General features: G+C 34.6%; 3 protein-coding genes across 4 annotated transcripts in view; 1 reads left to right on the top strand and 2 right to left on the bottom strand.

Moving 5' to 3' along the window:
- RhoGAP102A (Rho GTPase activating protein at 102A) overlaps positions 1–10169 on the top strand; it is a 19205-nt gene extending 9036 nt beyond the window's left edge. The window contains exons 4-9 of the mRNA XM_069050616.1: positions 2072–2277; positions 7585–7960; positions 8015–8158; positions 8216–8504; positions 8553–8732; positions 8787–10169. Coding sequence (XP_068906717.1) covers positions 2072–2277; positions 7585–7960; positions 8015–8158; positions 8216–8504; positions 8553–8732; positions 8787–9969 — 2378 coding nt within the window. The 3' untranslated portion in view covers positions 9970–10169. The remainder of the gene's footprint in view (positions 1–2071; positions 2278–7584; positions 7961–8014; positions 8159–8215; positions 8505–8552; positions 8733–8786) is intronic.
- Positions 10170–16396: 6227 nt separating this feature from the next.
- On the bottom strand, positions 16397–43002 carry LOC138132615 (uncharacterized). The gene is made up of 6 exons (XM_069050184.1): positions 42523–43002; positions 22894–23001; positions 22256–22420; positions 18345–18445; positions 17886–18036; positions 16397–17432 (listed from the first exon to the last, which is right to left on the bottom strand). Exons 1-6 carry the CDS (start codon positions 42638–42640, stop codon positions 17143–17145), a joined length of 933 nt encoding a protein of 310 aa, XP_068906285.1. The 5' UTR covers positions 42641–43002; the 3' UTR covers positions 16397–17142.
- A 16827-nt stretch (positions 43003–59829) lies between these two features.
- The window catches only part of LOC138133419 (U8-agatoxin-Ao1a-like), a 14799-nt gene continuing 6509 nt past the window's right edge, over positions 59830–68119 (bottom strand). The window contains exons 2-3 of one of the 2 annotated variants that reach the window (XM_069051327.1): positions 67153–67222; positions 59830–60815 (exon numbers count right to left, since the gene is read on the bottom strand). In XM_069051327.1, the coding sequence (XP_068907428.1) occupies positions 60653–60815; positions 67153–67222 (233 nt within the window). In that variant the 3' untranslated portion in view covers positions 59830–60652. The remainder of the gene's footprint in view (positions 60816–67152; positions 67223–68119) is intronic. The other variant, XM_069051328.1, reaches the window with a different exon arrangement.

The raw sequence follows: 68119 nt of genomic DNA, 5'->3' as shown, positions 1-68119 counted from the left end.
ACTATTATGTCAACCAATCTCTCGCTGGACAAACTTTTATAAAAATAATGTGATTCGAGAACCAGAATTTTCGATATATTTTTTTTTTTGTCTAACGCAACACAAATTGGACAAGTGGGTGTCGACCCTGAATTTAACTCTCATTGCGTGAGATGAAAAGACTTTTAAATGTATAATTTGGATTTAGAGTTGGCGCCTCCCTTGCGTTTGTTTAATGGTGTCAAATATTTTCTGGGCGTTCAACCGCCAAAAAGCGAGTTAATGTGTGAACGCAATGGTTTCATTGAAGTCGTGACAGGACATCAGTTACATTTTTATCTCATCCTCCATTCCTCATTCGTATTTTACAACTTCAATACGTTTAATTATATTTTATAGAGGCGATATGGACATACGATAAAAGATATGTCGCCTCAATGTTTCAAAGGACATTCAGGAGGCGACTCGATTGAAGGATATCGGAAAAAAATGACCGCGGTCAAATATTGTCCGTGTGTTTTGTTATGATTTTTCCAATTTTGCTTTGTCAATGTCCAATCGTATTACAATGTCTGCGTATTTCATTTTTAATTGATTTAATTGTCACGGGGTAACAAAGCAGAATACATTACCCATTTTTCTAAAAAAAAGGAATCCTTCATAAGTATCGATATTTGAAGCCATTAATTCTTTTTTGGAAACTGGGTTGCAAATTCTGACTTGAAACTAAATTCTAGACAAATCCAAAGAAATATGTATTAAGAATATTGAATTAATAAATATTCTATATGTATAAAACTAAAAATTCTAGAAATTTTCAAATACAATAGGTTGTGCAAATAAAAAAAATAGTACCTAGTTGTTTTTTAATTAATATTGTGAGTGGTCTCTTTTATAGTGTACCTAAAATAATAGTAATAGTAAATACAACAAGTGACTAAAGTGCATCTGTAATCCCGAACGCAGTTTTATTGCATGAACGCAGCGAGGACAATAATTACACGCGGGATGAACCGGCAATTTGATCCCTTCCTATATTAGTTATTTTCATATGAGTAGCGCAGTCAGATCATTTTTCAGATATGAGGCGGAAGTTTGAAGCACAAGACGTCAGCCGAGTGATGCAAAACAGGCCGAATACCTGAAAACTGACAGCCCATAATATTTGTGTCACGTGAATCTTCGTTGAATAGCAAACAAACATTTATAATGTGAATTTGGTCTTAGAATAATTTTTTAATTATTATTATGTATTACCAAAAATTACATTTATGACAATCCTGATCGGTGCGCCGTATTTTTTATTATTTCGCAAAAATTGCAGAGCACAAATGCGTTGAAGATCCGTTGAAGATGCGTATTTCTGAACCTTCAATAATTTGAGTGATTTATGACGCCCTACAGCAATGGGCTGTCCCAACCGTTCCAACCCTCATAAAAGTATTAGTATAAAGTTATAAAGACCTGCATAAGTCTTTCCCAGTATTGTTTGGTACTACTATACTACTGCTTGTAGTCTTTTTAGAACCATTTTCTCTGTGTATGCGTTTAAAATTCGGTGTCACTACGGTGGTGTGCGTTTTTTATGTTAAATCCTGAAACATCAGGCGAGAATTGTTTTAGTTTTACAGTCCTCTTACCTCTTGTATATATGAAACTTAATATAGTAATAATTTACCGAATGGAATGAAGAACTTGCTTCATTCTTAACGAGATCTGGAATATTTAGTATTTTTATTACTGGAAGCCTTTCCGTAAATCTCATTTTTATTTAATGACTTTCGAAGAGCATTAATTAATGATTTACTTGCAAAAAGAAATTCAGTAAAATCAAGCGCCCACACCGTCAAGGGTTGCAGAGATGTAATATTTTGATACAAAACAGTACCTATTTGTGAACTTTATTATTGTTCCAATGAAATCGCATTTAAATTAAGCAACGATAAATATTGTAAACGATTAGTTGAATATCATTTAATCCAGGGCCACTTTCACGCTGAGGAAAGTTTGAATTTTGAATTTTGTTGTTTCGTCGATTTCCGGAGCGATTCCCACTTCGTAAACGATTTTGCTAATGGCACTCTTGTTGCAGATGGGAACACCACCGGTGGATTGGTGTTCGGAATTCCCTTGACCCAATGCGTGGAAAATGACAGACTGTCGAGGGCGGCGGCGAGGACCAGTCCCTTCCGGAGCGGGGCCGAACTTTCCGGATGTGCGGAGGAGCCGGCCACCATAGGCAGACACGGGTCAAGATCGAGCTTTAGTTCGTTAATTGAGGCGCCTAGAGGTGACGAGGTAATCCGTGTTCTTAATTTAGACGAATTCAATTAAAATTTAATCACTCAAAATGCGGACGTCAGTAGCGAAATTGAGCGACGTGAGGTCCCAGTCAACAACACACGCCACCCCGGGATCAAATCGCGAATGGATTTTATTCCAACGGAAAAAAAATGCATTCGATCGGATCGAACGTGTGCGGGCACAGCCGTAACACTTGAATGTAATTTTATAATTTCGCCCAAAAAAAACTCCTTTGATATTCGCCTGCTTCTGCTCGGTTTAAAATACAAATGATGTTGACTACATTCTAAGGATTTTTATTGTAGCTTAAATAAAAATGAACTGCGTCCAAATTTTGTCTAGGTGTGCTTTAAACTTTCGTTGGCATGTGTGCAAAAACTTATTATTGTACGTCAACACGGTCATTGTACAATATTTTTGATATGATAAAAGACGTGGCAAATTCGTGGGCCGCAATCATTCTATTTTCACGAAAATGTGGTGAGTCAGTGAACGGTCACTGAATTTTTATTAAAAATTATCAAGAAATCGTGTACATTTATTTATTGGATCTCTCCAATCACACATAAAAAACCTATTAATATACGATAAACTAAATATAGAACATTATATTTTTCACGTCATAACGTTATTTAATGCAGTGAAGATCTAAAGATAAATGACGCTTCAGCTACGTAATGGAATGATTTTTCGACAGGGAAATCAAAGCTTTTTTATCAGCTCTCGTGTTATTCGAAATAACGGGGACAAAAGGCTAGGGAACGACCAAAACTATCTGGTTTTGACAAGATAAAATTGAAATAAAGCATTATCTGAAATGGAACGAAATTAATTAATAATTTCAAAGGTACTACTTATTTTGTATGTCTCACGATATGGACCCAAATTGAATGAAGCATTAACCGATAAGTTATTCTTTTGTGGTAAATCAGATAATATTGGGTAAATCGAGGAATCCCTTAGAATTTTTTTCTTCTAACATTCTAGCTTTAACAAGAAAAGATTCTAATTATTATTAAATCTAATTCAGTATTTGCAAAATTAAGTTCCTAAAATTCCTGTAGACACAAATTTTAAACTATTGTATCAACTTTTCTATTTTGCGTCAATAGTTAATATTTTTTAATCGATAATGGAAATGGCTGCTCCCCTACGTAATGCAAAAATTTATGAACCAAATTCATATTTTTAATGTTAAAAAAGTTATTAAAAGAGCGAAGCGTGTTGAGTATTGGAATGAGAAAGATTACTTAACATTTTGTGAACAGCTTATTCTCCAAGGAATTATTCTTCTCTATAAAAATGATATTGTGATTCTTTAAATGTTACGCTTACTCCAATATTTACGAGGGTGGTTATTGTGTCCTACGTTGACGTTAACGTTAACCCACAAATCAAAAGTTGTTTATCAACAAATGGTCATTTGTTGACAAACAAAATTCACTTATTCGATTACTCAATTATTCATTTTTTTTAAATGGTGAAATCGATACCTATGTGTGAAAAACTAGACAAATGTGCACGTTCGTGTCAAGTGCTTAAGAATTGCTCTTAAAAATCACTTGAGATTTTAAACTTAGCAAAGTATCTTGTAATGTACATTGGTACATGAGTTGCTCGAGATATAAACAAGAGTGCTCGGCATCGTTACCATCAAATGTATTAAGTATATTTGTTGAGAAAGAAACAAAATTGTTTGTGTATTTTCCTAAAGCGGTACAAGCCAATCTATTGACTTACCGAGTACAATTAAAATAGTTATTTACATAATTAGTGGGATAAAAGCAGTATTACACGAGGGCGTTAGCCGAGTTCATCTGTAATCACACGAGTTTCCTGTAATATGCTTTAGCCCACGTGTTATGTACTAAATTTTATCTAAGACCGCCCCAAATTAAAAAAATAAATCTTACCTATTTATTTTCGCCAGTGAAATAAATGAGTTTCATTACCGCACTCAGTGGGATAAGAATTTACTTATCCCACTGAGTGAGGTAATGAAACTCATTTATCCGACTGAGTGCGGTAATGAAACTCATTATCTCACTGAGTGAGGTAATGAAAATGCGTGAGATAATGAAGTTCTTATCCCACTAAAAATTAGTGGGATAAGTATCATTTATCCCACGGGATTAGATAAATATTGTTAATGTTTGCTAAAAGCTAAAACTAAAACACAATTTTACATAATATTTTTTCAATAAAGAAAAACATACTGCTTTTCACAAAAATGCAAAGACCTAGAAGGTGTTACCACCGGCCCTCTGGAGCGGTCAAAGTGTCGAATCCATCTTCGGGGTTGGTGTCGATTTGTGGACCGATACCTCTTCCGTCTTCCACGCCGGAGTGACTCTGGAAAGAGCGGGTTGGGTGCTGTCTTTCGAAATGCAGGTCGTCTCGAAGAAGAGCATTGTCTTTTTGTCTAACTCGTTTTTACGGAGCCGCAGTTTTTTTTTTTTGTAAAGGGAGAGGAGAGGAGTGAACGAAACCAACACGTTTAGAGCGTGAACGAAAGTGGGCCGAATTTCGGCCGGCGTCACCTATTTGTCGGAAAGTTGGGACCAAACGCGGCACAAACGGAGCCCGTTCATTGGCCGACCAATGAGCGGGCAGAGTACCCCGAACAAAAAACATTCAACATTTTAGAAACAGAAAAATTCTGAAAATTCTGACATTACAAATATCCTTCTGCAAATTGATAATTTAAAACGAAGAAGAAAAAATTTCATCACGGCTTTAAAATGCATTGCTGGTAAAAATGTGAATGAAATCCTAGGTGTACGAATGTTTATGCAAAATAATACATGTTCTTGTGTAACTGAACACTACGCTATAATTTAATACATGTAACGTGTAAGTGTAAAAGGAACTAAAGAAACACTAAAAGCAATTAATTATTGAAACGTCATTTGTAGCTATGCTTATTTGGTTTCTTATAAAACACAAAACTTGCAAGAGCTTTCAAAGAAAAACTTCTTACGCTCTGTGAAAGAAATGAAAAGCTTAAGAGGACAAACTAATTTCCACTTGAATTTTATTATTTTTCTGTTAAAATGAAATTGCTTGTTTCAACATAAAGAGCAATCGCAATGATCTTTTCATTTATTTTAATAAAATTTTATTTTAATCAGAATATGGGGCATTTCGATTGAACATTTGCATCTTCTTGTGCAATATTTCAAATTGTCTCTTGTGTTCACTTTTCCAGGAGGAAAAAAGACTTCATGACCAAGTGCTAACATTGACAGTCTCCTACAGATTTTTATTGAAGACGTATTTTTGACGTCCCAAATGTAAGCAAACTTGGATTCGTGTTATTATAAGACATAAAAAAAATTGTAACCTGATTTCTCCACAGTAAACTGAAAACAGGAAATTTGCAATAATGTAATTATTTACCATTTGAAAATATGTTCTTCCACATTGGCCAAACACACTGTAACAACATCGTTTTTAATGTGTCAACCGTATATTCCGGCGAGACAAGCTCGAAACAAAATGATGTACATTTTGTATTTCGTGGAATGTACCGATTCATAATGTGATACAAAGATTTTCCTTGAACGTGTTGTTTAATGTCCCTGACACTTCCGTGTTTCGTTAAGATGTTATCTTTTTCGGTGCGACCTCCTTCATATTTTCGGTGGTCGTTGATATAGTGTGGAGGTCTGTCACATGGTACGAAGACAAATCTTCCATAAAATATTGCAAGCGCAAGCCAATTTACGAGTGCACATATGTGCCGGTCCGATCGGTAGAAATCCGAATATTTCGGAATATTCCTCTGAGAATCTTGTTTACCGAGCGCCGAACGGACCCCAAGCAGTTGTCATTGTTCCAGCTGGTTTCCACGACAATAAATCTCAATGTAGGTGTAAAATATTCGAAATGGGGCTTCGATTAGTTGGTTTCCGACCTCGTCGAGGATGCCCCACATACCTGGCGGTCGTTCCAAAAGCTGTTCCGTCTCGAATAATAGGCTTCGATCGACCGCATCACGTCCTGTGGACGTAAAGAAATTGTTCGGTGGCGGAGAATTGGCCACCTTTGCCCGTCTATAGATAGCCTAGCCGGCCTATAGATAGTATACATGTTCGAAAATCAGCTGTTGAATTCCTGTTGGTCGTTCAATTAAAAGTTCCTTACGAAACGCTTACACAATGCCCCCATTGCGCATGCGGACCTCCTCTAAATAAAATCGTCAGTGATGATGAGGTTTGTCTTAAATGAATTTTTTGCCCGAGCCAAATCCAATAAGCGATAAATTAACGCCGTTATCCTTGTTAGTAAGTCCGATTTTAGGCTAACGCAAACAAACATTCACCGGTGGTATAAATAAAAAGCGCGGTTTTTTCGGCAAGGCCCTCGCCTTGGACGTATTTTTTTATTGGCGCTTTCTGTAAGCTTCATTTACATCGTCTGACGTGTAATGTTTGCCTTGACCGTGTCAGAGATTCAAAAAATAAGCACTACTTGGATCAGTTTCTGTTTTCACTCCATTTAATTCTCGAAACGCACCGATGTGACTGAAATTCTACTAAGTCAATTCGACTTAATCCCCAGTACGGCGACGTCTTGCCTGCTGAATGCAAAACAGGGTACGTCGCTTCTACACGTGTCAAATTCAATAACACCCCCAGAGAAATAGAAGACTGGAGAGGTGCACAACACCACTGTCGATACACTTCCCCCTACCAATAAACTAATTTAATGGTAATCTCCACTGGAATCCTGTAATGGCATGATTAATAGTTCTGTTTGGATGGCGGCACAGGTAGATTTGAATTTGGCAAACAACACTTCAATAATGTCTGCTTTAATATAGCGTCTCTCAAAAATAATACGCGCAGTCAAGTCACGTATGAACAACATTTGTTCGATAGAGCTGTTTATTTTGTCTAAAGCTGAACGTAAAAATAGGCCAGGCCAGATGAACAATCTACCTCTCTTTTGATGATGGTGCCCTAACATTAGCAGTTGCCATGGCCCCGTTGCCCACCTATCTAAAGCACACCACAATGCGTTCAAACGGGAAAAAGCAATAAATCAAGTTTATTAGTTTACACAGAATGCATCGATTCATCACCCTTAAATAAAAATACGTCTACAATCGAGCTTTCCACTAATTTACGATCACAACCTTTTACTAGCGCAAAGAAGGTCCTCTTTTAATAGCCGATCACGTCTCCGTCGTTGTCAATCCAGCGAAGACGTCATCGCTCCGTTGCACAGTTAATTGACGTCAAAGTTGGCACGATCAGTTCAATAGCAAAGACATTTCATTTTATTTTTACGTTCCAGAGCGGTTCTTGCGAGAGCTTGATGCTACGCGAGAGGATAGTCGGCAGCGTCCCCGGACTTCTGGACGCGATATCGTGCGGCTCGACGGCGGATCTGCCCGGAGCGGCCGAAGAAGAAGCTTCCATCCCCAACATCCTGACGGCGTGCTTTAGACACATCGAACATCACGGCTTGCGGACGCTGGGAATTTTCCGGGTGAGCACGTCGAAGAAGAGAATCCGGCAGTTGAGGGAAGATTTTGATTGTGGCAAAGAGACGACGTTGGATGAGGAGCAGTGTCCGCACGATGTGGCCACGCTGTTGAAAGAGTACTTGAGGGACCTTCCAGATCCGCTTCTGTGTAGAGATCTCTATCAGGCGTTCGTTCAAACACAAAGTAAGTCAGGGGGGTTGGTTGATCCTTTCAACATTACATTCTTTTCATCTGAAGGAATACGCAACAGGAGACTACAGTTTGAAGCGCTTCAACATCTCGTCCAGTTACTTCCGATTGCTAACAGGGACACTCTTCACGCTCTGCTCAACTTTCTTGTAATGGTGGCGCAGAATGCGGCAGATGTGAAGGACGAGTCAGGTACTTGACGTAAACACTTCAAAAACTGTGGGGATTTGTGATTTATTATTTTTACAGGGGAATGCATAGCTGGAAACAAGATGGATTCCACTAACTTGGCAACCGTGTTTGCTCCAAACATCCTTCACTGTATCAAACCGGGAAGCTCGAAAGATAACGCAGCAGACCGTCCAGAAGACCGAATAGATATAATAAATGTGGTACGAACCCTCATTGACCACTTCAAGCAAATTTTTAGCATTTCAGCTGAACTTCTAGATGAAATCTATGTTCACATGATGGATTCTCATCCAGAAGCTTTAGATCAGTTGTTGAACAAGAGAGACGCCATGGCGGGTGCTGACGAGTGAGTTTGAGAGTTTTCCGAAGACTTTGCGTAACAAAACACTTTTAGGTCAGTTGAGGAACTGGATAGTGAAAGTTATTCGGCTCCTTGGACTCCCACCGCACCTACTTCAGAGATGTCTATTGACAACGCTCAGACTGACACAGAACCAAAGAAGACTTACTCTCGAGAGGAGTTTTTACACGAGAGGGCTGCCACAGGAGGACCGAATGTAGGAATGAGGATAAGGTAACACTTTGGTGTGAGTATGGTTTAGTACAGATTTTGACTGAGTTGTTGCAGACATAAGGATCGTATGAGAGAGAGAGGTTCGAAGAAAAGACAAGAAGAATCAGTATCGAGGAAGAAGAAAGAAGAAGAACCGGGTAGTATAGGTTCGGGGATCAGTTCCGCTATTAATATTATCTCCCGACTGAGAGGACAGAAAGATGATGACTATCAGTACAGCAAGAACAGATCTTCGTCGTTGGAAAGTAACAGTTCGACTCATACGGACAATGATCTTAATCGCGTGTTAAGAATAACCGACGACGAGCGACGAAAGTCTTCTCCTTATGTCTTGGACAACAGCGGTGTTATAACCGCAAGTTTGACTATACCGGTACAAACGGCAAATCAACCATTTCCACTGAACTTGGACGATGACATTCCTTACATAGAGGACGTAGAGAATGGTCGGCAGCAGTTAACTATCGGTTTGGTTAGAACGCCGACAGCGCCGCCTAGGCGAAGGCAACGATCAATCAGCGGTAGCGATTCATCGGTTGCTTCAGTTGTCCAGCCGATCACAGGATCGATATCCTTGCTACACGGATACGATTCAGCTGTGGGCTCTTCAGCAACTTACTCTACTCCTGTACAAAACACACCTCCATCAGTTTCCAGCAGCACGGCCGATGCGGGTGTCTACAGTTCGCCGCCATCTTGGGGATCTACTCCGCCGACGTCACCGGACAGCATACAAACTGTCAATTACGTACCGGACGACGTACAAGTACAAAAAACAACAAAAATACAAAAAAACGTGAGTTCAGCGTCGCTCCAGAAAGTGTCGTTTTCGTCAACGCAAGAAGTGCAACAAATCAAAACGAAAACGCATCACAAAGAGCAAGATATCCACAAGACTTACAACGTTACCGGTTTTGAACAGATGAAAGCACCGGAGAGAGAACCAAAGCTTACGCCGAGCATCTCCAGCATCGGGAATGCGGTTTTGAGATCGAGAACGGCAGATTTCGAGAGAATTACTAAGGTGGAAGTGCAGAAGCCAAAATCCGGTTCGGAAAAGAAGAAGTATACAAAGCGGAGGTATACGGACTCGAGGCATCAAACGAGGCATATTCCTGATTCGGAATCGTTGGACGCGACCAGTTCGCAGAATAAAAAGGACGATACGGCAACGGTCTCGCAGGCAGGACCTGTTTACAAAAGGAGGGAACTTATATCGAGTGTACCGTCGAAGTAGGATCGAGATATACTGGGAGATATCTTTCGCGAATGTGTTCAAAACATTTACTATCAAAAGTGATAAGTGTCTAGGTCTAGTCTTATCTAGTGTTTACTGTCCCAAATTGTTATTTATTTTTTAAGGATGCATGCAAACGACGTGTGTTGATGTATAAAATTTAAATGGCTTAAGTTAATAAATAATAACGTGAATTCTGACTTCTTTTTGATTATTTCAGCCAAAAATGATTAAAAATCCTGATACAGGGTGAAATCGAAATACATCACAATATTAAAACCCTAGGATCTTCAAACCAATTGTGAGAATCACGTGCATTCAGTTTTGGGCTATAGATTCGCATCAGGGCAGAAAAATTCCATCTATTATTACAGTTTAAGCACAAAAGTTAAATACGCTACTGATGTCACGTTAGGTGGAATAGTAATATTGTTTGCTTGGAAATTTTGGGTCTCAGTGTGTCATTAACTCATTATCATGAAAAATTATACCAATAGTGGTATGGTATTTTGTTACAGAAGTGCAGATGGTGTTGGCTTAAGGTCACAAGCTTTGTATCGCGAAAAGTTTCCGGCGCGTCGTTTGCCGCATTCGTTAACATTTCTGACTGTCATACAGCGTCTACGGGAAAATGGTACTTTTCCACCGAGAAGTGTGGACAGGAGGCAAGAGGGTACACCGCAGCTGTTAGAACTCGAACCCCACATTCTAGAGACTGGAAGAAAAACCCGTCAACAAGTACCTGGCAGTTATGTAGTTCGTGAATTTCAAGTTTCTCAGTTTGTGGTACGAGTATGTCGCAATCTTAGAGAGCAAGGGTTGCACCCCTATCATGTTCAGCGGGTGCAAGCATTGCAACCAAACGATTACATTCGCCGGAAAGAGTTTTCTGAGTGGGCTATTCAAAAGTGCGTCGATCAACCTGATCTTTTGCGAATATGTACTATGCCGGCCAAAAAATTTTGGCCGTCATTGTCTGTCAATTCAAAAAAAAAATGTAATCCGTACTTTATTGTCATCATGATTACCGTCTTGATTATGAACGTTATTTTTTGGGTGGTAAATTTTAAAACTCAAAATTATTTTGTCATTTCTACTACACAGAACGTTTGCCTCAGGTTATCTATGTACGATTGCTCTAATTTTGTTCATTCATGTCGGATTTTTGTAATACCTGAGCTTCAAACAGTTTAAATTGATTGTCAAAATGACAAGAATCGAAAGTGGGGTTACAATTCCTAAAGGTTTATTTACACTTTACTTGAATGTCAAGAAAGTGACGGCCAAAATTTTTTGGCCGCCATAGTACGAGTATCATGGACAATTGATTGGCCCCAAAATGTTAAAAATATGCAAATAATTGTTTGGGTTGACTTTATCCAGTTGAAGTAAAAAGAATAAAATACCCTGAAAAGTATCAGGCTTTTTAAAGTAAAGTAACTATTTATAACACGTCATAAACTATAATTCGCATTGACAATAAATTTTTTGCATTTGTTGGTCTTATTTTGACCGGACAATTGATTGGCCCCAATACAATACATGTTGTCTTAGAGTCCGATTTCAAGTCAGGATGACAAATATGTGGTGCAGCGCAAATGTGTAGCTATCTTTGTCCTACACATTAATTACTAATTTGCGTCATCTTTCTCAAACTTGCAATTTTGTGCCGTTACCATGACAATACAAGCTGCAACTCAACTTGAAATCGGCCTCTTAGCAAGGAAGTAATTGAGTTAAATTTAGCGACTTATATTTTTTGATCAAGTGAGTATGTTAGTTGTTGGTAACCATGGTTACCACTTGTTTGAAGCTAACAATAATGGCACCACCACGAGTAGGTAAAGAAATTGAATCTTTAATCCTTCGCTTGCGTGAAGAAGAAAAGTGGATCATGGAAAAAATCGCGCAACATGTGAAAATGCATCGCAGTACCGTGTCAAAAATAATTCGGCGCTTAAGAAATCCGCGAATTCTTAAAACGGGCGGTAAGCCACGAGCAACTGATAAAAGGTAATTTTTGTTATTATTTACTTTGCTTTGGTGTCATTAAAATAAATGTTTCAGAACTGATAATCAAATAGTAAAGACATCAAAAAAGAACTGTCGTGCTACAGCTCCTCAAATCCGCCAAGAACTAAACCTCCTTGACATTAGTTGTCGGACTATCCAGCGCCGCCTCGCTGAAGCTGGCCTACACGGAAGAAGACCAGCAAAAAAGCCCTTTATTTCGCAAAAAAATCGTCTTCTGCGGCTCCAATTTGCAAGGGAACACCTTGCATGGACACTTGAAGAGTGGAAAAACATACTTTGGTCTGATGAGAGTAAGTTTAACCTGTACTCTGATGACGGTAAAGGATACGTTCGACGTCCAGTTAATCAGCGTTACAACAAACGATACCACAACAGCAACAGTCAAGTTTGGAGGTGGTAATATTATGGTGTGGGGGTGTTTTTCCTGGCATGGACTAGGTCCTTTACATCGTATTACTGATAAAATGGACCAGTTTCAATACAAAGAAATTTTAGAAACAGTGATGCTTCCACATGCGCAAGAGAATCTTCCGGAAAATTGGCAGTTTCAACAAGACAATGATCCAAAACACACTGCAAAAAGTGTGAAAAATTGGATAAATAGTAGCGATATCCAAGTTCTACTTTGGCCAGCTCAATCGCCTGATTTGAACCTCATTGAAAACCTATGGGGTGAAATTGAACGTGCTTTAAAAGGCAAAGAATACAAAACAAAAAAGGGACTTTTTGAGGCCGTCCAAGAATTATGGAGCAACTTACCCAGGGCTAAGATTGAAAATTTGGTTAAATCAATGCCGAGGCGTTGCCAAGCCGTATTAAATGCCAGAGGTTATGCCACAAGGTACTGAAAGTCTGTTTGGGGCCAATCAATTGTCCGGTAAAAACACGACCAAAAAATTTAAAATTTTTGCTGTCAATATGAATTATAGTTTATCACATGTTGTAAATATGTAGTTACTTTACATTAAAAAGCCTGATTCTTTTCAAGGTATTTTTTTTACTCGAACTAGACAAAATTAACTTAAACAATTATTTAATTGATTTTTAACATTTTGGGGCCAATCAATTGTCCGTAGGTGTATGTAGGTAGTTTTGGTTGCCGATGAAGCGGGTTTTACACGTAACGAAGTTTTCAATAGCCACAACACCCATATTCAGCAGCACAAATCCAGGATGATGCAGCAAGTTTTGCAAGGGTTCGGGACAATCTACATCGAAGGGCACATGCGTGTATTAAAAATCACGGCTGACATTTCGAACAATTTTTCTAATTGTACTCGTAAGTACGTTACTGTTCAGTTATGGTTGTTGCTTTGAGTTTTCCATTCACTTGGTTTTCACTCTCTGTGTATTTAAAGTGTTTTTCGGCTATTTCATTCATGGTAAGGTTTTGTCACTTTCTGTTTTTAAAGCGTTTTTGCGGCTATTCATGTTTCGATTTTTTAGAGCTTTCAAAAGCGTCTCGTTCGGGATGGAACTGCATAAGTTAAATTGGACTTTACTGACTGAATTTAAAATGTGTAACCACATTTTCGGTTTATTGACTTATTGAAGATATTATGGTTTACACATTGTGCTGCATTTCAATTTCACCCGTATTTTTCTTAGGGCAAAGACAAATGTTATTTTAACGTTGAAAACAATTCTTTACTTTGTTCAATCTGCATTATTAAGATAAAAAATGTTTAAATGGTGAAGCTAATTTTATGCCATTTAAATTTATAACGAACTATTTTGTTACTTAAATCTTATCCCATGTTCTGACAACCTTAAAGAACACGAACAACCCTTATTTCAAAACAATTTAAGCTGCCTTGTTTACGTGGGTTGTCATGCATACACGCTCGTAGGGATTCTCCCGTCTCCCCCTCTTTCCAGTAATCGCACATATTTTTACGGAATCTTTTAAAAACTCTGGCATTTACGTCTTGAAAATAATTTTATTGTTTAATTTCAGGCAAGCAACTTTCTTAAAAATTCGAAGTCATTTAAAATGGAAATTAAACAAAACAATTTTTTAGATAATCGATCTCGTTACCCCACGTCACCCAAACGTAATTTGTGATTAATTCCCACGTACATTAAATGTGCGTGTTCAGGCAATCAGAGCGCTTGCTTTCGTCCAATCAAAAATGTTAAAAAATGATAAAAACGTGCTGCTATTCTGTCATCTGTCAAAAGTGATTAAAATTGCATGCTACTCCTGCCATTTTCTCTAATTGTTTTTAATAAATGTAGGTACGACATATAAATAAATAATTAACGTTAAAGTTTATATTCTGGAATTAATCTTGACAAAAATAACACGACCTAATTTTTTATATCTGATAAATTTTCCAATTTTCACTTAAACATTTTTGCTTTAGACAATGTTACTCGTTGATATTTGGGTATTTTTATCCAAAGGTTAAACCTTCGAGCTAAAGCTCTCGGGCCTAACCAGAATAAAAATGCCTAAATTCAGATCGTAAAATTGTCAAAGCAAAAAGTTTTCGTGAAGTTGAAAAATTTATCGGACAAAAAAATTAGGTATAGCAACTATAGCAACACAGACAATGGTCCAATGAGAATTTGACTTTTGAACTAATCATTTTTGTTTATCTCGGATAAAAATTCGCTTCCTCTTGTCAGTGACTAAAATTTTTCTTTCCTCTTGTCACATTTGACATTTCATTTTATAATTTATTGAAAATGACTTCTACGTCGATAAATAATAAGATATTGTCATTGTTTGTTGTTTTTTTTTTGTTCTGGAAATAATCTCAACAAATATAACTCGACCTTGTTTTTTTCGATCGGATAAATTTTTTAATTTATCTACTCAAACTTTTTGGTTTTTATAAATTTACTCATTGAATTGGACATTTTTCTTCAAATCAAAAGACAGCGTAGCTGGAGGGCTTCAATCTTTGAAGGAAAGTGTCCAATTCAAATTCGTAAATTTATCACCAAAAAGTTTTTGTAAAATAAAAAAAATTATCCTTATCTTGTTATATTATTATCGAATAAAAATTCAAATATTTACTTACTTATTTAAACTTATTTAGAACAACCAGATCGTTTCTGGGCAAATTTTCGTAATATTAATACTTATAATAAAAATAATAATAACTCGAGACATTAGAAACAGAAACAGCATACATAATATGTCTGCTAAAAGTTATTTGCATTCTTTATATCCATAAGCGTTTTTTGAAAAACGTAAGGATACGTGAACAAATAGCAAGGCAATTTAGACAATACATTGTGGACGCGCCACTGTCTTGGTTTCATAGCGGAAATCATAAAACAATATGTAGTAAAGAAAAAGCCAGCTCTCGCTTTTTACACGCTTCATACACTTTTTGTGTGACAAAAAAGAATCTTCTTATCGTAGGTTGGGTTGGCGTAGGTCAGTTATTAATTGCAGCTCGACAAACGGTGCAGTGTAGCAGAGCATTGATAATCGTGTATTTATTATTAAATCGTTTAAAATGCGGTGCGGCGGGTGGTAACGTGATCCAAGCGCAAATACTGTACCGGGAACAATTTCCAGACAGGGTTGTACCTAATTCAAAAACGTTTACTTCCACGGTGTAACGCTTGAGAGACACAAGAAAGTTCCATCCAAGAACGGAAAATCGTCGTAGAGATTGTTCCCAGTGGGTACTGGAGACTGGATGTTGAACCACAGATTTTAGAAGCAATCGAAGCAAATCCTGGAACATGTACCTACGCGAAGGCTAGCACTCCAAGGTAAGTGTTTCACATCATGTAGTACGGCGCACTTTAAAAGAACTAGGCTTTTAATTTTTAATTGGCTGTAAGAAAAAAAAAACGTGTTTTCACAAAATTTAAAATCATGAGTTGCAAAAAATACGTAATTATTTGAAATTTTAGAAGGTTGTTCCATTGGTAAAAAAAAAAATAATCGCAGTATTCAATATTCCTTTATTTCAACATTTTATGTTATGGTTTTTGACAGTTTTTTAAAGTCTTCAAATTATTTATAAGCGACTCTGTATATTCATGTAAAAGGAAAGAAGTAACGTAACAAGAACATTATTTTTTAGTAAATTCCGTAATCTTGGTAACGAATGTACAAAGGTATGTGCACCTTATGTAAGTACATAATTTTATTAGGAGAGGAGAGCTTCTATTATTATTGCATCACTGTAAACTTTAATTTGTACAGCGCAAGAACGCATCGTCATCTAAACTTGAGTGTTTGAATGGTAATGCTTTTGGGAGAAGGGACTTAATCCGGTGAAACTTGGTCTCATTCTATGATCGTGATGGAGGTACATATCGTCCGTCAAAATACGAAATCTCGTTAAAACTAGTTCGTTTCTCGGAGTCCCCAAGGATGTCGAAGCTACACACCCGCATCTTGTTGCATATTTAATGTAGAACGTAGCTTCGAAAACTTCTTTATTTGATTTTAAATTAGAAACATAGTGACAGGTATGACATTTCATGAGATAATAGTAAAATATTTAAATGAACAAAATTCACAACGAGTACGTATCATGATACACGTCTATTTAGTATCACAAAAATAGTACAAATAAAAGCCCAAAAGGTTCTAGCAAAATTTTGTGTTTAATTATAAAATGGACAACTTGTTTAAGAATATGACATGAGCGATGGATGGATGTAACAATTGGCGTTCTCTGCTATTGGCTATTTACAAATTATTAAAATTCGATTAGTTCTAGGTTCTAGTTAAAGCAAAAGACTTTTTAGATCGACTCGACCGTTAGAAAAACAAACCCAACCCATTTTAGCATAGTCTAGAAAAATCGAAATAACAATCATAAAATATGTCAAATTTGTCCGTTCTACGAACGGGTACAATAAAATATATAAACTGTCTAACACAAAATAATAAAAAAAATATACAGCTTTGTTGTAAAGTGGACGGAATAAAAAATAAGTGTAATTCATAAGTAGCTTAAGAAAACTATTTACAACGTAATGTACTTAAAGATATCTTTATATACATTTCACTCGTTCCTGATAACAGTATACGCAGTTCGTGTTGCATAATTGTATAAGTGCACTTATGAGAATTAAGCCAATTGAGTGTTTTTGTACTTGTTCAATGCAACTAATAAATTAATAAAATATCAATAACTTTCAGCAGTCTGCACTTGGTTATTACACTTCGGTACTGTGCGTTTGTATTCGAACTTTCTTCGTGCTGCCGTTCCTGGACAGAGTCGGCGAGGTTCCCGAAAATCCAGGATTCTGAATACCCAATCCGTCCTTCGGTTTGGGTTTCTTCAAACTAGACCTGAGCGGGGACCTCGTCACCGACGAGGAACCCACGGTGGACCCATTTGTCGATCCTATTGTCGTCGAAGTGGTGTTCATGGAGGCCATGCTTCCGTTGGACGCCGTCGGGACGTACGGCTTACCGCTTGCGTCGGTCACGGAGACACTCCTTCCTGAAATCGTCGAACATTCCAATTCAACACACGGAGATTTTTTAAAATAAAAATTTGAAATTCGGGATTCGGGAATGTTTAGATGTTCATTTAGAGCCAGAAAAGCAACGAGAAAAACTTTCACCAGGTGTTTTCCTGCGTTAGGTACTTTTGAATATTTAATTGGTGTTCACATTGTGTTGACACATTTTGGTTTAAAATATTTATGGAAATTTACCTCGAGGGTTAAGGTACGTTTGTAAATTTGGGAACTCTTTACACTGGTCTTTGACGTCATTGCGAATAAGTAAAAGTTATATGAAAATTTGGGAAAAGTGGAAAAAAGATCAGGATCGCAACTTTTTGGAATATTTGGTGGCATTTTTACAATGTCCTTTCTGGTGGTAGCTATTACTATTAATTCAAAAGGTAATATGTTCACATTTAGCGTACATTACAGACAAATGCATTTACCATTTGTACGCTCCCTGAAGCCTGGATTCCCAATAGTGGCTCCCTCCAACGGCGCAGCAACCCTGGTAGGATCTCCGCCATCTCGTCTCGAGAACAGTACGTCATAAATTGACATCACAAAGAGAATGACCGTTAATACAATCAACAGTATCTAAAAATTAAAATTTATTAGAACATCAAACCAAACACGAACGTGAAGACAGCAACAAATTGCTTCTGGATTGTCGCGGCATTTGTTTTTCCGCAACTATGCAATAGATAACCGCCTCCAGGTGCGTAACAGATGGAAAAACTTGTTATCAGCAACAAGCGACGTTGCCATTTTCCCGGCAGGAAATGCCAAGAGACCATTTTCATTGGTAGATCCGTCAAAATTTTCAGTTGGTTTGTGATCGGATTGGCGTTATTGGCCGTGTTATTAAGGGACTTTGGGAATAAGGCGATAAATCCTAAACTGACCTGAATGTAAAATCCGGGACCGCGACTAATTTCGAAACCATTGTGTTCCCTGTCATCTGCTTGTAATGCAAAAAGTCCAGCGGCGGCGATGGCCAACAGAGCTGTAACAATAAAGCCAGAGTTTAATATTCGGTGTTGAATCGGGGTGCACCCTTGCGACGGAGGAATGCAATATTTTCCGGTGACGACAAATTATTTTTGCCATATCCTGCAGACTACTGGATGAGAGGTTTCATTTCCGGTCAAGTGTCGATCGCATCAGCCATGAATCGAGCTTTCACGGGGGGCGCTTTGCAAATAAACGCGATTTGGAAATCGATGATGTACATCTTTTGCAACAGCGACACACATAAGGAAAAGTGCAACAATAAAAAATGCAAATTTGTTGTTATTGTGCGTTCAAGGCTCCAGACTAATCCGGTGATTGCGTTCGCTCATGAATTGGAGTTTTTGTAATCATTAGGAAGTGGTAACGCTAGACGGTTTATTTTCCAAACGTACACCAGGTGCATTCACGATCAAATTATTTTCAACTGTTTGTAGGATTTGTTTTTAAACAGCACGTGTTTAGTAAATAAAGACGAGTTCTGTAATTGTTTTACGTTTATGCGGGCCCATAAAGCTTCCGACTCTTTCAATAAAAAGCGAACGCAATTTATTCAGCTAGGCAAAACTTTTTTAAGGTTTTACATATTAGATATTATTTTTTGAGCAACAAAAATAAAATTACATTTTATGATCGGAAATTGATCTGTTTAATTGAAAATTGCTCTTGCAAGTGTGTCTTAAAGGGATTGTCCTCATTTCTTTAAATTTATATTTGGATATTATACGGAAAAGGGCCGTGGCGTTTATTTATTGCTTAATAAATGTATGTCTCTCCATCATGATTTTGCAACAAATTAAGAATACCCCACCTTTGCAATCCGTGTTGGATAGTTACAGACGAGTTTCTAAAAAGGAATCAAAGACTTATTGATTTAAAACTCTCTGTTCCTTAAAATCAATAGATGTTGTATTTGAAGTTTTATCATTGTTATTTTATTTCGTGGATTTGCGGTGACAAAATTTATGCAGGTATAAACAATTACCTTACATTAGCATTACAGACACTTTTTTTAATGTTATTGTCGTTACTGTCGCTGTCTTTGTCAACAAATGATGGATCATCTATATATGTAATATCAAATCATAAAAATAATAGATCGAATTAGATTATTTGTGTACAATATCAAAGAACTAAGAATAACATTTTATGAACAATGATTAAAAATAAAAACATAGTAATGTGTATATTTATTGCACAATTTCAAAAACATAGCATAAAAGTTAAATTCATTTTTTAATAAAGACAGATTATGTTACGTCAGGGCTAAATATTGATCTAATGAAGTAAACTCCTTGTTTTTCCCCTGAAGTAAATCATGACCTTTAATTCTGCGGCATTCTTCGAAAATTACACCGATAACTCGATCGGAGTCCCACAACACTGTTTTTACCATTTTCCTGCTGAAATCGTTCCATAAAATTTCTAGGAATTGGTGTATGTCGGAGTTTTGACTTGACAAAAGTAATTAAACCAACTTTCGTAAACTGTGATAGATCCTTCAAGAAATTTAATTCACACTGCAATATGTTTTCTAAGCTATCTACAGAAAAACAACAAAGCTTTGCTAATTTCACTATGACTTTTCTATTCCAACGAGTCATATCTTGGATTTCTTGTACTTACGACAAAACTTCTTGGGTGTTCAGGAATGTTCGTGCAATTCTGTCCCCAGTTTAAAATACCTTTGAATTAGTTCTTAATGCAATTTGACTTATACCCTTATGGATTTGTTGCTCCGTTCAACCCTTTTCACATAAGTATTTAACAAAGGCAAATATCTTGGAACAATTCATCGATTAATTTCACAATCAACTAAATTTCACATGTTACTATCAATAAATGACCATGGCTAAACAGTTGTTTGCGTGTCAGTCAACGTCTATATCAGAAACAATCAGTAAGAACCTATCCTAGAAGATATCACCCACTCAAAGTTGACACTTTCTAACTTTAAAAATTTCACTCTTACTTCCAACTTCCAACAATATGCTTGCTGCGAAGCTTTAGAAACAAATAAATTTATTTAAGCAAAAACAATAAATATTTAGAAACTGTTTCGTTGTTAAAATACAAAGAAAACAAGTTACTTAACACCTTCTTTATATGTGATACTGGTCCCGGTTTTGTTCGGGGTACTCTACCCGCTCATTGGTCGGCCAATGAGTGGGCGCCGTTCGCCCCGCGTTTGGTCCCAACTTTCCCAAATAGGTGACACCGGCCGTAATTCGGCCCACTTTCGTTCACACTCTAAACGTGTTCGTTTCGTTCACTCCTCTCTCTGTACAAAAAAGACTGCGGCTCCGTAAAAGCGAGCTGGACAAAAACACGATGCTCTTCTTCGAGACGACCTGCATTTCGAGAGGCGGGACCCAATCGGCTCTTTGCAGAGTCACTCCGGCGTGGAAGAGGCATCGGTCCACAAATCGACACCGGCCCTGAAGATGGATTCGACAGTTCAACCGCTCCAGAGGGCCGGTGGTAATAATAATAATTAAAAAATAATTTACTCTAATCTACAGGCTGTCCCAAAATTCGTGGAACAGCTTAGCAATACGTTGTTAAGAAGTCGTAAAATATTAAATGTTTGGAGAAATCTTGTTTTGCAGAAGATATGGACCTTTTTGTTACACTAAATGTGGTAACGTTTAAAAACATTGAATTTATCCCAATAATTTTTAATATTTCATTTTTTGTATCCATGGAAATAAGAAAGAACTAGAACCGACATAAAATCACTCCTTTGAAATGCTGAAAATAATGAAGTAAATAATTGCAAACCTAATCACAATCATTCAGTAAAGAACAAATGGTCAAAATCTTTTTTAATATTTAAAATAAATGACATTAAATCTGCACCTTTTGTAAATATAAATAGAACATGACGCGCAGCTAATTTCACTTTACGTTAAAAGATCATACATCTGTGCTTATGCATCCTGTTCTTCTTTAAGGATTAAGAATTGTTAAAAATTACTGGTTTACTTCTTTTATAAGATTTACTACAGCGAACTGAACCATTTTAACTGCCTGGTATTTTATGATATTTGTTATTTTTCACCAAAAATATATTTCTCTGTACTAAAGAGAACAGACATATTTTTATAAAAAGGAATCAGGGGTAAGTTATTAAAGATTTAATTTTTTATTAAAATTCAATTCGAAATATTTTTCTCAAACAGTTTTCTTTCTTTCCTTACATTGTTCTTATAACGGGCCTTCAAATAAATTTATATTTAGAGCAACCTATGGAAATTCAACTATTTGCAACATTTTTCCAGCGTATAAAATGACACAAGAAACGTCTGACATTTTAACGAAATAAAATTACGTTAGAAAATATTTTTAATTTTTGTAGTGCATTCTCCCTATTCCCCCTCCACGGAATATAACAATATGAAATTGGGAAAAAGCTTACTATGTAACCTGTGTAACTCCGGAGATTAATTGGTTACTTACAAAAAATTACTTTACACTGTCAACAGAATTAGAATGTCGCCTACGCCTACTCTAAATATATATTTATTTGAAGGCCCGATACTTAACAATATAAGAAAGTACGAGTATTTTTTCTCTATTAAAACGCTTACAGATGTAATTTTAGATTAATTCTATGACAAATTACTATATCTTTAGTTCTATATGAATATTTGGAGTAGTTTGATCCCTGTGTAAAATTCGGAAAATGAAGTATGTACATACTCATGTTTTTTCTTTTACTTTTCTTTTAAATTTAATTACCGCCACATCTCGAGACGCTCCATTTCTGGTTGTGAAATAATTTCGAATTAATAGACAAACTTACTTGCAAGAAGTCCTAATGCTAATTTGGTTACGACGACGACGCTGTATTTCATCATAACTTTTTCCTTCGAGCTCAACATGGCTAACTGGACAACACTCAGGAAGCAGAAGAAGCCCAAAACCGCCACCCCTATTGCGGCCACCAGCCCTGCCACCCACACGGCAACTGAAACAATAATTCAATTAAATGTTGCAACAAACAACAATTTGAAATAATTGCGAAAATAAAAAAAGGAAAACATCGTGGGGCTAAAGTGCATTTTAATTACGCCGTCCGTTAATGCGTTTTTTAATTTAGGCTACGTGCTTTTAATAATTCAACTCGTGGTAAAGTAAAAATCCGGCTCGAAAGTACTTAGTCAAAATAAAAACAACCCCGCTGTTGATCATTTAAAACATTTGTGCGTATTAATTCGTCGTCAGGGAGACCATCCAGGTGGTTTGAAATCGGCAATTTGAAACGCTCTTTCACTTTTCTTTTATTTCAGCGCAATTTAAGTGCAACTGATGGGATTGTGATGGCTCCGATCACGTTAGAATCGATTTCTCTTGAGCAGTAAAAAATCTCACAATCACGACTTGCACTTTGCGAGAACCGTTGTAAGTCAAAGGAGGAAATTCCTTCCGATTCGTACTCACTCGATGTTCTAAATCTGGACGAGTCCTTGCCGCATCTCTCACGGTTGTACAAAAGCAGTTTGCAAGTTTTCCACGGTCCGAAGTAGCCTCTCTCCTCGCCAGGTCCGGCTGCAACAAAAACGAATATTTTCTAAACTTTTCTTTGTCTCAAATGAAAATTTATAGTGTTCTGGATATTCTCCCGAGCGTATGTTGTTGGGAATATTCCGATGAAGTTACTTAGAAGTTGTCTTCAATATCGTGCTAACAGAAATAATATAAATGCAAAGTATGGATCCCGAGGGTTCCGATGCGACGCACGTATAGTATTTTAAATTAAATCCACCAGTACTAAAATCTGGGCGTAAGAATCTTAAAATTGGTTTTCGTTCTTCTTTTATGTGTCATTTGTATGAATTTTTCCGGTTTATTGATGTGTAAATCTATTTCGTTTAAATTAAATTACAACCTACTCGTCCGGATTCTAAATCGTTGCTTTGACAGTACGGTCGGTTCGATTTTATTTTTTTAATTTATCGGAAAATGGGGCGACAGACGTAAAAAGTCATTAATTTCAGAGTCTCAACAGACTGTCAGTTTTCATATTTGAAGAATTACTCGAAAATAACTCCGTTTTGGCTTTCATCCAAATGAATTATTCATTAGTTGTGGGGGCTTTTATCAGCTTTAACGAATTTGTGACAAACAATATTATTATTTTTTGTGACGTTATTCTTAAACAAAAACAACAAAAAGAAGTTCTCGGATGAAGTTCCTTCATTCATTTTTAATTCAGTAATTAGTTCTTCAAGTGCTCAATTGATGATGCACTAATCCCCTTAAACTGAATGTATTACGAGTCTTACAACCTTGACTAAATAAATGGACTTATAAAATAGGACAAACGACAAAAATAAACCGTAATTTCGAAAACAAGCGTTAATTACGTTTGTACCTAAAAATCAGTGACAAGCAAATGAAATACAATTAGAACGCTCACAGAGATTTCGATTTAAATCAATGTAATTCTCATGACATTGTGGAATCGTGAATAAAATATTTTCAATATCAAGAGAAATGTTTGCATTTTAAAAATAATCGTCTCTTTCCGTTACGTGTTTAGCAACAATTTCATTTGAAAAAGATGTGACTAAGAAAACCTTCGGTAAATTACATACATATGCAAAGAGTATAATCAAAAGATTTATTTTTTTCTAACAATGCGATACTTTGTAGCCTCGATCGTGGGTCGTGCGTCGTCTAACAAATTCATCAGATAAACCATTATAGGTCAACTCTTAAATCTAAAATATCTCGAGATTAGCAACCAAATTCCGTGTGGGAAGACCGCTGGTGAGGGTCAACAAGCACAAAAAGGACTGGGACAGACTCGATATTCTTGAGATTTATTATTTATTGCAGATTTGTTGGTTAGATCCGTAGTTATGTCGTTGATGCGGTTTGTTCATTATTTATTTAGTTTTAATCAGAAACAGAAAATAATTGCTGATGGCACCATTATCTGTAAATGGAAAATGGAGTACAGGAAAACGTCGAGTTATTAAAGGACAAGTTCATTTGGGTAAAAGACCCTGCAAGGTTTATATAAAACGAACGACTAAACCCATTAAAATTACATCAGTTTGAATACTAAATCGTATTTTTCGATCAAAGAGGAAACATCATTCAATACTGATTGCACCTCTTGCTGTAATTGTTGTTATTGAGTAATCATTAACGGAAAAAAAATAAATGGCTTCTTTTAAGGATTCGTTGATATAATTGAAAATATCTTAATTTTCTCATTAAATATAGACGAAATACATTACATCAACGTGTGTTCAATGGAACAAAAGCAACACGTGTTATAATTTCAATAACCCACGTGCCAAAAGCACTTTGTGGTGTACATAATGGTCCCATAACATGCAGGAGGGGATTTGTGTTAATTGTTTGTTTGTCACAAGCAAATCTATACGAAAGTTTTCAAATGGTATACCGAAAAAGTCTTTTTATCCTTTTGTCTTTACTTTTAACAAGGTTCGGTAATATTTAGTAGATCAGTTAGCGCAATAAATCTCTGCGATTTAGTAACAACTTTGTAAAATATTTTTTAGAAATAAATTTATACAAGTTGAAAAAACAATTATTATTACATTACATTATTGATACTTCTAATACGATGTAAAAGTTTTTCCGTCTGATGGATTGATTGGTGTTTTTAATATATTATTTATAAGGACTAAATGAAAATGTATATTAAAATTCAGCTAGCTGGAAAAAATTCTTCGGAATCAACTACATGTAATTACTGGACTAGTGTTTTGAAAGTAGTATTGAAGAAGACTACCCAACTTTAAGATGTTCCTCAGCAGGAATGGAATAAAATGTGTTTTGATTATACGAATACAACTACGAGTACATAGTAGTTTGTGAAAATGTTATCAACAGCAAATAATACTTCTGGGAGAGCAGAAAAAGATTGACTACCATGTATCGGGTGTTTTTTTTTTTAATTTCACCTCGTAGTAGGCGTCGAAGAGTCGATTGTGAACGCACCACTCGTGTAAAACGTAAGATTTAAACAGCTGATCCGTGATTCGTAAGCAATATAGTGCGTTCACAATCGACACTTCAACACCTACTATGAGATGAAATTTAAAAAAACACCCGATATATTGGCCTGTTTGGGGCAACAGTTAAAATTTTAAGGATTCTACCCTGTTTTTAGGGAATATTAAAAAAAGTTAAAATGTCAAGGCTTTCGGCCTGATTTTAAGGTGTTTTAAAAAAAGTCAAAATTCGCCTTCGACTCATCAAGCTGTGCTCAATTTCAAGCACTGTGACCTTTTTGTATTAAGAAAATAACTAACTAAATCCAGAACACAGTTCATTATCAGCTCAAAAATTAGTTTCGTTTCTACTCGCTTTAGAGCATACTTATTAGGCATTCACGATCTTTTTGGGACCGAGTTGGCTATGAGCATCTAGTGATTTTGTTGGCAGTACTTCGGTGATAACTAAATTCTCTAAAGGAAATTGACACTTTTTGTGTTAGGTTAGGTTGTTTTCAGTTTAAGGTTATATTTTCTGAGCAAGTACATTGTTGCCGAATCTCTTAAATGTGGTCTGTCCTTTTTAAATTAAATTAAATCGTTTAATAGAAATTTTTTATCGTAATAAAATTATTTTGACAATTTTGACTGTTCCTTTGAAGGAAATTTAAATTATTTTTACACACTTAATAAATCATTTAGTTTCTTACGAATATTAAAATAATAAATCTGGCAATGCGGTGGCAAGCAAATGTCGAACAGACATTAACAGAAAAAAAAATTACATCCGTTGCATCACTGAGTCAGTTAGTCCAACATGAAAAAAAAAATCATAGCCAATTCGGTCCCAAAACGATCGTGAATGCCTAATAGAAAGGAATTATTTAATAATGCAACAACTACAGAGACAAAACAAACAGAAACAAACAGAACTTTGCTGTATTTTCCTTGATTTTCAATCCAGCTACCATTTTCTCATGTTGATAACTTAAGAAAATCTTTTTTTTAATACATATTATGGTATGTATTATTGACTAAAAGGATTTGTACTCCTGTTGGAAAATCATAACATCATTACAAATCTACTTCCTATGTTCACATAAATGAAACTCTGTAAACATTTTCAATCATTTTATTTTCTAATAAAATAAAATTCAAATAGAATATAAATCTAGTCTTCCCTAGGGGGGCTTTCTTCTTCATCTGAAGATGATCTCCAAGAATAAAACAACCAAAATTAAAACTATCGTTTCGTTTTTCTTACACATTTAAATCTTTCATGGGCAACGGCCATGGAAACGAGTTTTTTTTAATGTCCCATATCCATCTTAACTATTGTGTTATCAATATGTTCCAAGATTTGCCTTGGTGGGCGAAATGCTAATGGGAACACTGAAGATATGATCGATAATCTCCCCTGTTCTGCGTGAATTTCTCTTCTAACTGGACTGCCATTAACAATGGTATAAGCACCTGCCCTAAAAGGCATTGTTTTGCGTTTATGTTTCAAACTCGACTGAAATTGCCTTAACTCTTAATGAGGTGAGTTTTCACCCCAAACCCAAACCGTTTTTCATCAATTTCTTGTCTGTAAATGATAAAGAAATGCAAAAAAGTCGGGTGTTAAAATGATAAAAGTAGGTATAGTTGACTCAAGTTGCAAAAAACCACTTGTCATTTGCAACAGCGTTTTTTCAATATTTTTGAACCAAATAAAGGCACAAAGGTACCAGAAAATCATAGTTTTGATTTAATATTTTCCATATAAGTACAGTTTTAAAGTAATTTCAAATGACTAATGCCATAAAAGTGCTGTTACAAAGGCAAAGTGGTTTTTTTGCAACTTGAGTATGAAATATGTCCTGTGTACGAATTAAAAATTGTTTAATTTTTTTAATCTTCAAGCGGTCGAAAATCGCCCCTTTGTGTATCTCCATTGAGATGGTTAAACTGTCATTTTTTTTCTGAGCGGAGTAGAACTACTTCAAGACCTAGGAATAGAAGGGTCCCACAGGCAGCTCGAGCGAGTCAAATGTAAGGTCATTGGAAGTATTTGTCACGATTTATTTATCAATTACCCTAAATATTTTAGTTATTTATTTAACGAATTCGTGTGTAATTTTGGCACTCGTGGACCTTTAAAACTCTCGTTTCACTCGAGTTTTAAACTGGTCCACTCATGCCAAAAAAAGCCAAAATTACACAAGAACGAGTTGAATACAACGTTTTTTTGTTCAACGAGTCCCTTAAAGGCTCCAAATCGCTAAAAATCTTAAAAATTAGCTTGACGTTTAGTTTTGAAAAGTTGTCAAATTTATAAAAATCCGTTCACACAGGAGAAAATTCTCAAATTCTGACAGTGTCGAACAAAAAAATAATTTAATTTAATTCATGTACGCCGTGTTAAAAATTGACTTTTTACTAGTGTTTGTAGAAAAAATCATTTTGAGAACGGTGTATCTACAGTTCATTATAAAGTACCTAAATGATGACAAACTTAAATTTAATCTTGAGGAAGAAGAACTTGAATTGTTAGGAAGAATGGCCATAATCTTTAATTGCAAAATCTCGCAAGAGCAGTGCAGAGACCAAGTCGAAGATACCGGATGAAGAAATAAAATAGTAATTATACGCCAAGGTAGAGAAGACATTTTTTTAAGCCGAGGGAATAAAGAAGCGAGGCTTAAAATTGTCTTCTCTAGCGTGGTGTATATATTATTTTTTTCACTACTAGATCCGTTAAAACCCTTTCTAATAATAATTATTAATTAAATTTGTTTGTCCGATGCGACGATCCGAGTTCTCATTTTTCAACGGTTGCTATGAAAATTGAAAATCGTCGTGTCTACGTTAACCAATAAAATCAAAGAAAATCTTTCGTTGCTAGGTGACGGCTGTTCATTATTGACTACTGGTTAATAATAAAAAATTATTAACCTTAGGCAGAATATAGCCTAAGGGAGTCCGTTTCGGCTCAGGGACGCGAGGGTCGCGGGTTCGATTCCGACCCAGGGCGAAAAAAAAAAGAAAAAAAAAGGCTATATTCTATCTCGTGATTCGGAAGTCACATTAAGCCATTGGTCCCGGTCTATTGAGTTGGTTATCACGCCCCTCATAGATTTGTAAACCAGTCCTAGACTGTGTAACAACATTTTTTATTAATACATATGCTGTTCCATTACTGACCTATTCTTTCGGTGTTATAAAATGGTCCAAAACTAATTTACAGAACATAAACATTAAAACTAGAGTTCTTTTTACCAAATTTAGTAAACACCATCCTAAATCTGCTATTGAAAGATTTAATTTACCACGCGAAAACGGTGGTAGGGGTTTTTCAAATCTAGAAATACTGCTAAAAAATCAAATTGCTTCACTAAAAAATTATTTCCTCAATAGAGCTCGTGATAACACCTTTTTCAATGCTTTGGTTTCAGCCGATAAAGGCTACACACCTTTAAATTTAAGTGATAATATAATTTCAGACATTGTTAAGCCAAATATACCTGACACAATAGCAAATATAAAACAGAAGTCTTTACATGGGAGATACTTTAAAGAACTGGAACAACCAGAAGATAATATTCAGGCATCTCATGCATGGCTTAAGAAATCAAATATTCACCCTGAGACGGAGGGTTTTATATTTGCAATACAAGATCGTGTTATAAATACAAGAAATTATAAAAAACACATATGCGGTTTACAATCGATAATTGATAAATGTAGGATTTACGGAACTGAAGGGGAAACAATTGAACACATTATTTCTTCTTGCACCGTTTTGGCTCAAAGCGAATATAAAAAACGACACGATATATTCGCTAAAATTATACACATGAATTTAGCTGTTAAATTCAATTTATTAAAGAATACACAACCACATTATAGTTATACACCAGAAAGTTGTTTGGAAAATGACAGTTACAAGTTATATTTTGATAGAACAATTTTAACTGACATTCATATTAAGCATAACAGACCAGACATTATAATTTTAAATAAACAACAAAAGCAAGCATATCTTTTAGATATAGCTGTTCCAAATTCACATAATATAACACAGACATATAACACAAAAATTAATAAATATTTAGAGCTGTCCGTTGCTATGAGAAATCTTTGGTGTTTAGAAAAAAATTCGATTTTACCACTTGTAATTTCAGCAACGGGAATAGTACCGCAATCTCTTTTTAAAAATTTAAAAATTCTGGATTTAGATAACACATTGGTAGTTGAAATTCAAAAAGGTATATTATTATACTCATGTCACATCGTGAGGAAGTTCCTTAACATTGACACAGAACATAATACACAACAAAGTCAAAATGCGGAGGCAAGACGCCGGTAATTATGTTGATAAGCACCGCACTATTACTTGATAGTAATATCCGTAATAGTGTATGTACTCCGGCAAAATTGCCGTGCCGCCGGGTGGAGGTGGGATAGTTGAAAAAAACCTAGGGAGAGAAATTCTACTTCTGGGGTCGATTCAAGTCTCAATAATGACGCCTTCTAAGACTAGTAGTGAAAAAAGTATATTAAATCATTAACAAATGAAAAATTTGTGACAAATATATTGATATTTCGTAACTTTATAACTTTGGACCTTTTGTCCTGAACAGACCTATATAGTAGTATGTAGTAAATTGTGTTATTGGTTTAACGTATTTTTTATTTGATGAATTGTAAAACAAGTCTGAATGTTTTGAAATTAATATACGAGTACAATAGTGTACAAATTTAAAACATTCTTGATTTGATTTTGAGTACAAAATCTTGATATCCTAAATCTCATCTCTGATTTTCTACGAGGAGAAATGATTTCCTTACTTTAACATCCGCATTTCCTCTTTCATGAATTTTAAATCTCTAACGTCGGTCAAGTCTGTAGATATTTAAATTACTTGTCAAAGATTATCACATTTAGATCCACCCAAGTTATTGATCACTCCGAAACTCCACTAACGTAAACACAACTCCAAAGTCACTCAAAATCTGTTATTCAGTACACGCAATAAAAACACTCCTGAAGCGTGTAATGCCGAATAAATTTCAGACCCATACAATACCCGTCCTCAAGACGTTCGCTTCCATAAAGTTCGTTCACCTGAACGCGCCCAAAACTTGCAATAAAAATGCACAAATCAAGCCACAAGAAAAAATTACGATTCCCCACGATTTGACCAGATTGTGAACCAAGGAGAGCTGGCTTTGGGCGAAATTCCGCCCATTATTCGACAAGGTTCTTGAACTTGTGTCGCTTGACTTCTGGTATTGTGCAACAGAACGCTGTTATGTTGATGAATGCCATTTTAATAATAACAAACCCACTTTTTCTGATGTCGGATTTTACAAGTTGGCTAAGCGGAAGAAGATCCAACGATTGGGAAATCATTAAAACGTTACTGTCACTTTCTGGAAACTGATGAGACGAACCATTTTGCGTTTTATTTGAACGGTGTCTGTTTTTTCCTTAATAACAAAAGCGCCCACTTAAAGGCGGCAAGACCAAGAATAAACGTGCGAAATGGTGTAGAAAGAAGCTGTCTTGATTAATTTATTTTCATTTGGATGTAATACACTTTTGTATCTCTCTTAATTAAACGCCAAGAAAAAGAGACTGTTTGTGAGTATTATTCCGACATAAATAAACCTCAGTAAGATAACCGATTTTAATTTCAATTATCCTCCAGTATTTATTTCAATAAAAGTGAGAATTACAACGCATTAAAGCACTTTTATTTTCTCAGCTGAATGAGCCCAGTTAATTTCGTTATAAAACTCCACAGAATTAATTAAAGATTATTCAAAAAAATGGTAAATTAATACTACAAAGTATCACAGAGATGTAGTCTTTACGTATATTTATACAACTTTATTCAGATCATATTCATAGCTTCTCCAATTGAAAACTTGAGCACAAATAAATTTGCTCGATAGGAGAATGGCACTATAAAATTTGATTCAGTACCAATGCAGTTATTTTCCACGATAACGATCCCTTTTGAATTCCGCTAGTTTATGAATTTAATTTATCGTTTATCGATGTCTTGAGTGGAAAATCAAGATAAAGCAGTATTAAAAATTTTGTTATTAGTATCGATATGGGCGTGACACTGACTTTGCCGCAGTCCTCTTTGAACGCTTTTCCTTTCCATTTATATGATGCACATTAAATACAGATTGTTCGACTCCGCAATCATTTAGATGCTGATAATACAACGTTCTCCCCTTTCCAAAGTGGTGGTATCTTATTCTAGTCAGTTCTTTTCAATTTCCCTGCAGTCTTTCGGTCAAAAATTGATACTGTTCTGCACACTAGTAAAACGTCACGAGTTGAAACTCCAACAGATTTCACAATACATCGATGATCATCATAAATATGAGTTGTCAAACTGTTTCAATGAATGATTTATTTGGTAAGTCTCAGTCGACTGATTCCAACAGATGTGGGTAGGGTCTAGGAGCGGATTTGATTTAATTGCCAAATTAAGGAATCAAATCGAACAGAATAAAGAAGCGTTAGAGAAATGAAGTTCTTTGTGGTAGGTGCGTAGTTTTCAAATTTAATGCAACAGTACTGTTCTCTAAAAAGCAACCGCAAGTCTCTAGTTGTTTATTCAGATTTCTACTATTCTACTTATCTACTTTCTATTTTATACTGAAATTAAATGTTTGTCAAATAATTTAATACGGAATACCCAATGTAATAATGATCACTTTATGGTCAAGGAACAAACAATACTTTTTGCAAAACAATATTTTGTCTGATTGATGTGTAACTGGTGTGTCAATCAAAATAAGGAACAAATAAATATAATAATAATGTGGAATGGGAACTTGGCTTTCTTCATTCAATAATATATCAACATATGGTTGTATAACGGTAAAATTGCTCCAATAGAAATTGGCCAACAAGACACACTTCACTATGTAATTGTACTATTCTACTTTTCTTGTGATTTTTATTGATGTAAATTGCTAAAAAAAAGTCTTCAAGACTCAACTAATAAGATAATCTGCTTGATCTGACCAAATCTAATCTCATCTGATCAAATTTAGGTCGTTTCCATTTACATAGAAATCTCAAGTTGTTTATTCATCAATTTGTATGTAAAATATTTACAAAAAAAAATTGAAACAAACACTGAAGGATTTCCCTAAATTAGCAATTACAAGCTGAAATATTCAATAATGTTATGAATAATGTTTATAACCACATTGTTGCTATTCCATAAAATTTTGACAAGAGAAAACTTTACTTTTTGTTATCTTGTGCAATTTTGGTACCTGGGAGTTAGTTTGTAGTTCACTTTCAAGATTACGGGAAAGAAGGAAAGAAGTTGACATAAAGTTGACAGTTGACAGACAATGGTATTATTTTATTGAATTTAAATGTAATCTTAGTTATAAAAACATTGTAATAATTTATATTTAAGCCCGGTTGAATAAAGCGATGTCGTCGTTGTTAAAGTTAACATAATATCAAGCGATCTGATTGGAGGATATTTAACATTTTATCTGAATCAGCCAATCAAATAGGCGGATTTCCGACGCGTTGTTAGCTGACACGATGTTAACTAAGCTTTATACAACCGGGCCATAATATACAAAGTGTCTATAAAAGAACGTATATCAAGAATCCTGTGGAATTGTGGGGCTCTATAATTTTAATGTGTCGAGCTATGGAGCCGCTTAAACCGTCTTAAAATGTCAAATTATTAAATCTTAGTGTCCTAGTTGTTTTGCTTGTGCTTTTCTTCAGTTTTTCTATATTCTAATTACTTTTCTTCTTACAACAGTCTATTAAAAACCTGTCATTAATGGACTTACATAACCTCTGTTTTTCTATTTGGTACCACAATATGCTACAGAACGGCAAAAGTCAAATATATTCGAATTTCACAGGACTCTTGATATACAGGGTGTCCCAAAAATGGCGTACAAACTACTTACTACCTTATCGAGGATGCTTAAATGTACATGAAAAAAATATGGAAAAAATGTTTCCGACAAAAAAATAATTTATTTTTATTATTATTATTAACGATAATACAATACAATGTAAACAATGATATATATATTCATACATCATTACCTTGCAATGTTACCGTAGAAGATTTAAAATATTTTTTTCGATTTCCAAAACTTCAAAATTCTCTATTATGCAGGATTAGATACTGATAGTGAGGGATCTTGTACTTTGTGATAATATGTACGATGAGACGTAGCTGTCATGACAATTTCATACATGTATTTCAAAATAATTGACCTGTTAAGTGCCACATTCAAAGGCCGCCAAATCAGAAAATAAGTCCAATAGAATTTTTTTGACATTTTTCTGGCGTTTACGGTAATCTCTTCTACACCGTAGTGCACCGTTAGTACGCCATTTTTGGGACACCCTGTATGTATGTTCTTTTAGAGACACTTTGTACAACTTCTTCAACAACAAATATATTTTTTTCTATAATTGATTCAAAAAATTGAAATTCACGCATAGTTATCTGTGCCTGAAGTGGGTCATTTTCTGACGTGTATTTTTTTTTGCATTGTTAGTAAGATCGAAACCATAGAAACCATACAAAACAGTGTGTGAAATGCAATTTCACGCATACGACTATTTCTGTTTTTCATTTCACGCACTGTTTTTTATTAGTTACCTAGCAACATGGTCACTGCATTGAAACTTCAGAGTTCCTTCAAAAATTTGAATTTTTGATTTCAATTTTTTGAATCAATTATAGAAAAAATATTGTTTATATTTCGTGCGCGAAGATGTTTTTGTGCATTCAAAGGCTTATACTGCCTCGACCTTCGTCTCGGCGTAAAAGACCTTTTCATGCACAAAAAACACTCTCTTCGCGCACTTAATATAAAAATAACTATTTTTTCTACATTAAAACCTCTAAACTACCGTTCCATTTACAGTCCCTAACATTTTCATGCTCTTCGTAGTTTTCTGAAAAATGTTTCAGCATAATCTTGGTATTGTTTTCCTTTTTGTAAATATTTTAATAAAAACTAGGAAAATTATACAAGTAATAATTTATGTACTTCGTAATTTAAAAGGTTATTGGAAAAATATAAATGACTGACATTAAGGCAATATCAGTTTGTTACTAAGCATAACTACCGAAATATGAAGTGAAACATTTTGAGGACATACATAATTTACGCCCTGATCAATAGAGGAAATTCAGTTTTAAGGTCATAGGTACTTCTGTTCGTCGTGTTGTGTTGAAATTAACAAAAATAAAACGCGGAGCTTTTACTAGCACCTGAGTACATATACGTAGAAGAAAAACTTGAATGTAAAAATATTGTTAGTCTTTTTAGTTTTACTTCAAATTAAGATGTAGAAGCAATATGGCCTTGTTTCAACATCATCAAAACTGCCCAAAACTCTACCGTTATACATTTTTTCTAAATTGTGAGGAATCTTTTGGAAGCAAAGGAATTCATTCTATTTGCTGGAGTTCCATCAGGATTGGTTGCTCTACGAGTTCTCGACATGTACAGAGCTCTTCATAGCAGCACATCGTTCAATTAACATTTGAGTTAATTAAGCTATCGTCCAACTAATTCGAAAATCAATTACACATCCCACATATTTTGATTTATTTCATTTGGAAATGAGACTGATGCAGTACCGAAAAGGCAAACAAAGTTACGGACGGCAAAAACCCATATAATGTTTTAATTAAAAATCGCGTATTTACCAATGACCGGTAGCAAACTGTGGCAAATGTCACGAAACCTCGTTAACATGTTAATAACTCGGCCGAAATGAAAACCTTTTAAGTGAGTCTCTCTGCACTGGTAAAATTGATCGTGAATTTTAAATTAAATCGCAAGTAAATATTACATCAAGATTCGATCCCCGTGGGAGAGGTCGTATCTTTTGAGGTCACCTCCACTGAAATGATCTTGTTGTTGAAACCCATCCGAGCCAAACAGCAATACATTTTTCCATTCCGCCACTGTACTCGGTCCACTTTCAGATCGATTTCTGGCCACGCTTCCTCGTCAAAAACTTCCAAGCCCTCTATCAAACAGTGAAGTTAATTTATCTTTGTGCATATTCAGACCCGCGGTTACTGGAACGGAAATTCCGTTCTCACACAAATACAGGAAACGCGTTACAATTTCATTGGTTCCGTTTCGCACTTGTCTCGCATTCTTCATCATTCAAAAACGGGTTCGCAGGAGTGCCATCGAATCGGCGATTCTCCCAACGGCAACGCTCAGTTTGATATTAATTAGCGCCGTCCCGGCAATATTTGCTAATTATTTTGTCGGGATCGTGGCTGCATTATGCGGACATTAGTGGCGCCCCCACGTTTGCGAGGCGCCCTCTGCCGGCGATATTTTGCAGACGTAATTGCAATCGCCAATAATCCGGTTAATTGCCAGTCCGTCGCAGAAAGGGGCATGTAGATGAAATCTAATTACCGTTTGTAAATCTCGGGCCAAGAAACTGTTTAACAAATTAATTTCCCAGCACGTTTCATATTCTCACAACACCTGAACCCACGTAAAACTCGCATAATTACTTCGCGACTTTTGAACCCTGCAAAGTCTAAAACGGATTTATTAAATTCTGAAGAACACCAAGTATTTCTTTGTTACTACGGACTTTCAGCTTAAAAGCCCCCAGACGTGATTGTTTTCATTTATTCCTTCACCAGTTAACCCACCGAAACAGTTACCACCACAGTGAATCTCCCATTCTATTTCTTCAGCAATGTTAAAAAAACCTCATTTTCTCCGCCTTGTTATTATAACGTATTCATTTAGTGTGTTTGCTGACCAAGTGACATTGAAACCTGACATGCGATGTTGACAGACGAACAAAAACAACAATTTGTGACATTTTCATTGCGAATTTAGCCAGCAACGCTTTGTTGCTCTTTAAACTGGTGAATCGATGAAAGACTAGAAAGCACCTCGAAGGAGGCTAAATAAGATACCTCTCTTCTGGTCTACCTTGAATGCGCGACTAGTTCCGTTGGGTTTAAAATGAAAACACTGTTAAGCGAGTCTTCACGCTTAGCGAATACCTTCTAGCAGACGAGACTAGATTATTACTGGTTTTCTGTTGGTTGTTTTCGGTGAAGATTTGCCCGCCAACTCGACAGGATTCTTTTCAGACCACATCCTAATTATAGACTGAACAATGCTTTAAAATCGTACTGGTTGCGATGCTGTAACGCTTTATCAGATCCATGCTTGACCAAACAGATGAATCTGATCTCGATCAAATTCATTCTGGTGATATAACGATTCATTTGTGCTTCATTTTTTTATGCAAAATCTTTTTTAATTGATCTGTTGAATTTGAATGGTCGTTAGAACGGTACATTTGTAACACTGCTGCACAGGAGGAGAACCGGAAAAACTAATAACGAGCGTATAACGGTGCTGGATTTTTATGGTTAAGAAGTCGCTCAAGAGGTACGGTGTGTAATGATAACAGCACTTTTTTGATATAAAATTTATTGGTGAATGACGATTCTGCAATACAGGGGCTTCTTGAAGAGGGCACCTTAACATGCTACCCAAGGCTTTTAAGTGGATTAAAACCCCAAACTTTCGATAGACTAATTCGTTTATTTAATTAGAAAGCCAGGACGAATTTATATAATTGAGTTTTTGTTTCAGGCTTCCAAATTTGTACCAGGACTACACTGGAATAATATTAAAATTATCAATGTTCTTAAAGATACGAGTACATAATTAAGATTTTTAGAAAATGCAATCAGTTAATGCAATTAAAGATAAATTCATTTTTAAACTTTCTAGCGCTTATCTCGACTTGCAGTAATGGTCTTACGTCATTTAAGAGTGCACTTTTAAATTAAAAATTCTTTCACAAAAATGTCACGTTAATTCTGTGCCACAACTTGGCTCTAATAAATAACTGTTTGATTTAAAAGTATTTACTTACTTGTTCAAGAGTCCTTCAAAACATTAAGCAAGTATCTGACAATACAAAGAATAAAAAGCTTTTTATTATTATAGTAATTGTACCTAAGATTTTTTTTGTACTGTTTAGATGCTTCAGTTCAACTGAAGGACAATATTATCCTTTCTTTCTTGCGTATATTTGTCATAAGTACAATCAAAGTAAAATAAAAAATGAATATGTCATATTACTATTCTAATTAATATAGAGTAGTTACAGAAACGTTTGAAAATTGCTCAATTCTACATCGATCAATTTAGGTAAAATATGAAAGGCTGAAAATAATTTGCACAACACAGGAAACCATAACGAAAATAGCATAACTGAGCAAACAAATTATTATCACTTTTCCCTGGAAGAATGTTGAGCCTTCGACACATAAAAATCCTGACAATAAGATAAATAACTCAAATATAAAATACAAACACTTACACCTGCCCAGTTGTTTGCATGTTTTGCTATTTAGCACTGGAATTTGAAGCAAGGATTTTGTATAAAGTACAAATTGAAGTTTACTACGTTCTTTCTATAAACATCATTACATTGTTTTCGATCTCTGGTAAAAAATTTAAATTTGTGTGATATTTGAAAGACCGTAAATGGATACCTGCAACTTCGATTGTAAAAATGAATATTTACACTTTACTGAAGAAATGAGTCTCGTAAAAACTTTGTTGTGAACAGATCGAACATCGTCTAAAGCGTCATCATAAACTTTGATACACTGACAGTCCAATCTTCTGGAGAATCGAATAAGATTCGACGTCAAAAGAGAAAATGGCACAAGATGAGAGTGAAATCTTGTTCGCTCAAGGTGGGACATGGCGCGCAATGATTAATATAATAAACAATTTAATAACAAGTAAGGCGAGAAAATAAGTTTTGTGGCTCAAATCTTCAAGGGAATATTTTACGCGTCGTCGACATTTGATTTATGATTATTATTTTTGCGCTCTTCTTGTTTTTTCGAGGAAGCATCACTTGTCATGATGATTACTTTTTTATCAAAGGGAAATGTGTTTCTGTTTGTCCTTAAAATAGAATTATCATTAATGACGTCTTTAATCAAACCTCGGCTCGCATAATTAGAACACTTTTTCCGTTTCCCTCTTATTCTTATTGGATCCACAAAAGAACTCATCATCAATTCCTTAATTTGAGCAAACACTCACCGTGGAACCTTTCGACTAAATAAATATGAGCTAAAATTTTCATTTCCTCGGGGACCCGCCTCGGAAAAATTGGCTTCTTCTTGGGAACACACACTGATCGGATTTCCATCATCCACCCACTAATAAGTTTATTGAGTCATCCCCGCAATAGGTATTGTATTTCAAATATGTCTAAGGGTTATTGACCAAACAGGCAGTCATGTGTAACACCTGTGTCCCCCAAAACACCAGCTGTTCTGTAGAGCAGAGGAAGTGGAAATGCCTTCACTAACGCGCCATTCTCAAAATAAACGGCCTTGTTTTTCCGAAATTAAATCGCTAATTTTCCAATACATCGCGGGAAAAATTGTTCAGGGTTGCCGACGTATTAGATTATTGCTCTCGCCATAATCAAACCTGACTGACCTTTATGAAAAATGTATGTATGTTTGAGCCAGTAATAACCATCATGATGTTGGACTAGGCACTAGGTTATTGATTCATTCAGTGGGTCTGTCTCCACCTGAGTTAGAAACGAGGCATGTAAGGGGATTTCTCAACGCATTTGAAAATGCTAAAGATGAGACATTCTTCAGATAGACACTTTCACATATCGTTTTAATGAAACCTGCTGTTTGCAATGAGTCATGAAGGTTAATTCCAAGCATACGGTGGGTTCTTTGAAAAACATCGGAGTTAATATGCGCCGCAATTAATATTCACTCAGTGAAGCGACTTTGTGTCGACAAGACACAGTTACGCGACGTCAAGTTGCAATTTGTTGCATCAAGCGTGAGTGTGTTCGTTCGACGTCGAAAAATTTGCAACAGTGTTAAGCTGACCCAATTACCAACGTACTGGCCAATCGTTTAACACATGCTCGGTGAATTACTTAACAGTTGAAGAATCTGGACCGATTTAGTTCAAATCAAATGACAAAGAATAATAAAAATGAAGTCTTACACAGATTTGCACAGACCTCTTCAAGTTAAGATTTTATAAGTTAAATTCTTTTCTAAATCATACTTAACTATTAACATAGTTTAGAACGAGGTACATCAATTAACATTTCCGATTATTTAAGTGCATAACTAGGTACACGTGGCCAATGAACTGTTAATGCTAATGGGACGTACACATTTTCGATAACATACATTTTTGATAAGTCGCACTGTTTTTAATCTATCTTCGACTTTGAGTTGTTAATGTTTTACTGTAAAAAACAAGTACACGTCTATCACATTTTCTTTATAAAACTGCCCACTACATTATACCATTTCGTTTATAAAGAGCATACATTGATTTATTAGTTTAGAATAGTAATTGTATTAATTATGCCACATGAGTATAAATCACAACATTTTTTTACAAGTGGGAAATTTACACACACGAACACAGCGGGTGTTGTATCTCATGTGTAAAAAGCCCTTTGTGCACATTTTTTTAATAAACTTATTACAAAAAAAATAACGACAAAAACTTCGAAATATAAATCAAGTTGGTACTGTCATTTATTTCCATGAAATGAGTGAATATGATGGTGAAAGTGATAATGAAGAACAATCCCGGCCACGCAATTTCGTACATCAAATGATGTAGTTCATGCTTCATTGTCATTTATGACTGATATTTTGAATTGAATTTTGAAGCTTGTCAGAATGGCTCCAATTTCTAACTTTAATATAGTTAGAATAATAACTCTTTTCCAAATTGGTAACTCTTATGGGCGTATTTCGGAAATCCTGGGTATTCCAAAAAGTACTACCAGTTACGTCATACAAAAATGGAGATAAAAACAAATTGACAGGCATGTTAAATGTTAAAAGTGAGGTTACTATTACTAAAGACCATTTCACACCACTATACTATCAGGTATTCTATCGGAATTCTTTTTGTATTTTATTTATTCCTGTAGTATATTAAGCAAAATTTGATTAAGTGCAATTGTAACGAGTGTTTTAAAGTGTAACATAAAGTTCCTACAACTGTAAAAGTTGTTGCAGTTTTTATACGCTACAAAAAATGGCTACTTTAGATGCATAAAATTGATTAAAAAACAACTATAATCTGTTTTTTTAACAACCATAATCTGTTTTTTAATCAAAGAACCACCAACACTGCAATTTACACCCAAGATACAACCAGCAACATTGTGTCGATTTAAGGTGAAATGAAACTAGGGTTATGTGGGAACGTGAAAGTGTCAGTACACAAGAGATTTCGTACTTCCCGTGACATTTTTAACTGAAATTGGAAACATCAAATATCAAATTTTAAGCGGAACGCGAATTTGAGTATCTCCCATGACATTTGAGACGACAGATAGCAGGTGCAGTGCAACCAATCAGAAAAAATTAAATTCACTAGTGAATTTTATTTTCTGCCAACATAATGCAACGATTGTTGGTCCTTTAATTAAAGAACGGATATATTATTTTTGATAAACTTTGCAAGTAAGTTTTACAGGCACAAAGGGGGCTACTTGTCTTTTAATTTTGTAATAGTTGTTCCCCAAGTTTCTACTAAATATGAATTTATATATTTAAAATTTCTGCCAAACCACCATTTAACCAAATATCCTAATAATTTGTGTTATTATTAATGCAGACTAATGCGAAATGTAATGTTTGATTTGTTTAATTTTACTATTGGAGTTTACCTACTGAAAGTTATTCGTATTTATTTTCAGTAAATTCCCAGTAAAGGTAAATAAACTGCACTAGCAAAGATCACAGAGGAACGAAATTATTAACACATTTTAATTAACTAGAGAATTGAAACTTTATAACTAAAGCAATGTTATGCTATCTCTTCATTTTCTACTTTTGTAATTTTATCCGATTTTATCAATCTCTCAATTTAAAAGTGTGTAATGTGAACAAGCATCTAATCTAGCATTACACAATCAGACGGAAAATGAAACGTTTCAATAAAAATGCATTGTGGAGGTTGTACACATAATATTAATTAGTTGGTGATTGGCTTCACTGACTCAGTAAAAAATCCCTAACATGATGAATAAACCAGGTATGTACATACTTCTACTCGATTTCTGGTAGGTCACCTGAAGTGTCATATTTTGGGAATTGTCGCTACGTTTCGTCGCGTATGACAAAATTATTATGAGTGCATTTACCAGCACATGCCACGATCCCAATTGTAAAGATGTAGATGTAGACTTTTTCTCTGAACTTTCCCAGACATGAAATGGAATAGGTGGTTGACCTTCCTGCACACTCGGAAATGATTAGAAATGCATGTATCACTCTTTGCAACATTTTTCGACGATCTAAACCCGAGCTGGTTGTGACTTAACGCATAATTGTAATTTAAGACAAACAAGGTGTAGTCCTCGGTGTAGTCTCGTCTACGTTTCTGAGGGAGTAATTACTGGTGGAGCGATTGCAACGTAAATACTCCTGGCAACAACATAATTGGAAAAAAAAAAGTTAAAACTGATCATTATACAAATTATGTGAACAGCAATTGCCATTAGCTATTGTACGATGATAATGACTTGGATTCGAATGCACGATAAGGTGCATACTTTTGCAGGAGTATTTTTGCCAAACAAACGTTCAGAATGGCGAATGGAAAATGTGTGGTGCATTTTCCATTATGATACGTCGTAAAAGCGGAACAAAAAGTCCGGCAAACTTTGTTGATAACGATATGAAAGATAGGTGGAGCGAAATGGTAGTAAATTATTCCTTTATATGTGGTTGCAATAAATGTGTTTTTCGCGAGGGCTCGAGTGTGGGTGAGTATCAGGAGTTAAAAATCTTGTTATTCATTACGCTTTTATGGGCATCTTTAACCTACTTTGAACGCTTTTGAGGCATTGTTTGTCGGTGGCGTGGTTCGTCGACTTGACGTGATCACGCCTCATTATCAGCAATCGTCGAAGTGAAGGTGAGGGTCTAGACTAGCGTCCGAATTGCTGGTAAGGGCGCGTGCATGATGTGCCACTTACCATTAGGGGTGTCGAAATACCCCCACATGGGTATTCCGACGGCAGTAGCGCCAACTACAAAACAAATAAATCCCAAAACGGCAACACATGTCGAGTACAAGGGTTTGACTTCCGCCATATCATAAACCAACCATGGTCCAGTCGATTTTTCGAATTTCCACGAGATCACCAGCTATTAACAAAAACAAATCCACCAACACCGCGCATGACTTTCAAATAACACCACAATATACACGCGACACCCAAAATCAATAAGTACACTTGTTTACTATTTCCACGTCTTGGAAAATTCGATTTTCGCGGCTGGCTCGCGCGCCGTTTTCCGTTTTACGTCGTCACACGCATTTTCGGCTTTTCCGTGGGAACTGATGCGATTTTGGCGATGAGGTGCGCGGATCGCCGGCTTTATTGCGTGGTTTTAATCCAACTAAAGGCTAGGAACATGTTCGGAACTACCTTCGGAGAGGTGTGCCACAGTCGCGAGGTATGGAAGGGGGCCACGTACCAGCGATGTCAGCCTACGGACTCCGTTTAAAATTGCAGTTCGACCGGTACTCGACGTCGGTTTGTCTCCTACAACGGAATGTCGCTTCGTTCTTGGACACAATTCGGATTTAAATAGACGCGAACCGTTCCCGAAGGAGACGACATCGGGGCGACATTATTTTGGCGTTCGCGCGACAATGGAAGGTGAATCGTGGCAGGTGTCACGGATGAGGGCCCCCAACAAGTGTCACGTGACCAACCTACCCTAATCCGCGACAAAAACTGTTTCCACAACATGAACGGGGGGTGACGCCGGACGTCACGTGCTTTCTTAACATATTACTCATCATCATAAGACTCGTAACAGTCGTAACAACCTACAGTACCTGTAACTCGTAAATTCACATTTTTAACGCATTCGTAATTCAAATTACACAAAAATGATGCAAAATCTACACATTTTTAAACATTTCTATACCGTCAAGCTTTCCCTGTGGAAATTCCTCTCATTTTAAAGCTATTAAATTTGACCTGTGGCCATATGCTAAATACGTACACTCAATTAAAACAAAATTAAAATTTGCAGTTTGTTAACTCGTTTTATTTTAATTTATTACGTGAAAAAAATGTAAACAATTTTGTTTGTCTTCCTCTGTTTAAAAGATGAGTAATGGAATTATAAATTTTCGTTTTGCACTGCATAAAGATTTTCTTGGAGGTCCTTTTGTAACATTTAGATTTATTTACATTTATACCTAAATTCATGGTTTATCGGTTGTACCTACTTGGAAAAGTGTGAATTTGTTATCACAAAACATAAATCAGTTTCCTGAAAACAATAACATTTTGTCGATGTAATTGAGTAACATAATATAATTAAAAATTAGGAAAACAAAAAGTCAATTTAATAATAATTATTAAAATATGTAATTACACATTGTAATGACTAATACTTTTCTGAAAATATAACAGATATACAAGGTGTTTGACAATTGCTAGTACAAAAAAAAACTGTGGCATCTGGAAGCCCTAAGAAATCCAAGAAACTAATTTTTAATTTTTTAAAACAAAAGGGATAAAGTAACCCTATTCCTGCATATTCTACGCCTCAGGCGGGGCAATATTTTTTAAACCTTGGTAACCAAGCGTGATGATCGTAGTGATAATGAAGGACTATACAACAATATGAAAAATTTATATTTTTTTGCAAGATCTTGGCAACCACAGATTGACAGTTTAAGAACATCAAATTTTTTATTTCGTTATTGCTTAACAACGTGAAGTGTCTTTTTAAAATACCTTAACTCAGGTGGTGCACTAACAATTTTAACCCAATTTTTAGTAATTTTTATCTCGAAAACTAGAGGATTTTTATTAGAATTTTCTTTTGCCGATGACTTCAACTCACCATCACCAATTACCAGGTTTTTTTTGTACTAGCAATTTTCAAACAGCCTGTATAGGGAATATCATAAATAAATTACATATTCCATGCAGGAGGTACGTGTAGATATGAATTTAAAGAAAAGAAAACCAATGTACAGTTATGAGCAATAAATTTTGGTCGTCAATGTCATTCTCTGACAATGGAATTTGAAAGTTATCTAGTGTGAAACGGACATGTGTGATATTAATTGTTTTTATGTTCTCTTTGTCTAATTTTGTTAATGAAAGGTAGGGTATAATGGACTAAAGGATTTTACTTATTCTACACTGGAATCATGATTTTGAAAAATTTTCAAAAAAAAAATTTAATACAAAAATTGAATGCAATTTAAAACATTATTGACATTTTTCTGACATTGGCCATAATCAAGCAAAGAAAGATTTTAATTTGTGACAATTACGGAAAATATTAAACTGACATTGATGATCAAAAATTAGGTATAACAAATATCTTACAAAATAATAGTGCAATAGACATTTTAATTTTTGTACTTAACTGTTTTTTCAAAATGTAGATAAAACCGAATATAATTATTAATTACACACTCGTATAATAATATTAGTATACATATTTGTATATGATTATATCGTGTGTTTTTTTTTTTAATTTCACCTCAAAGTAGGCGTTGAAGAGTCAGTTGTGAACGCACCACAGATTACAGATCACTTTTTGCGTTGTTTGTGTTTTTACTCTGCAGACTGACGAGCGGTGCGTTCACAATCGACTCTTCAACGCCAACTTTGAGGTGAAATTTAAAAAAATCCCGATACAAATTGCGTAGTCTGTACTAGAATTTAAAAAAATCACCCTGTTGTTAGGTTATCAAACAAATAAATCTCTACGGAATCAGTAATTTTTGTTTTTTTCAAAAATGACCCATAAATAAAGACTTGCAAATTAAGCTAATTTGCAGTAAACTGACATTCTGACAATCCTGATAACCACTGACTTAATGATAATATAATTCTACTTTTTCATTTTCAATTAAGCAGCATTGTCGGTTGTAATTTTTGGATTAGAATGCGCTGTTACTGTTTTTTTTTTTGGTACAAACGATATATGATATACATATCTTATGAACACAGAGCAGATATCGATTAAATTTATGCCAAATTTACAAACTGATATCTACAAAATATAGTCGTTTGGAAATTAAAAAACAACGTTGCGTTCCCCTCGACAATAATACCAGCTATTCATTTAAATTTCTCCTCAAAGTTGGCGCTGAGAAGTCGATTGTTAACGCGCGAACTATCTATTTAAATCTAACCTCACTTTTTGCCTTGTTTGGTTTTTTGGTTTTGTATTTTAGTTTGCAGACTGACGAGTGGTGCATTCACAATCGACTCTTCAACGTCAACTTTGACGAGAAATTTAAATGAACACCAGATACTATCGGCAACGCTGTCTAGTAAAAGATTTGGTGATAAGAATAGTAATTTTAAGGTTAAGTGTTTGTTAAGTGTCAAATTTATCAATTCATGCCAACAAAGTAGAGCGGCCGTAATTATATTCCAAGTTCTCTTTTGGAAACTTATACAATTTGTCAAAAGTGTCTCTTTTCTTATACATATCCTTGTTTCTTAATTGTTCTTTTAAAAAATAGTCGTTTCTTTCGCCCCCTCTTACTTTTGTACGACGTCAATTCTTCACCTCCCAGATACGCTTATAAAACGCTCAATAACTATCATAATATCCACTTGCGGATAAAATAATTTTACCTTAACGAAAAAGGGTGCATCAATTTTTCATCACTCTGACGGCAACTAAAGTCAGGCGAACATACCTATTACATAGCACGAAAAAATAACTATCTAGGATTTTTTTTTATTTTACAAACCTAATTCAACAGTTGGTAGTTTTTGATTTTTGAACGAACTAAAAATGACGTCGAATTCACCCAGTGCAGTCTAAAAATCATCATCATCACCTTCGAATGTTTGACTTCATATTTAATATATCCGGTTTGCTAAATATTGAAGATTATTTATAGACAGAAACCTTCATTTTCTTTATTTACTTACACACCTGATGTCAGTCACACTACTGCATTTGTTTTATTCTATCGGTAGTAAATGTGCTTATTTTTTAGTTCAGCACAAGATTTCAAAGCCTCCTATCAACTATCAACATTCCTACAGTTTTTTATATCAAAAATATTTCGATTTAACGTAATAAATTTAAAACAAGAACAATATTTTTAAATTTTACAGAGTTTTATAAAAACACTTTCTACAATTTCTAACCAAAAACTGTAATTATGTTTTTATTTTATTAAAAGGGTGTTAATCAAAGACGGTATCTTATCTATTTTTTATTTATTAAAAGTACAGTGTAGAACTCTCTAAACCAAACATTAAAAGATTCAAAGCAAACACTGCATTAAAATTAGCAATTAATTAAGTTTTCATATAAAGTAAAATATTTACGATGTGGGAAGAGAGGAATTTGTAATTTTCCCTTCAGTGGTCAGACAATTCAATAAAATTCAGTTGTTTTAAAATACCTCCAGTAAATAGGTACAGTTTGTTTCGCATTCCTCAAATACATATTTTTAAGTACGAGCACAATTTTAATTTAGTGAAAATATTTGAACAAAATTTAATTTTCACTTGGTAAGTTTATAAAAAACTTAAAACTAAAAAATCTTAACGCTTTTACATGAAAAATTGTTGAAACAAAAATGGAAAAGGCATCACAGGTATTATTTTTAATCAAATTAAAATATCTTAAATACCAGTGTATTTATAGACGTACCTTTTTAAATCAGTTATGGGTCAGCACTTTTCCTTTACAGGATGATATTTTTCTCCTCTGGGATGTATTTTTACTCGTTAATTAGGTGCTAACTGGATAAATATATAAATCCTGCTGTAAAACATTCAACAGCTCCTGTTGAACTTAATTAAAATAAGCGCCTGCAACTAGCTAATTACATTATTTATGTTGTTGCAAGCTGAGGAGGAGCACAAAAGGTGTACTTTAAAAATTCCAGAAAATGATGCGTCGTACAATTTAGCTGATGTTTCATTAACTAATGAAAAATTCCTTCGACCAAGTTACACATCAATTAAACTAATTGATTTAATCACGAGATGGCTTAGAAAAACCACCAAGAAAAAAAATCACTCCAACCCTAAACACGTGTAGATATTTATTAATTTATCTTGTGGTCTATGCACTCTAAATCCAATTTGGACCGTCTAAATCACCACATTCATAAATCGTTCGAAGGAGTACTTCCTTGTTGTGCAGTCCCAACGAATTATTATATCCGTGACCCGTAACATTTTCCTTTCAGCGGGCGGATTTATTTACATAAATCTCTGTCTCCAACTCTCCATCTTGTAGAAAGGTGTACGAGAGAAATTTCGATTACACGCATTTTCAAACCGGGTGTAATCGGAAGTGTCTGTTGAACACACCGGAATTAATTTTAGCTGTGTCTTCGCAAAGTGACGTGAATGAAGTTATGTCATCGAGGAACGGCAGGATTGTACCGCTAAATAAACGACGGCAATAACGGATTTGATAATATCTCCATTAATAGATACCATGAGTCTTGGAAGTACACGTTCCGGATGCTTAGAAGATAGCCGTGTAAATCAGTGATGATTACAAGAACTGTATCGTCACTATATTTATACTATCTACTATACAAGGTACTACCTGACGCTGTGTACATACATGACAGGAAGATGAATCTAACTGTAATTATAATAGAAGAGAATATTTTTTCAAACAACAACGTGTTTTTTAGACAGTACAGTTATGACAATCACAGTGAAGCTTCTCTTAACAACAAAAAGAAAATACATATTTTTAATAGGTGTACATTTATGCACACGTAATTATTGTTAAACAGTCATAATAAATTATTAGATGCAATATATTTTACTTTTAAAAAAGTTTCCATATTGAGATTTTTATTGGAAAATTGTCACGTGAACATTTATTTTTATTATATAATCAAAATGAAACCCAAATTCCCACAAACATGCATTCATCAATTTTTTTCAGATTTTGTATTTATGACTATTCATAATGTGAACAGATTGCGTATTAGATTGGAGAGCTTGACGTTTCATTAAAACAGATGTAACAAATCATTTTGTCTCATTAGTCTTGTCATTCATGTCACATATTGTCTTTTGTTCATTTCGATTCGACACAAGCATCGTTTCAAATTGTTTGATATAAATAAAAACATAACTGATTCCACTGATTGTTTTTTTTTAAGTAGGTGTATTTTTTACCTAGAAGTTCAAAGAAATCAGAAGCCAAAAATATCGCTTAACTAAAATTATTTCTCTAAGAATACTTTGAAAACATTTTATTATGTTGATTGATGTATGCAAACTCTTTGGATTTTGAATTTTCTATGGATTGAATAAGTAACTTTTATTAATCCAGAATGAATACTAGTTCTTAGATTAATATGTTACTTCTGATATTAAAACACAATATTAATTATGGTATGTACCGAGTGATTTTAAATGATTGTGACTTTTTTTCTTAAATTAGGAACATTTTTCCTAAATTATTTTGGCAAACTTGATACCGTAATCAATACATTGGCGTACGTACTATGCCGGCCAAAAATTTTTGGCCGTCATTGTCTGTCATTTCAAAAAAAAATCCGTACTTTATTGTCATCATGATTACCGTCTTGATTATGAACGTTATTTTTTGAGTGGTAAATTTCAAAACTCAAAATTATTTTGTCATTTCTACTACACAGAACGTTTACCTCAGGTTATCTATGTACGATTGCTCTAATTTTGTTCATTCATGTCGGATTTTTTGAATATCTGAGCTTCAAACAGTTTAAATTGGTTGTCAAACTGACAAGAATCGAAAGTGGGGTTACGATTCCTAAAGGTTTATTTACACTTTATTTGAATGTCAAGAAAGTGACGGCCCAAATTTTTTGGCCGCCATAGTACGTCATTTTGACATTTTATGTATTAATAAATTGTGTCAAATAGGCGAGGACGCCTATGTTTATGTCAACTATCACATTAAAAAGCAGAATAACCAACAATAGTATTACCAACCTGTGAAAAAAAGTCACATTCATTTAAAATCACCCGGTATTATCCATTTACTAAACTCCCGCACTGTCAAAGTGTTTGCAAGTTGCCGCAGTGCCGTTCTGAGACTTGTAATTTTTACTTTAACGTTGGCGCAAAAATGTGAAATTTCAATTTTGGAGTTAAGTTTAATAAATTCGCTTTCTTTCATTCAAAGTATTACTTACACGAAATGGCTGAACAAGAAGAAGATATGAAATGTAAAAGAATACTGTTAACGGTCACAGAGAAGAAGGGTATTGTTAATTATTGTTTGGTAAGAAAAGAATTACTCCATTAACATAACCAAACTTTTCTTGTTGGCGTTTTTATAACTAGATTTTGTGTACAGACAACTGAAAAGGTATGTCACCATAGACACACTCCAAAAAAAAATCAAAAATTTGACACTGACAGTGTGGGAGTTTAATAAACGGATAGTAAACTCAGTACAGGTTGCAAAGACACACTTGTCATTTGCAACAGCACTTTTATGGCATTAGTCATTTGAAATTACTTTTAAACTGTACTTATATGGAAAATATTCAACCCAAACTATGATTTTCTGGTCCCTTTGTGCCTTTATTTGGTTCAGAAATATGAAAAAAATGCTGTTGCAAATGACAAGTGTGTCTTTGCAACCTGTACCGAGTTTATTTTCTGATGATGATAAAAAATCAGGTTGCAACCTTCAAAAGTACAAAACATGCTAGAAGTTATTGATAAATTTCTAACCTATTGCGAATAGAAAATACCTATTTTCGCGAAATAACAATATTTTATCCCCAAGCGGTCGAAAATCGCGCCATTTGTCTCTATAAAAACGGTTGAAGTGGCTTTTTTTGTAACCGGACTTGAAACGCTTCAAGTCGTAGGATTTGAAATGTCCACAGGCCGACCGAGTCAAATGTAAGATCATGTTCAAATGCTTCAGCATTTCTCACGATTTATTTATCAATAATTACAAGAAATATTTAATAATTAAAAAATTCCTATTAAAAAAGGCCTTTAAAAAGGCGAAATAACGAAATTATTACCCAAAATTTAACCGATGCCACTGTGGTGTAACACGAGTCGCCAGTGTCCATGGATGACAGATGTCAAAATCAAAAATAGCAAGATGGCCGTTCAATTTTAAAAACGTTCTATGTGATTGTAAAAAGAATCCAAAAACCCTCTTCCCGTCACCAAAAGAAAAGATACATTTTCAATAAGGATTAGAATTTTTTTTGACCTGTTTTTTTTATTTTGTTTTATTTCATGATTAAATTTCAACCATATTTATAAATAAGTACAGTCGCGAGCAATAAATTTTGATCGTCAAGGTCATTCTTTGACGCAATTGAAAATGCTTCATTGTAAAACAGTCGTAAATATCATAACCTTTCATCATGTAGTATGACATTAATTGTCATTTTTTGCTAATTTTTTTGACACTTTGTTGACATGGGCATAATCAGGTAGGAAAAATTTTTAAATTTGTGACAATCTAACCAAATTTTGAAATGACATTGACGACCAAAATTTATTGCTCGCGACAGTACAATTAATTAATGTATATCTCCTTGCTAAAAAATACATATGTATAACAATTAGCACTTAAGTATATTTCACAAGTATTTGTGGCCTGAATTCCTGAACAATAGAACTAAATTTAATTGTTGATGCTTAACATAAATTATGTTAAATAAGCCCAGTTTGTCAGTGATAATAGATTTAATTAACACAATATCTGATTCACGTACTCTCAGTTTAGCGTGAAAGGAGTTCTATCTATTGTATTCAAGCAAACATGCAGTAATAAACCTAGTACTACTTTTTAGTACATACGAACAACTGTTACTCAAAGAAATCGGAAATGAACTAACCATTATAAGAGAAGTTGACTTACACAAATTCTCCAAATTCTCTTTACATATCGGGCGTTCAAATGAAATCCTGGGCTGAGTAGGCGTTGGAAAAATTAAACCATTTAGAACAGTGTAAAGTTTGAATTTCCCGCCGTTTGACACGAATGACATTTGTTTATGTTTAATCGGGACATAATTGAACATGTTTGTTTTCAGCAAAGGGTGCCCTTAGATATTTGCTTCGAGAATAGGAATCGTTACGTTTTCTATTTTTGATGTAAAACATTGCAAAGAAAGAAAAAAAAGAAAAATTTTTTGGCTCGAAATTTTAGGTTAGCTGTCAACATTCTCCAGTTAATCTACGCTTTAAAAAAGCACAACAATTGACGGTTTCCAACGCCTTCCCAGCCCAGGATTTCATTTGAACGCCCGATATTATGTTACATGGAAATTAGCTCTGGACGTCTTGTTGGACAGTCTATTGTGTGAATTCTAATCTTAGCAAGCTATATCTTATACAAACATGAGCAGATTTCTTCGAAAAGTATATATTCTGCAACGTTTTTCAATGTGGTTGACCAAAAACATTTCTGCTTCAATCAATCGTCCCAAAAAACCGAAAGATTCTTGACAAAATTAAGCATGAGATGAGAGGCATGTTTTTAAAAAAGCGGTTACAATTTGTTTTACCGGTTTTTTCAGTTCAAGCGTCTATTTTTAACATGACAGTAAGATCTCTCGCTGATATCCTTATCCTCCTGCACGATTCGCGAACTTGTTTTCCTGCCCAGAGATGTTTGTTTTGAAATGTATTTGTTTCATTTTATCCGCTGCGTTTTGCACCGACTGTTTACCGGCTTTGCACCTGAAATTCAACAGTTCGAGAAGACAAAATGGCGTGAAAGTCCTAGAGATCCAACGTTCGATATTCATAGGTCACTGACTTTAATTCGCCAAGGTTGTGAACATTCACTTCTCACCAACAGCAAATCTCTACATGGCAGTGTTAGATAATTAAATTGACGATTAAGAGATGATGAGCCACCCATTTCCTTTTCTGCGTGGGCGTTTCTAGCACAAGTTTGAGGGATTCTTCTGCAATTGATGGTGATCTAGACGTGCACGTTCTTAACAACGCAACCACACCCTCCGAACGTTGAAATACTCATAAATATTCATAGGGTTTGTCCACAGTTCGAGAGCAATGAGTAAACGATGCCAGTTTTAAATTATACTTTGTAATTTCTAATTTGAACAAGCTATTTATTCCATCACGTGTACGCATTCTTGGTAGTTGCACCGGCAAGGATTTCCGCAATTCTCTAATGTCGGCAACCAATAAAACAACCTGAGAGCTTCGAAGTCTTTGTGTAGATTTATAACTTCGAAAGGGGGATTCTTACACTAAAACCCTAACGTTTGGAGGTTTTTATTGGTAATTTACGCAAAGTTTTGTCAATTAAGGTAAGACGAGGCATCACTAGTTTTGTTGTTGAAAGATTAAAAATTTCCTATTGGGGTTGCGGAATCCCAGATAAAAAATTATTAACAGCACAAAACATAAAATGTTACATTCTTGTGATATTATATTTATTTTAAATAAGATGTTTCACTTGAATCATGCTATTTCTGTCGAGGCTAATATTAACAATGTCAATTTTCGCTTTTTATTCTGTCCCAGAGGACCAGTGAATGGGGATCGTTGATAAGGTTTCCATTTTATTATTAAAAGAAAAATATAATTCCACAAAACTGTCTGCGGTTATTTCTGACCGTAAAAAATTGTTATGGCTTTATTTTGAACATAACTTTCTTGACACCTAGAAAATATAAAGTGGGGCTGTAAGGAACGTGTTGCAGATGTTCATAAACTCAACGACACTAAAAGTGTAAAAATATTTATCAGAAAGAAAGAAATTACCTGTATGAGAATAAAGTAAAGAATTGGAGGAATAAATGAAGTTGCATGGAATATTAACATAAAAATTAGAAAATTAAAAAAAAAACACATTTTAAGGTGCCCCAAAATTCACGGAACAGCTTAGCAGTACGTTGTTAAGCAGTCATAATAAGTAAAAATGTTTCTAAAAAGCTATCTTCTTCTTAGTAGAAAATATTATGTATTGATCAATAGCAATTAATTCTCCTGAAGCTTTACGTTTTTATTTGTTAAGAGTTAAGACCATAATTACATCGCATTCAATAATTTGTTCTCTGCGCTGATAATAATTGTAGCATCTTTACAATTCATGAGACAGGACTAACCACAACTGTAACCAATGTAATTGCATTAGCCAGTTATGATGTAGACATAATTCACATCAGCTGCCAGTAACAAGAAATTTCAGCTCTATTTTTAAACATTATTATTGGAAAATGAAGGGATTTGTTTCTGAAAGAGCTTGAGTTTTTGTCACAATTTAGAAATATTATATCCAACAATGCTATAAAGAGTACTTTTAAGTTCTCTCAACTTCAGTGATTTTTTTTTTGTGTATAATATGGGATTTTCATGTGACGCTGTAAAATCATAAGATTTAAATTATCAGCAATTATCGAGGGGCAGTAAATTTATCTGAAAAATATCTTAGCAAAAAGGTACATATTATTTATGATATGATATTGTGATGAAATTGGCACAAAGGAAACGTAAAATGCCCTACGTCCACATTCTTTGATATTCAATCCGTTGTTAGCAACGAACGGCGCTAGCAAAAATTCAAGATAATAATAATACTACAATAGCATGTAAAAATACAAAATGCCGCTACGTTGATTTGGTGAATGTTATAGTTTTATAATTGGACCCGTCAGAGTCACATGAAAACCCTATCGATCCTTATGAATGATTAATATACAGGGTTATTAATGTTATTATAAATGATTGTAGTCGAAGCAGGCCATGCCCATGTTATGAAATTTTTGCCGCTTTCATGTGAACTGTAAATTTTTGTCGCTGTTACTGTCATTTTTTAGATGAAAAGTGCGGTGATAAGGGTTTTATTTATTTTTGTTAAATTAACGTTTGAATCCAGAAATATTGAGTTGTTTTGCACCCAATTTAACTCCTATGTGTGAACTTATTCACATCATTTTGATGTTTTTTTATATGGAGCGGCAACCATAAATTCTGCTGTGGTATTCTAAAGATAATAATATTTCTGAATGTTCTTTCAAGTTAATAAAGTGTTATTATCTTTATTAAATAAGAATTTATTTATAATTAGCAAATAAAAAGTAGAAAAAAGACGAAGCAGAAGAGAGAAAGATATTTATACCAGAAAAATATAAATATTTACAAAATTAGAAACTATAAACCATCCAGTCTAACGGCTAACGGGGTTATAATGCCCCATTATGGGAAATTGCAACTGTCAGTTTTACGAGGCAGTACGTACTTATTATGTGTTATTTTGTGATATTTTCTTGAGGTAGTAAAGTATTTTAGGTAATATTTTACCAGATGAAGCATTGTAATTTGTATAGTGAATCTATTTCTGTCATTATAACTATGTACATATTTTTGTATTTTTATTGAATTTACTATCAGTAATGGTTTCTGTGATTTTGAAACCCTTTTTACTGAATCTACAATGTGACGATAAAGTAAGAAACAAAATTTATAATTGCGTTATTTAATGTTTTCAAGCAAAACGCTCGCACAGGTCAATTTTATTTACAAAAATGCCATCTTATGACATGCAATTTGTTTAAATGGCGTCATTGGTTTTTGCGCAATGACGTCATCATCACTTTTTTTAAATGAGAACTCCCACTTTTTTCTTCACTTTCTGATAGACCTCCCTATTATCATAACGATTTTTTTGGGAAAATGACAAATTTTACTTCAAAAATTTAATTTAACTTTTAATGTAATTTTTTTTTGTATAGGTATATTTAAAATAGAAGGTTTATTTTAATAGACCAAGAGAATTCGCGCTGAATGGAACAAACAGCCCTGACATTATTGAGCGCAGTGCACAAAAAAAAAATTCAACGTTAAATTTTATTGTTAACTTTAGATGATTATTTGTTTTTGTTTGAGGTTAATTAAAATTTTTACATTCAAAATTAAATTAAATTTTTGAAGTAAAATTTGTCCTTTCTCGAAAAAATTGTTGTGTAAAGTAGCAACTTTTTTCATTCATCGTTTAGGTAGTAGGAAGGTCTATCAGAAAGAGAAGAAAAAAGTGGGGTTGTCATTTCAAAAAATTGGTGATGACGTCATTGCGCAGAAACCAATGACGTCACTTAAACAAATTGCACGACACAGGATGACATTTTTCGAAATAAAATTGACCTGTCTGAGCGTTTTGCTTGAAAACATTAAATAACGCAATTATAAATTTTGTTCCTTACTGTATATGTTCCAATAGTTGCTACTTTTGTTTCACATTTTATCATAAAGAGGGCATTTATTCAGAAAAAAGTATAAGAATTGGCTGCTAATGCTGATTTAGATCCTTTTGCTTAAGATGATTGTGAAAATCATTTTTTCATGCCGTCGGCCGTTATCGACGGTTTTGCATGATTCAAAATTAAATTCCCGGCCTAGTACATACAAAAATGACCTTAGTTAAAAAGTCGCGAGAGAATGGGTTGGCAGCATTGATTGTTAAATTTCAACAAAGTCTGACATAGAAGTTACTTTGGTTGAATTAATTAATAATAATTTTTTACTTTTTAAAAATGATCTAAACTTGTCGGCATGAAAAATTTTGTGGATTACACGTCCAGAAAATGTTTTGCGAGTGCTCGTGTTGGCCCTCGGCTAGGCGCCTTGGCTACGCAATACCACTCACACTCGCAAAATATCATTTTCTGGACTAGTGATCCAAATAACTATTAAGTTTAATTTTAAAATGAGAAAATTATCCAAGATTAGCTTTATGACAGTAACTCTTACTCCGATCCAGAAAATTTTCCACAACATGAAATTTATACAAACGAAAGTGTATTGTTGTGATAATTCTTCCGATGAAAATTATAACCTCTTGATGTTAGTTTCACAGAAGTTTACGGAATAAACTAAAAATGAAAAAGGTATTAACCTTTCCCCTCCTGAAATAATATCTTTCTGCAATAGCCATATGAGATGCGTTGGCCTAATAAATTAACTAATTGGACTGCATGACTTCAATAATAAGTCCACTATATTTATAGGAAAAATATGAATAAAGAGTACGAAAACTGTAATGTTTAAAATATTTAGCTTGGTTACTTTTACAAATTTGTTTCAGAAATAATTCGTATGAGGTTTCCGAAAAAGCAAAATATGTCAATTTAAATCGGATTAGCATAAAAGTCATATACTCTAAAAGCCGTTAAGGGCACCGTTGAATATTAAACAAATTTTAGTTTGAAATTTTAATTACATTGATTTAATAAATTTTGCATAAACCTCGCGTTTGATGCCGATATTATAATCTTATCCTACCCTTTTCATAATCCGTTTATGTAAAACAGTTCATAATATCATTTTACTACTTTCATAATGTACAAATTTGCGACCGCTACACAGTATTCATAATCACGTCCTAACCATAAGAACTACTTTTCCTGAAGACAATGAACCAGTTCAGTCAGTAAATTTCAGTCGAGGATAATGTCTGTGTGGGCGACAATTTTCACATCCTCGTGCTGCACAATAATTATAATTTAATTAAAACGGAATAGTTTAGTGCAAGTTTTGAATAGCTGGGACCTTCCCTACGTCTGAAACTCACAGTTCTCTCGCACCAATTATAAACGTAAACCACCAACCAGTTGGAAAGGCTTCAATTCAATTCAGCATAAAATGAGTATGCAGTGTGAACGAAAGTTTGAAAAGTTTAGAAACCAACGACGATTGTTTAGCACATCAGTTACGTGACCCAGTTACACCTAATCTGTAATTGTTCTTGACATCCGCGGGGCAAAGTTTAAATACTTTAAATATAATAACAAATTAGTGGCAAAATTGGAACAATTGCATTAGGATGATGGCACTGGTGGCCTATAAAACCTATGATTCATGAAAGTGAAATAATTGCCGAGCACACTGTCGTCACGTAGCTTATTGATTTAATAATGCTGTTTGCAGATTCAGTTTCAATCGATTACATTATCTTTTTAATTCGAGGAGAAGCCATTATGGTGACGTCCACCGTCGAGATTTTATTACTTTCGGTGCGACGAGCACGCAGAAATTTTCATTACGAAGGATTTGAGCATCGGACAAAGTGCGGGTCGAGTGGGTCTGATATTTAAAAATTAATAACACTGGAACAGTGAAGAGACAGTCCTAATCTGGGAATTTCGTTGTGCAACTGATGCCACCAGTAATTAATTCAACCCATCCGATTATCCTAATGACGGGCGAAATTAACAGACCGAAGTGGGGTCTCTAATAGAGCAACACTATCAAGAGGGTCCTGACAGGACTAGAATTATAGAGCTAGAGACATCGATCCGATGCAAGATATAACTAATTGCGCGACTTTTGACACGAAACCAATTTCTTCACGTCTTGGGCCAGCGACAATTTTTCTTCTTCACGGGACGTGCTGCAAAAAGTCGAGACTGGAGCACAACAAAATAAAACACTTTTTACTTTTTACTAACTCTCGACCTGAACTAATTCATATTTTGCTAATGATTGTTGTTTTAAGACAACTTTGATGAATTTTAAAAACTTCGGAGCTTTTGTGGATTAAGAGTAGGTACGGGTAAAGTTTGTACGAAGTCTTTTTTCCAACATTATAACGTCGAGCAACCTTGCAATTAAGTCAAGAGTAGCGAACGCGAAGCTCGTCCAAATAAAACACTTAATTATTATTAATTGCCGCTTAAAAAATTATCCTACAGCTCTCCCACGCTGTATTTGATGTCGCTCAGATCGCTGGTATTTCTGAATTAAATTATAATTAAAACAGGCCAAAAATGAAATGTTTACTTGACACTTAATTATGTACTTTTTGATTTATATTTCGTACAATAGGAAAGTACGAAGACGTTCAGACAATTGAGAAACATATCAAGACGTCTTGAACTGATTCAACAGGTTGTCAAAAACATTTCAGCTTTCCAGGTGCTTAAATTTCCATAAAATGGAAAAATAATCGTAAAACAATATTGGAAAATTTTCAAATAATAATTAATGAACGATATATAAAAAGAAATAAAGCTGTGTGGCTGACATGTGTCTAATAATGATTACGTAAAGTTTCAAATCAAAAACAGCTCAATAATGTTTTATCCGATTGATTGATTATTTAAAATATTCTTTCAATATTGAAATAGTATATTATGATACTGATTATTACTGATACTGTTATAAGAGCTATATTGGCGCACGAGTTGTTTGAGTATAAAAGGAACGAGTGCAGCAATATATCTTGTAAAAGTAACATACTACAGAGTGTCTCAAAATTCGCGAATTCCGAATTCAGAGCGTGGTACGGAAGGACCCAGTGGAGCTCGAAAAAAAAATCGCTCTTCCTGAAGAAGATATAAGCACTTTAATTTTGTTCAATACATAGCAACCGTCATATCTACAGTGACAAAATACTATTCTAGTTCTAGCTACGTTGCCGTTCCATTTTTAAGAAAAATTACAAAAATTTAAGATTTTTTTATTCCAAAGTAAAGCTATTCTTTAAAAAATTGTTTTACGTTATTATTTTCCACAATCATCTACACCATAAATAACAATAAACACCAAACTTTTCAGCCTGTATTTGAAGAAAACGCACTTCAAAGAGTGCACCTTCAGACCAATGTATCTTTGTGGGGGGAGTCCCGATTTTTTTTAATTTCCATATTTGGACTACTGAAGTGATCCCCTACAACGCTCTGAATTCGAAATTCGCGGATTTTGAGACACCCTGTATATTATTTTTTCTATTTTGCATTTATTATGTACTTGACATTAAATAATTGTGCAAAAAATAAACAGGGATTTTTTTGGGTGTGTTGGTTCCACTAACATTTGAAAATAGGATTGAAATTGCAAATTTGCTTACAATGTAAAAGGGCATATTGAAAAGCATTTGATAGGCAATATCGTTGAGGCTTGTAATTTTCGTTTTAATTTCTTTTTTCCTCGAACAGTGCAACAATTACCTACACGTAATGGTAAAAAGTACAAATGGAAACCCTTAAATAATATCCTGACACGTTCGTTATATAATAGCGGTTGTTCGCCTTTTTATTATTGTCCTAGTCCTAGCGTGGCCTCTCATTTATTTCGAAACACCTACAAGTGTTAGTTTCACCCTTTTTGTTGACGTTGACAAAGTGGAAATTTCTCTTGACGTTACTACCTGTTTAAAAAATCAGGCACAATCGATCCTCTTCATTTGATTTTTCTTAAAACTAACAGAAAAACTCACATTTTACTTGTTGATTTATTTATTTAAGAAAAAATATTGAAAAGATGATTTTAGGGGAGGGTGATGAGTAAAAGTCGATATTAGGCCAATTGATATATTTAGTATTGACAGAATCATTTGAATGTTGTACCCTTTCACATAGAAACATATTTATATAGGATTCAAATCACTAACAACAATGTTAGATGGCGCTGGATCTGCAGTTGTATCACTATCACTACAGATGTCGCCGTAATAATGACATTACATCTATACATACATACATAATTACAATATAGTATCATATTATAGAAATGACCTAAGATAATCTCAGACATGCATTCCCATTAAGGGTGTGGCTGGAAAAACCTTTAATGGGAGAGCAGCTGATTTTGAAACTCGGCACAAACCACGAAATGCCATCGCCCGTGTCACCACCAGATGTCGCCGTTAACGTAGCATCGATACTTCGATTCGATAATTTGTGCGGAATTTCTTGGAATTTTTCGCACACAGAAATCTTTCTTCTATTCGTAAAATGTCGTTGTCAAAAGATGTCGATGACAACATCACGAAACCGAGAACAAATTTAAAGAAGCATCAAAACTATAACGCTGTATATACTCAAAGTATCAAAAATAAATTGAATTCGTTTATTTTTTTATTGTTTTAATTATTATCGACTTCGCAAAAGAACGCTAGGATTCGAATTTTGTGTCCATAAGAAAACAAACTAAACAAAGGAACTGAAACCATGCATAGTCGTATCCTTAAAACGCGCCAATTGTCGGTGTTAAAAAATTTCGAAGCGGCAACGCCGGACCTCCGCACTAATACAAAAATCAGTTCTTTTTGATGAAAGAAGATCGCTCGTCCGGCGACACCGCTTCGAATTTTTTTGTAGTCTCGTTAAGCGTTCGGTGTTTAGCCCCACTTCTGGAACAGTCCCATTCGTTGACATCTGCAGTTGGATCCCCACAAATTACATCTACATGAGCTGTTGTAGCAGCAGTCGTTTGGTCGATGGTCGCAGTTTCCTCCTCTTCTTACGCAGGCTCGTCTGAAAAGGTAAATTAAGGAAGAACGTCTGGAAGGAAATTAGAAATCGCTTACAACCACATCAAACAGTTACAGCTACTCTAACACGTAACACAGCGACCTCTACTTGCAGCACACTGTTTCTAAACAGAAACTGAAATCTGCACCTCGTCCTTTCAACACTTACTTCATTAAAACATATTTCTATTTGGAACGATGTGCAAATTTTACAAGAAACTAGCCCTACCAATTGTGATGTGGTTACAAAGATTTTTCTAATTTTACTATTTACTCAGTCAAAAGCAAAATAAAACGTAACAATGATCATGAAGAATATGTTTCTACTTCAGTAGATTTGATTTTGTTCGTACTTGTTTAATAGCTATTTATGCACCAAGGGCGTTACAACGATGATTACGCCCGGAGAACGATGAATCCAGCTCGAGGGCTTTAGCCCGAGAGATGGATATCGTTCGATGGGCGTAATCATTCGGTGACGCCGTGGTGCATACAAGATTTTATTTTTCACTATACGTGTCATTAAAAAAAAAAAATTGGCATCTTTGCAATTATGAATTGATGAGGGCGTTATGAATTCATTACGCCCGCTTATTCTTATTACGCCCGCTTATTCTTATTACGCCCTGTTATTATTCCCCGGTTGTTATGGACATGTTTACGTATTTCGTATCCTAGGAGTTATCATGCAATTATACTAAAGTGAAAAATAAAAGCTTTTTTACGCACCAGTCGACCAAACGAGAGTGAAAATAAGTGTGAACTGTATTCCTTTTATTTAATAAAGGAGAAGCGAAACATTTTAAGTTAATATCAGCATGTTTGAGATTTTGAAACGATAAATACTTATTTAAAAGACGTGAAACCTAAAACATTACTCACATTCTCTAAAAACCAATTTAAAAACAATGTTGTCTTAATATTCTTTATTAAAAAGACATTATCGTCGAGTTTTCAGGTAACGTTCATAAATTAATTTACTCGTCAGGGACTGAAATTGAGACATTCTTTTTCGGTGAAAATCAGTTTACGATGTCAGTATGTGAGATTCGAGACACCCACTCAACTTTGTTCTTTTTTGCTTGTCGTTGTATAAAAATATAATTTTATCTCCTTACTGTGCACCTGAGTTTTCCCCGGTCGAAATTAGATTTAGGCAGACACATCGTCTGCACGAAGAGGTAAATCGCGTGAAAATGTTTGTAGAATAAAATTTTTAAAACATGCACTCCGCCCTCGGTTCCAAATCCAACTTGGTTTACCCAAAGAGGCGTGATGTTTACTTGCGAAAAAATATGTGTAGATAATGCTGTTGGAGATATTTTTTCAGGTTAGGTTGGTGGATGTAAAAGGTGACTAGCGTTTCAACTTATTGCTTTTGAATTTCCTCCGGAAATGTGCCAAGTCAATAGAGGCTACATCCGTTCGGGAAAATTAAAATGTTCATAATTGACTCAAAACACTCGATGAATCGACTCAATGAGAGACAGTATGATATTAGTACTTTATGTCGTGAAGCACTAATTTAACAAATTTCAGAGTTTTAATTGCGTTATTTAAAAGCTGAATAGTTTAATTTTGGAAAAATAACTGTTAATTAACTCACAACATCATTTTAATTAGTTCGGAAGCGTTACAGACTCAACAGCTGAATTTTATGCGAACACTATCTTATATTTATCTTACGCCCTTGATAAACACTGCGATGTTTATCTATTTAGCATTAATTCAATGATAATACATTAAGGTAGACCAAATTCTTAGCATGTAATTCGATAGGTTGCATTACGTAACCAGACAACAATTTAGTAGCTAATTAGCTCTTGCCGAAAAAGCAAAAAGAAAAGTAAGCTTCCAGTAATAGAGATTATTGTATTAAATGTTGCCTAGAAAATTAAAAAAAAACCTTTTTTCTATAGCAGATGTTAAAGTGTGCTTTTATGTATTCAAATCTAAAGATCAAGTAGCATTTTAAATGCAAGGGTAGATAAAGTGCTACTTTAACAGCAAGGGAAGATAAAGTTTTTTTTTATTACCCTAACAACGCTCACACTACCGAGATTTTAAAATGTATTTTTTTTATTTCACTAACAACGCTCTTACTAACGAGATTTTAAAACCTGACACATTTAATTTTCTTCTCGAGGGTAATTAGCGTCTCGACGCTAAAAACTCTCTGGAAGACAAAATACAATTTTATCGTCTTGTATAATAAATAACTATTTCTCGGACCTTATATTTAATCAACTTCATGATAAAACTTTTAAACCAATTTTTTGAAATTAAAAGTTCCCCTATTGTGATCACTTCTTTGTATGAACAGTTTTTTATGTTCGGATTTGCTATTATAACATGTGTAGATGTATATAAAGAAAGACTCTCTAATATGAACACTTCGTAATCCGGACGTAATATCTTTTTATTACGGACAGTTTATAGACCCTCCCGAGTTCAGGGAAGAAAAGTTGCCTCAATAAGGTTCATCAGAATCGGCAGGAAATGATCATTGGAAGAGATCTAGCAGAACTTCTGTAAAAGATAATTTAAGTGGTTTCTGGTAATAGTTATTTATGTGACGCGCTTAGTAAATTATTCTTTACGGGCGCGCTGGCACTTGTGGGACGAGTGACGCAAGGAACGAGTCTCCATAAGCCAGTAAGCCCAGTAAAGATTAATTGCTAAGCGAGTTTCATACAAACTTTTATTTCCACCTTGAGCCTTTAAATTTCGTTTGTTAATTGTTATTTATGTTTATAAAAATTTTGTAATGAAAGGCGGTGGGGCAATTATACCTACGTCGTCATGGTGTCGAGATAAACAACAAAAATACTGTCAGAAGTTTAGAAGTTTTGTGAAATTTGTTGCAAAAAGAAAGAAAAGAAAGAATGGCTTTAATGCCCGATGAAAACTTTAAAGGCGATTTTCTTGAAATGCAAGAAAATAACCACGGAATTACCAACGCTGCAAGTGCGGTTCTCTACTGATTCGTCGAACAAAAAAACGTTGTATTCAACTTGTTCTTGTGTAAATTGGACTTTTTTTGGCACTCGTGGGTCTTTAAAACGCTCATTTCACTTGCGTTTTAATCTGGCCCACTCATACCAAAAAAACGCCCAATTTACACACGAACTAAATAAATAACTATTGATTAATTATTATTTTTTGATGAGCTTTGTAAAGTCTTTACAGGTGTCTTCTACATGCCTGTTAAATATTACAGGGCTCTGCCTGTAACTACCCATTTACTTAGTTACCACAAATGCCTGTAAACTGTCATTTACTTAGAAGGTGGAAATAAAGATATTTACATTTTTTGTCTCAAGAATGCCAGGTTGGAGCGTGATTCTCTCGAATCTTATTTTGTAAAATTTGAAAGAGAAGAGTACCTAATTCTTTACAGTATAAGTAAATATTACAGGTGGTTCTTATGTAAAATATAAAAGAGATATCTTTAGATTTTTTTTAAGTTGCTCTCTATTCTAAAACAAAAAAAGAATGTTATAAAGATAACAACAACAATATCCAAAAGTATTGTGCTTTTAGAAAAAGATTATCAAAGTGGAAATGATTACTAACTGAGAACTGTCAAAAATGTGTAAGGTGCTTGTGTGACACGGTTGTAATGGACAGATTTAACAACACCCATGTCCTATTTCAAGGACAATCAGGCTAAGCAAAAGCAAAGGAAAAGCAGAATTAAAACTCGAAAACTTTCAAGTTTCACAGAAAATTCCAAATATGTAACAGAATTTCTTTTGAAGCAATTTGCAGTGAACCAGCAAGAGCGGACAATAAAATCATATAAATCTGGATTCGAAACATGACATGATAAAAAATTACCCACCGTAGGAGATAATGAAGTTAGGTATATGAAAATGAACTTTTATCGTGCCTTGCTAGCAGAAGTGTGTGGTAGTGGTAAAGTTGCAAAGGAAAGAAATTACTTAGTAAATTCGTTAGATTTTAAATAGTAGCAAATCGGTCAGACAGTGACGATAAAAAGTCTATAAAAATGCAATACGTTTAAGCCTAGTTCTCGAGGATTCAAGAAGTAATGATAGTTGAATAAAGTTGGCACAAAAATGAAGAGCAAGTAAACAATTAATATTGAAATGAAATATGCAATAAGTCGAATGCAATGTAGCTGCAAGTCTGGGTTTCATGTGGATGCTATAATCTAAGAAGAAATAATTTCAGGGAAGTATTAATTTAATTTGAATAAAACATTTTTTGACGATAATTTTGACATAGAAAATTTTTCCCGTGATATAAAAACAATGATTGTCGATTACACCGATTACAACGAACTGCCTCTTCAAGAAAATGTAGAAAGTGAAAGGAAAGTTCAAATTAAATTAGAGAGTAGGTATACATTATGTTGAAGTCCTGTATCGGGATATGGGTTTTAAATTGTTTTCAATCTAGAAATGCCTCTGGAGGAAAATATTATAGCAACTCAACAATGTATACAAATTTTAATCTTGTAACAAAAGTTACGAATGAAATGTTTGCTCCCTTCGGTAGGTATTCATAAGCATAAGATAGAGCTTTCAGAACAATAAATCATCAAGAAAATTTTACACCAGTAAATTGCGATAAGAAAATAAAGACAACCTAATACAGCACCCTGATAGCTTTTGAATTACCAAATGTTTCTTCGTGTTTTCGAACCATTAAAATTTTCAAATACAAACTTACCAACCACCAGTAATCACCACTTGATTGAAAGATCGCTTAGTTAATACAAGACGCAAGTATCGGGTACTCATTTAAATTTATCCTCAAAGTTGGCCTTGAAGAGTCACCACGGATTACAGATCATGGATTTTCTATTTAAATCTAACCACACTTTTTGCATTGTTTGTGTTTTTACTCTGGAGACGGGCGAGTGGTGCATTCACAATCGACTCTTCAACGCCAACTTTGAGGATAAATTTAAATGGACACCCGAGATTAATACGAGTCGATTTGAAACAATTTAATTGATGCAAAAATTCTATTGGCAAAACATCTTACAGATACTACGTAGGTATTAGCGAGACGAAAATCTTCATCATAACAAAGCTCACTTGAGGTTGAATTTTAACGTCTTTTATTAATTTAATTAATTATTTCAAGTAGAGATCTGAAGAGTTTCCAAACGGCCCAGACTGATATGGTGGCACAATTCGATTGGACGTTAGTTTGTTGTTTACTTAACCTTAAAATTACAAGTTTCATTTATTATTTTTTGGATATTCGATTCGAAGTGACATTTCCTATTTTAAGGTTAAGCCTTGGACAAATGAACAACTGATAACTTCCGAACCCGAAGTGGTAGGGACCTGGAACCCCAAGGGAATGATACCTAATTTATCTACTTTGGGAGCGGAGCCAGAGCAATACACAAAATTTCACTTATTCTTTTAAAAGTATAGATGTATTTTGTGAAAAAACTGAAAAGGAGAACGTCGTATTACTAGACAACGATACTCTGTCGCAAAAATGACTATCTTTGAGGAACAATTCACAACAAAGGTTCAAAGACAACTTACCAAAGACCTATCTCGCTCAAACATACATTGAATCGGCTAAAACATCAAACTCGAGCTGAAGCGTGAGTAACGATAGAATAAGACAACATTGCTTTAAGAAAAGGTATTGTCTCTGTTGAAAATTCTAATTAGAGCTTATAACAAAGTTTACTGACAACCAATCTGCAACTAGTACAGCTTACTGCACATCCTACGAGTATCAATGCCACATAATGAAAACGTTTGTGTGTTTTAAATTTTGAAATTAATTCTTTCACTTAATAACGCGAATATTTTATGTATAAACTTCCCTCAAATCTGCTTTGGCGTGAGCGCTGTAAATGAACGCGAATTCCAATAAAAACGGGAAATGATAATTGCTGGATGGAGATTATCCAAACAAAAAAGTGTTCGCCAACATTATTCCAGCGAATTAGCCACAATAAAAAATGTTGGCAAGAAACAAGAGATAAAATCCGCCTCTTCCTATTTTAATATGTCCCACCTTGTTCGCTCGAGATAAATTTGTAAGAAAGTCGGCGCTTCTTTACATAAAATCATCCATTAAAAGCCCTTAAGTAGCTACTCGCATAAAGCTACATTTTCGCCATTGTTGCATTTAAGAATATCTAATTAAAAAGTCTTAAGCTTGACAGAGTTAATTAAATTGGGAACGCGGCTGCATTGTAAGTTAAGATGGCAATTAAATCAGTAGCCGGCCCAATTCTTTGCCCTAAATATGTAATAGAAGTCGGCAAACTTTGGCAGTTTAATTAGTGATTTGTGAGTGAATGGTGAGTCCACTTAAAAAGCTGTCTAAGACAACAAGCATTACTTATAGGTAATTACACTCACTTCTGAGCAGATTGTAACAAGCGATCGATTGCGTTTTCTGTGTAGTCGTCGTCTGAGGGTAGACCTTCATCTGAAACAAAATTCTAATGTAAGCAATTTGAAACCTGAATAGCTCCTGAAAGGATTGGGAGCACCAACAACTTTAAGCAGCAATAACATCGAGCTTTCACAACTCAAACAGCCTTTTTTCGACAGCATCAATAATAATTTATATCTGACGAAGGCCTCCAGGTGTTATCCTTAAAAACCCACGTAAACTTGAAAGACTGAGATTGTGTGATGATGCGACGAATCAATCAGGTTTTATCCATCTTCTACGAGATCGAGCAAAGGTAAAAAGCGACAGTAATAACGAAACTGAACGTAATGTAGCGTTTAAAATTTATTTTCTGCTTCAGTTTTACTCGTGTCGGCCAATTATGCAAATAGAAGAACGAGGTACGTCAAAATGAGCTCCGCAATTTTTCGCAGCGCTTGTGTTCCGACATTATGTCAACAAGTTTTGCATAATTTTCCGGAAAAACTTGTGTTTACTTTTTACAAGGGAATTGGGTTGTTACGGCTTAAAATTAGCCGTGTCAAAAAGAATTTCTTCGTTATTTTGCCTGAAATAACTAGAAATTATCTTAACAGAAGACAAATGTTATTACATATTTGCTAAGTGGTTAAATGGAAACATTTTTTATGTTTACCTTTCATCTCTCATTTATAAAATCCACACAAGTCTGGTTTCTATTAAAATACACTACATGAGTGAAACACTAAAATAATTCAATTTAATTGAATTAAATACAATTCTTTGAAAAGAATGACGTAGAACTGAATGACTTTATAATTTACTCACTCTTTGTATCCATTCTTGACTTTCAGCTTTAAAGTTTTGAAGCATTAGCCTTTTTCCCTTAAAACAAAAAGTTTCAGGAAAACTTTGTAGCCTTTGGGAACACGTTCAGTGGATTAAATATTA

Source organism: Tenebrio molitor, chromosome 6 (genome assembly GCF_963966145.1).
Source record: "Tenebrio molitor chromosome 6, icTenMoli1.1, whole genome shotgun sequence".
Taxonomy (NCBI): domain Eukaryota; kingdom Metazoa; phylum Arthropoda; class Insecta; order Coleoptera; family Tenebrionidae; genus Tenebrio; species Tenebrio molitor.
The sequence above is the reverse complement of the archived record's forward strand: the minus strand, read 5'-3'. Positions and strand labels throughout refer to the sequence as shown.

Bases quoted from the DNA above. Each gene is read 5' to 3' on its own strand.
- LOC138132615 (XM_069050184.1), bottom strand. From the start codon at position 42,640: ATGGCGGAAGTCAAACCCTTGTACTCGACATGTGTTGCCGTTTTGGGA. The intron at 23,002-42,522 runs GTAAGTGGCACA...TTTTTGTTGCAG, and splicing joins GTATTTCGACACCCCTAATG to CCGGACCTGGCGAGGAGAGA. The intron at 18,037-18,344 runs GTCAGTTTAGGA...TTTAATTTTTAG, and splicing joins GTCCCGGATTTTACATTCAG to ATACTGTTGATTGTATTAAC.